Raw genomic sequence first — 72,089 nt, 5'->3', positions numbered from 1 at the left:
TCCGGAGGGTCAGGTCGAACGGACGCAACGTTCAGGGATCGGACGCAACGTTCGTGCCTTCAGAATGCGTCACTGCTTACGCACTTGATGTAACATCGGAAGCAACGAAGGAGAACGGACGCAACGTTTGTCGGACAAACGGATGCAACGATGAGGAATGGACGTTCCATTCTGTGTCTATAAATAGAGGTGCCGAGATTCATTTCAAAGCACACCATTCACCTCTTCTCTCTCGATTCCTCGGTCTTCTAGCTTAGATCTAGGGTATTCTAGGCGTCCCATTGGGAATCCGGAAGTGGCGTAGCGATCCAGGCGTCGTAGCGAAGCTGTGACCTAGTTTTGAGGCATCGTCAGCAAAGGGCTAACGACGGACGAAGGTATAGCTTTTGCTTCTTAAAAATATTTAGGAGTATGCAATAGCTTAGTTAAGGTTTTTAGAGCACTTTAATGATATTAGTATCATTTCACTGTGTAGTACGGTTATAGGCGTGGACTTAGAACTGGTAGCACTTGCCTAGTATTTTGAGGTACGAAAGTACTGTTCGAGATATCCTTACTGAGTATGCATGTATTATGTGACTGCATGATTTATATGACATGATTATATGCTGCATACATTTGCATATTGAACTATCTCTTTTGAGATGTCTGTTAGTAGGGTTTTACCCTATCCTGTTAGTGGATGGACTTCCATAGAATTGGGTCCGACGTATCCACTGGTATTTCGGTATGTGAGCCACCTCCTGAAGCGACGACACAGCGTGCTACATACCAGGGCCCGGTCTGTCTCTGTTATCTGATTCTTGACCTCTAGTCAGTAGGCGGTTCACTTGCATTCATGTATACTCATACTCTCATACTGAGCGTTTTATGCTCACGTCTCATACTTTGTATTTCTGGACGCCCTATTCCATGGGGCAGGTTTGCGATTGGATGAGATAGGTGGATCCAAGAGGGGCTAGGCAATGGTTGGCCAGCTGGAGCTTTGTATAGGTTTTTATTCTGTTGTTATTGGGTTGATACAGCGTTCGATTTGGTTGTATAAATAATTGGGGTATTTACAGATTTCTTTTCTTGAGATTTTATATTATTTATTGTTTTCACAGCTTAGTTCTGATTTCTGTTTAATTAAGTTAATTGCATGCCTAAGTTCTATTTAGTAGGTGATCTCGATAAGGGTCACTACATTTATGGTATCAGAGCATGCATAGTATTCTTGGGATTTAGATTCTGCATAAGATAACCGCGAGGTAATTTTTGTAGATGGTGGATCGCGATGATCAGAGTAGCCATGACAGTATTGGTAGACGTTGGGGAGATGCTGACTGGGAGCGTCATCGGGAACACCATCATCGTCGTCACGATGAGTAGCGTTTCAGTGTGCGCCGATTCTTACAGATGGGTCCTAAGACCTTGGTTGGAGGTGAGTCTCCGGAGGATGCAGAGAACTTGTTAGACCACATGGAGACGACTTTTCAGATTTTCCACTGTACTGAGGAGCAGAAGATGGAGACACTTGGCTATCTTCTGGATGGGCAAGCCCGTAGGTGGTGGAGGTTTACTTCTGCACCATTTGTTGCGGCAAGAGGAGTGGCCACCTGGGCCGAGTTCCGCATAGCTTTTCAGAAGCTGTATTTTCCTCCTGCACTCCGTCAGACGAAGACGGGTGAGTTACTGAGCTTACGGCAGGGAGCTATGTCTATTGAGGAGTATCAGCAGAAGTTCTTTGATATGTTGTCTTATTGTCCCGAGATCACCGATAGTTCTGAGATAAAGTACAATCTGTTCCTTCAGGGCCTTAACCCTGAGATCCATGATCGTGTGGCGGTCGGTGATGATATGTCCTATGAGGATTTGGTGAGCCGTTGTCACCAGGCATAGGATAGCATTCGGCGGAACAGGTCTTTCTCCCAGTCTAGGCCTGCGAGTTCTTTGGGTCACCGTGCTCAGTCTTTCAAGAAGCTGGATCTACTTCTTCTTCATCTGGTTCCGGTGGTGTTGTTCGTTTTGGGAAGAAGGACAAGTGCGACCATTGCGGAAAGAACCATCCGACCGACCGATGCCGCAAAGCTTCTGGGGCATGTTTCCGATGTGGAGAGGTTGGTCATCTCCGGAGGGATTGTCCACTATCTGGGGGAGGCGGTTCTGGTTCTGGTTCAGGATCTGGTTCTCAGGCTACCGTTCAGCAGAGGTCGCAGGGACAGGCTGCTGGGAGTTCTCATTTGAGGCCGCGGGCTTCTGGCCAGGTGTTTGCCTTGAGACATGATCAGACTGTGGAGGAGAATGAGAAGGTCATCGCAGGTACATTTTTGCTTTATGGTATACCTGCTCTTGTACTTATTGACACTGGTGCATCTCATTCCTTCATTTTTGCACGTTTTGTTAAGAGGCATAAGTTACCATGCATTGCACTAGACGTAGTAGTTTCTGTTTCTACTCCGACCGGTCAATCTTCTTTAGCTAAGAGTCTAGTGATGGGTTGCCCTTTAGAGTTCAAAGGGAACATTCTGTTATCGAATCTCATGGTCCTTGCGATGGACGATTTCGATTGTATTCTGGGGATAGACATGCTGACTACCTATCGAGCTTCAGTGGACTGCTATCAGAGATTAGTACGCTTTCATTTGGATGGGAGTGAGAGCTGATTTTTCTATGGTGAGGGAGCGCGACCCCCGATGCCTTTGGTATCAGCTTTGAGAGTCTGTCGAGCTCTAGAGTCTGGCGGGAAAGGATACCTTATCTATGAAGTTGATTTGTCCGCTGAGAGCATTGGGATAGAGAGTATTCCTGTTGTGGATGAATTCCCAGATGTATTTTCAGATGAGATTCCGGGTTTTCCTCCTGTTAGAGAAGTCGAGTTTGGCATAGAGTTGATGTCGGGTACTTCGCCTATTTCTCGAGCACCGTATCGTCTGGCTCCGTCAGAGATGCGAGAGTTGAAGAATCAGTTACAAGATCTTTTGGACAAGGGTTACATTCATCCTAGTGTATCTCCTTGGGGAGCTCATGTTCTTTTTGTGAAGAAGAAGGACGGGTCTATGCGATTGTGCATTAACTATCGGCAGCTGAATCGAGTTACTGTGAAGAACAAGCATCCTTTGCCTCGTATTGATGACTTGTTTGATCAGCTGCAGGGTACTTCGGTTTACTCCAAGATTGACTTGAGATTTGGGTATCATCAATTGAGAGTACGAGATCAGGACATAGCCAAGACTGCATTCCGTACTCGCTATGGGCATTACGAGTTTCTAGTGATGTCATTTGGATTGACCAATGCGCCGGCTATATTTATGGTTCTAATGAACCGCGTTTTCAGGAAGTATTTGTACAAGTTTGTCGTGGTCTTCATTGACGACATTCTGGTGTATTCGCGTAATGCGAAGGAGTGGTCTTTCTTGGACATATAATATCCATAGAGAGGATTTCTGTTGATCCGAGCAAGATTGAGGTTGTGCTTAATTGGTCGCGCCCGACGACGGTTGCTGAGATCCGTAGTTTTCTGGGTCTAGCAGGTTATTATCGTCGCTTCATTTTGAACTTCTCTCAGCTAGCTCGACCGTTGATGCAGCTTACCCGCAAGGGTGTTGATTTCGAGCGATCCTCAGAGTGTGAGGAGAATTTCTGTGAGCTTCGACGGCAGTTGACTTCTGCGCCGGTGTTGGCATTACCGTCAGGATCTGGAGGGTATGTGGTGTACACTGATGCTTCTCTTCAGGGGTTAGGTTGTGTCCTGACTCAGAATGGGCATATGATTGCATACGCTTCTAGACAGCTGAAGCTTCACGAGGACAATTATCCGGTCCATGATTTGGAATTGGCAGCTATTGTGTTCTCTTTGAAGATCTAGCGTCAATATCTGTATGGTGAGAAATTCGAGATCTTTACCGACCACAAGAGTCTCAAGTATTTGTTCACTTAGGCAGAGTTGAACCTGAGGCAGAGACGTTGGATGGACTTGTTTAAGGACTATGATTGCGAGATTAAGTACCATCCGGGAGCTACTAATCTCACCGCTGATGCTTTGAGTCGCAAGGTGCGACTATCCGCACTTCAGACTTGTTCGATGTCTAGTGCGATCGGTGATTGTTGTTCTTCAGGGTATACCTTCAAGCACAAGAGAGGTATGCAGAGTATCCAGATGTTTGCGATATTATCTGAGCCAGCTTTGTATTCGCGGATTCGGGATGCTCAGATGTCTGACTCGAAGACCCAGCGTTTAGCTCGCCTAGCTAACGAGGGTAGTACGTCTGGATTTCACTATCAGTTAGATGGTTTTCTGTGTTTGTCTGGTAGACTTGTGATTTCGGAGGATGTAGAGTTGCGAGAGGAGATTTTGTCTCAGGCACATCGCACTAAGTTGAGTATTCATCCGGGGAGCAACAAGATGTACAAGTATCTACGTACTCGGTTTTGGTGGAAGGGAATGAAGCGCAACGTTTATCAGTTTATTTCGAGATGTTTGGTGTGTCAGAAAGTCAAAGCAGAGCACCGACGACCTGGAGGTTTGCTTCACAGTCTGCCTATTCCTGAGTGGAAATGAGAGTTTATCACGATGGATTTTGTGACCCATTTTCCTGTATCCTTGAGGAACTGTGATGCTATTTGGGTTGTGGTGGACTGACTCACCAAGTCAGCTCATTTCATTTCCTATAGCCGAGAGTACAATGTGGATCGTATGGCTCGGTTGTACATTCAGGAGATCGTTCGACTTCATGGAGTGCCTATGAGCATTGTCAGCGATCGAGACCCCAGGTTTACTTCTATGTTCTGGGGGAGTGTTTAGCGTGCGATTGGCACTACTCTCAGTTTGAGTACTGCCTATCATCCGGAGACCGATGGATAGTCAGAGCGCACTATCCGTACTTTGGAGGATATGCTTCGAGCGTGCGTTATGGATTTTGGTTCAGCCTGGCAGGATCATTTGTCATTGATTGAGTTCGCGTACAACAACAACTAGCATACTAGCATTGGGATGGCACCTTTTGAGGCATTGTATGGGCGACGTTGTCGTACTCCACTTTTTTTGGAAGAAGTGGGGGAGATACAGGCTGAGGGACTGGAGTTAGTCCAACAGACAGCAGATGTTGTTGATCAGATTAAGAAACGGATTAAGACTGCACAGGATCGTCAGGCCAGCTATGCTAATACCAAGCGTAGACCTCTGCAGTTTGTTGTTGGGGAGAAAGTGTTTTTGAGAGTGTCACCTTTCCGCAGGATTCTCAGATTTGGCCTTAAGGGCAAGTTGTCTCCCAGATTTATCGGTCCGTTTGAGATCTTGGAGAGCATTGGCGATTTGGCTTATCGGCTAGCCTTGCCACCGTATCTGTCCAGTATTCATGACGTGTTCCACGTATCTCTGTTGCGACGGTATGTGGCGGATGAGTCTCATATTCTGCAACCGTCTGAGGTTCAGGTGGATACTGATTTGACTTATGTTGAGAGACCTATTCGTATCCTGGATCATAAGGATAAGGTCTTGCGGAATAAAGTTATTCCTCTGGTTTTAGTTCAGTGGAAGCGTCGAGGCACTGAAGAAGCCACTTGAGAGCTTGAGAGCAGGATGCGTTCAGAACATCCTGAGTTATTTTGATTTCATTTTCGAGTTGTATTCAGTTGTAAACTCTGTAAACTTTGCTTATGAATAAAGAATGCTTCTGCATGTTGTTCAGTTTTCAGTACTTAAGATTTGATTTCGGGATGAAATATATTAAGTGGGGGAGAATGTAGTAGCCCGTACCCAGTTTTGGTAAGTAACTGTTATTTAATCCAATAAACATGATTAAGGAAACTCTTAATGGATTAACGGAGTCTGGGAATAGACCCGAAATGATCAGAAATGGTCCGGAGGGTCAGATGGAACGGACGCAACGTCCGGGGATCGGACGTAACGTTCGTGCCTTCAGAATGCGTCACTGATTACGCACTTGATGTGACATCGAAAGCAACGAAGGAGAACGGACGCAACGTTCGTCGGACGAATGGACGCAACGATGAGGAACAGACGTTCCGTTCCGTGTCTATAAATAAAGGTGCCGAGATTCATTTCAAAGCACACCATTCACCTCTTCTCTCTCGATTTCTCGGTCTTCTAGCTTAGATTTAGGGCGTTCTAGGCGTCCCATTGGGAATCCGGAAGTTGCGTAGCAATCCAGGCGTCGTAGCGAAGCTGTGGCCTAGTTTTGAGGCATCTTCAGCAAAGGGCTAACGACGAACGAAGGTATAGCTTTTGCTTACTAAAAATATTTAGGAGTATGCAATAGCTTAGTTAATGTTTTTAGAGCACTTTAATGATATTAGTATCATTTCGATGTATAGTGCGGTTATAGGCGTGGACTTAGAGCTGGTAGCACTTGCCTAGTATTTTGAGGTACGAAAGTACTATTCGAGATATCCTGACTGAGTATGCATGTATTATGTGACTGCATGATTTATATGACATGATTATATGCTGCATACATTTGCATATTGAGCTATCTCTTTTAAGATGTCTGTTAGTAGGGTTTTACCCTATCCTGTTAGTGGATGTACTTCCATCGAATTGGGTCCGGCGTATCCACTGGTATTTCGGTATGTGAGCCACCTCCTGAAGCGACGACACAGCGTGCTACATACCAGGGCCCGATCTGTATCTGTTATCTGATTCTTGACCTCTAGTCAGTAGGCTGTTCACTTGCATTCATGTGTACTCATACTCTCGTACTGAGCGTTTTATGCTCATGTCTCGTACTCTGTATTTCTGGATACCCTATTCCATGGGGCAGGTCTGCGATTGGATGAGACGGGTGGATCCAAGAGGGGCTAGGCTGTGGTTGGCCAGCTGGAGCTTCGTCTAGGTTTTTATTTAGTTGTTATTGGGTTGATACAACGTTCGATTTGGTTGTATAACTAATTGGGGTATTTACAGATTCCTTTCCTTGGGATTGTATACTATTTATTATTTTTGTAGCTTAGTTCTGATTTCTGTTTAATTAAGTTAATTGCATGCCTAAGTTCTGTTTAGTAGGTGATCTCGGTAAGGGTCACTACAGGAAGAGTATGAGTAGATTTTGATTGTGTTCTTGTTGTGCAGCTAAATCAGATTCGAAGAGTGTGAAACCAAAATTGAAAGGTATAAGAAAACCTTAGAACAAGGGCTTTGTACATTCAAGAGGCTTTTCTTGAATGCCCTTCCAAAACCACATACTATGTGCTTATACTATGTGTTGTGTTTGCATATTGACCGGATAAATCGGTTTGATAAAAATCTACTGGCAAGCGCACCAGGTCAAGTAATAGTAAAGTGGATTGAGAGTCCAAGTATCGATCCCACAGGGACTGTTGTCAATTCTCAAGATTTAATTATTTTACTTAATCTAGACAAAATAATAGAAAATATTTTGAATTAAATAAAATAAGAATATAAAATAAAAATTGCTTAAGAAATACGAATAAAAATAACTAAAGATAAAAATAATTAAAATAAAGACAACCAAGACACACGTAGGTACCGAACAAATCTTGTAACATGTAGTCGATTCAGGACTCAGATTTAATCTTAATTCACGGGAATTCTCCTAATTTGTTCAAAGGACTATTTCTAGAACAATCAAACCTATTCAAATATTGATGAACTAATCTTTCGTAATTCTAATCAAATTTGAATGCATTAAATATTTGTGAAAATTTAGTTTACACCCAAACCGCACACTGAAACCGAATTCTATTTCTAGTCGATTTTACAATATGTTAATTATCAGAGTGATCAAAATCAATACCTCCTCTGTCGACTTGGAATCGATTAACATGCAAGCAAACAGTTGATCAGACTATTCACAAGATAAATATAAATCTAACAATCAATAAAATAAAATCAACTCTGAAAAATCCCAAACAAACATCCAAGTTTTCTACATGAATTTGTTCGGCCCAATCACGCCGTCTTGGTTGAAAATAAACTACTCAATAATTAAAAATAATAATTCAAAAATAAAAATAAAAAGAATAAAAGAAAGAAGAAATCTTCTCTCCCAAGCCTTGTAGCTGCCTCCTCTGTGTTGTGCGCGTTATGGAACTTCGAAACCCTCAAAAATATGTTATATCTTGTATATATATGGTCCGAAACGCCTACCAGTTAATTTCCTCTCAAAACAAGGATTTTTCGGAACACATATGACCCCCGAACACGCGCGCACGCGCGGTATAGGCCTCGCGCGCACGCAACACATAAAAACAGAGGCCTGGACACGAAACTCGCGCGCGCGCGCAGTACAAAAATTCTGCACCGAGCGACGATTTTCAAAAATTCATATCTCAAGATCTAGCCGTCGGATTGAGCTAAAATTTGAACATAAGCTTCCAAACATCTTGAAATTTAATCCGAACGGTAGATATCGGATTTGGAGCTCTCTAAAATTAAATTTGATTTTTTGAACAAAGCTGGTTCGTAATTCACTCTTCAAAAATATATTTTCCTACAAAATTAACCCAAGGAGTGAAATACACACACATGCACTAAAACACATAAAAACACATAAAAATAATATGAATTCACACAAAATAGACATAAATATATCATGAACTAATGCATACAAAATGCACTTATCAACACCCCCATACTTAAACCTTGCTCGCCTCGAGCAAGACATGCAAAAACAACATGCAAACAAAAACATAAGTGAGGACGATTCATAAATGTGCAAAGCCTCCGAGAAGTTCAATCACAAAACCAAAAACACAGACATGCTCTCAACTTTTCATAATACACTTTCGGTTTAACGTGAACGTGTGTGTGTGAAATGTCATTCCAGTTTCATGCAACTTAGACCGAATTCGTCTCAAATCTGCTTAGCGGCCTGTGACAAATTAGTGCAAGTTTCACTTTTCAAGTGCACATTCCTTCCAACGACCTCTAGACAAACCCACCACCCTTGAGATAATAAATTACACACCTCCGGATTTTGCACCCGGTATTGCTTTAGCCCCAATAATTACCCGCTGACTTAGCTATAACTGGCTAGGATACGAAAAATCATTCTATTTTTTCTTTCTAATCCCCTCGTCTATAGCCCGGATGGAGCATCGATCCCATTTAATCCGCATACTTAGCCTTAAATTTAATATTTTTTTTTTAGGATTTTAATCCTTTCAAGGCCCGGATGGAATTGTATATAAATTTTTTTTTCTAGGTGCGCCCAAGATCATAAGTGTAAACTAGAGCCTCATCAAAATTCATAGAACACAATCAAGATCCACAAACCACCTATTGTCGTGCAATGGTCAAACAGACAGAAATTTCATCAAATCTTTCGCTACAATTCACTGGTCTAACATTAGTGCTTAAAAATATTCACGGTTCAACCTACAGTTTCTCATGTCCAGTCAAGAGCAAATTTTTTTCAAAAATCCATTTTTTTCAAATAAACTTCATCATCATTGGCTATCATGACTCATCCAACTCATGCAAGACAACATAAATGAACTTAAACAAACAATATGAAAACAAACACGAAACATGACAGATGCAATACAAACAATGCAAATAAACTATTTTACCCCCCCCCCCCCCCATACTTATCCAAAGCATTGCCCTCAATGCTTCAAAACAATGAACAGAATGCATAACAAACACACAAATGCAAAGACGAACAAAAAACACAATGAGAACAAAAATAACACTCCCCTGGTTTTCGATTCATCCTCTTCCTTCTTGACAGTATCAGCTGGGACAGAAGCAACAAACTGTGTATATCGGCAGGCTCGGAAAACTAGAATGGGAAAAAAGTAAAAATTAAATAAAAAAAAACCAAGAATAAAATAAAAAACAAGGGAAAGAACTCTGGGTTGCCTCCCAGTAAGCGCTAAGTTTATAGTCTACAGCTCGACTATGCAGAAGCAACCATCAAAGATCGGCTGCCGCCTATAGTAAGAATCATACGACTCTACGTATGGGTCTTGATTTCCTTCGCCCTCAAGCTTGGCGTGATATATGCATGGGAAGCTCGTCAGTCCAATAACACTCAGTCGGAACTGATCAGTTTGGAAGGAGACTCGGATTGCAGGCTGAAGCTCATGGAGGATGGAATATTTTGGAGGTGGCGTCAATGGCAAGAAATAATCTTCTAACGGTGTACATGGAATGACCATTGACGAGGTAAAATCTGTAGCCTTGTATGTTTCTTCCTCCTCCAAGCCCACTATTGGCTCTTCTTCACAAGAAAATTCCTCAAAAATTATTTCTTCATGCGTTGGCTCAGTTAGTTCACTCTCTTGGCAGATCTCAAAAATTGATTCTCTAAGAAGCGCAATCTGTTCATCCAAAATACTCCAAGACTTGATACGGCTTTCTAAGAATTGATTTGTCTCTGTCTGTTGCCGCAAAATATTCTCCAACTGAGCCACATGATCCTCAAAATACCCTACACACTCTTCTTGATGCTCCGGTGGTTGGTTCGAAAAAATTTCAGAGTCGATATCTGGAGGATATTGGTGACTCCAACCCTGCAGTGAAGGATCACAATGCCAATGGTAGTCGAAATCTGCCATATCATTTAACAAGTGCATCGCACTGTTTTCATCTCTGCTGAACAAGTGACTGCCAGTGGCCAAAGCTCCAGAATCTACCCAACTTCTTGTAATCTCATCCAAACCACCATAAAAAATTTGAACTAGAGTGTAGTTCGAAAAATCATGACATCTAAACCTGTTAGCCAAATCATTGAATCTCCCCCAAGCAGCATGGAAAGGCTCCGAGTATTTTTGGCCAAACCTTGTGAACACCTGTCGATGATCCATCTCCAAGTACCTCACAAGTAAGAAAAAAAAATTAATAATTAAAAATAAAAAAAATAATGCAAGAAAAAAAAATGTCTAGTTTCAAGCAAATAATCTATCCTAATATTAACTAAACAGTCCCCGGCAACGGCGCCAAAAACTTGACCGGCTAAATCGGTTTGATAAAAATCTACTGGCAAGCGCACCAGGTCAAGTAATAGTAAAGTGGACTGAGAGTCCAAGTATCGATCCCACAGGGACTGTTGTCAATTCTCAAGATTTAATTATTTTACTTAATCTAGACAAAATAATAGAAAATATTTTGAATTAAATAAAATAAGAATATAAAATAAAAACTGCTTAAGAAATACGAATAAAAATAACTAAAGATAAAAATAATTAAAATAAAGACAACCAAGACACACGTAGGTACCGAACAAATCTTGTAACATGTAGTCGATTCAGGACTCAGATTTAATCTTAATTCACGGGAATTCTCCTAATTTGTTCAAAGGACTATTTCTATAACAATCAAACCTATTCAAATATTGATGAACTAATCTTTCGTAATTCTAATCAAATTTGAATGCATTAAATATTTGTGAAAATTCAGTTTACACCCAAACCGCACACTGAAACCGAATTCTATTTCTAGTCGATTTTACAATATGTTAATTATCATAGTGATCAAAATCAATACCTCCTCTGTCGACTTGGAATCGATTAACAAGCAAGCAAACAGTTGATCAGACTATTCACAAGATAAATATAAATCTAACAATCAATAAAATAAAATCAACTCTGAAAAATCCCAAACAAACATCCAAGTTTTCTACATGAATTTGTTCGGCCCAATCACGCCGTCTTGGTTGAAAATAAACTACTCAATAATTAAAAATAATAATTCAAAAATAAAAATAAAAAGAAGAAAAGAAAGAAGAAATCTTCTCTCCCAAGCCTTGTAGCCGCCTCCTCTGTGTTGTGCGCGTTCTGGAACTTTGAAACCCTCAAAAATATGTTATATCTTGTATATATATGGTCCGAAACGCCTACCAGTTAATTTCCTCTCAAAATAAGGATTTTTCGGAACACATATGACCCCCGAACACGCGCACGTGCGCGGCATAGGCCTCGCGCGCGCGCAACACATAAAAACAGAGGCCTGGACGCGCAGTACAAAAATTCTGCACCGAGCGACGATTTTCAAAAATTCATATCTCAAGATATAGCCGTCAGATTGAGCTAAAATTTGGACAGAAGCTTCCAAACATCTTGACTTTAATCTGAACAGTGAAGATCGGATTTGGAGCTCTCTAAAATTAAATTTGATTTTTTGAACAAAGCTTGTCCGTAATTCACTCTTCAAAAATATATTTTCCTACAAAATTAACCCAAGGAGTAAAATACACACACATGCACTAAAACACATAAAAACACATAAAAATAATATGAATTCACACAAAATAGACATAAATCTATCATGAACTAATGCATACAAAATGCACTTATCACATATATACTTTCATTGTTGAATTAGCTTGTTATTAGTTGGTTTTTAGTCTTATGCTTCTAGATTTTGATGCATTCATATTGAGCCAACAACCCTTGAGATTTTAATGGTAGATTCGCCAAAAGAATATGGACGTTTGGATGTATATCGAGAAACTTAGGAGAATGATCGACTCCTATTGCTAGAAACTCGATATAGTGTTTCAAAGTCCGGGAATAGAGTTCAACGCCACCCCGAAAGGGAGAGTATGTGGGAGATTTGTTGTGTTCTTCTTCCCCGAGATCCCAAGAACCGTTTTAGAACTTGATAGCAGATTTTTAAATCATGCATTGCATTAGATTGGTTTAATGTTTGTTGAGATGTTTATATGATTATTTCTTTAAACTCTATGATATGCATGATATAGTTGTTTTATACTGGGATTCAATTCTCACCGGAGATATTCGGCTATTGCTTTGTTTGTATGTGTGCATGGCAATAAGTGGGGCTGGAACGAGTCAGGGTCGCTCGTGAAAGAACGAGATCAAGATAGATGTGGTGACTTCAGGTTAGAATGGTAGAAGATGATGCCAAGAACTTATGTTTAGGTTCTAGATAAATGTTTGTATGAGCCTTGACAAGAATTTGTGTTTGGCTTTTGTATAGCTTGAATAATGTTAAATTTTCTAGCATGAGTTGAGATAACAACTTGTAATATTTGGATCCTTAAACACCTTATGATATTCCATGTTTTATTCTAGATTTTGATGTTGAATTCATGTCATATATGTTAGATGATTGTAGAGGTTCTAAGAAGGGGTAAAAATCCAGATTTTTAGATGTGTTGGGTGGATTTTCGTAGGCGCGGCGCGCCCGCGCTATCATTATTAAAAAAAAAAATTGGATTGCTTCTTATCTTGTTGCCCTGACTTAGATTAACATAGATTTTATGTTATGAAATGAGATTAGCACCCGAGGTCCCCACATATTGTCTGAGAATTTTTAACATTTATTTCATTTCATTGTAATTTATTTTTTTGTCATTATATGATATTATATGTTCATAGCTTAAATTTCTAGCTTGTGTTATTAACTTTATCGACATTGTTTTATTCGATGGGGACAGTTCCTCACATGTCGATTGTATGCAACAAATTCAACGTCCCAAGGTATCATATTGAACTCATATTTTGTTAAAAATAATCATTTGCATCGTCGTCTAAATTTCGTGTCTCAATTCTATTAAATGTATGCATTTGTATAAGATACTCTAGAGGCAGCCAACTTGGTATCAAGTTCTTCAACCTTGCTTGATCAAACAGGTCCTCAACAGATGGACAGAAAGAGAGGAAAACAAATCATTAGCCATACATATTAAGTCCAATATATTTTTAGATTTGTTTATTCTTTTCTGAATTCTGGATTAACATATATATAATTTTCCCATGTTAATGATTTGAAAGGATGATAGAGTTATATTTGATCAGTTCAATGGTTGTCTGTCATCACTGTGGGACAATAAATTTTAAATTTGAAAGCCCCATATTTTGCTGTGATAATGGTAAAATCAGATTAGCAGACACAATTATGCCTCATGAATTGTTTGCACTATTTACTGACACAATCTCCAAAAGCAGAGAATTTTCGGAAGAGAATCAGAGTGTTTATATATATAACACAAGGTACAAAATGTTGTGGTGACACAAAGTTTGAATTCATTGTGGATAGAAAAAACAATCCTGGAATGCGACGAGATCAAATTCCAGCAATTGTTGGATGATAATCCTTCTTTGAAGCAAGTACAAAAACAATGTCGGTTTCCTAAAATATATTTACATAATATATATTGCTTATAAATAGATTTATATGATTTATGTACGTTCACATAAACATGTTAATTTCATACACATTAATGTTAGAAATTTATTTATTTTTATAGGAACAATATTACTATTTTAAAGCATCTATATATGAGATTGAAAATCAAGCAAAGCCGTGGTATGAAGCGTGTACCAATTGTCTCAAAGCAATCGTAAAAGAAACGGAGGTAGTCAGTTGTATCAATTGCAAAATACATGATGCTTAAACGATGCCAAGGTAATCATTTTCTCGGTTGTGGAATTTTTGATAAAATTGAATTTGTACTAAGGTAATCCTATTTAATTATTGTATTTATATTAAAATGTCAACTTACACTTTGATGGCAACTGAAACTCTATGGATTTCGATTAACAATGACGGTAAAAGACAACGACAAATCGGCAAGGATTATATTATTTGAAGATGCGGCTTCAGATTATATAGGTTGCTCGGTGAACGAATACATTGAGTTTCTCAACAAGATGTACATGATTATAAATTAAAATTCTCAAATTTCCATATTTACGACTTACATGATATAAAACACATTGAAAATATATGATAACAGGATCAAAGCTAAACAAAAATCACAAATACTCTTCATCACCCAATCAAGGAAGAACATACATTTATTTTCAAGATGGATAAAGCTTTTCTTGAAAAGAAGAATCCCCTCTCTATTGTGGTGAAAGCGTTCCAAAAACCATTGCGAAAATGCTTCGAAGCTGAAACACCGACAAAACAAAGGACACCAAAGAGGGAAAAAAAAGAAGAAAGATTCACCAAAATCAAAGAACAATATAAAATTAAAGATGTGCAAACACCAAAACAAGCAACGACTGAATTAATTGATATCAAAGATGACGAGAAACTGTCTGCGTTTACTCAAAGAAGAAGACACATGATCACACAAAAGAAATGGATCGGATGTCAAAGTCGTTAGGGTGAAAAAATAAAAATATTGAATTTTAGGTTGTTTGTCATTGCATAGTATGATGTGACGTTCAAATTAAATTCATAAATCTTATTATAATGAATATTATTTCTATTTTCACATTTTTTTTTTGACTTCATATATGTTCCCACGTGCGCACGTGCATGTTACTAGTACTTATAAATATAGTAGTGTCGAAATAACGTCATTATAAAATTATCGAATTTACTAACATGATTTTGTACGTTTACTTGGGAAAAAAAAGGTACCATTAAAAAATTATTCCAAAATCATAATCAACAACAACAATGATGGTCGAGACTCGAAACACAGTATTAATGCTGAGGATAAACTCTTTCGAAAGAAATCCGACATCTAAGTTTCTTCCCCTCCTCTTCAGATTTGCATCGACTTTCATATACACTTAATTTTTCTTATACAATCTTCTGTTCTGCGGATTGTTATTTCATGTCACAAGAGGGGACATATCATTACATTTTGGCTGAGATTCAAATTTCAATCGAATTTTATTCGGTCGACGCAATGATCATCGGCACTCTGTTTCTTCTTCGTGATTGCAAATATAAGACTGCAATCAGAGTGTTAATAGAAAAGCGTGAAACAATATAATATATTTTTACCTGGATGTCATTCACACACCACTTGCACAAATAATTGTACCCATTCTTGTAAAGCATAAACAAACAGGATACAGTGCTAATTTTTGGAGGATGGATTGGAGCCCATGCTTTGTTTCTCTTCCCTACTGGCATTTACTAAGCTTTGGGGTTGTTTCTCTTCTCGTATCGTTAATGAGGATTTTTTTTCCAAACCGATTAACCATGTGGAGTATTGATGCAAATATTTATAATTTACTCATATAGTAAGGCTGAAATATTCTTAATAATCATACTGATCTAGATATTTTGGCATGAAAAGTGTCAACAAAGTTAGCATAATCAAAATGCTAACTATATTTTTTTACGATAATTGGTCGAATCAAGTTTTTTTTTTAAAGAAGAAAAAAATTGCGAGGAAATAAAAAAATGCATGAAGATCTAATTATACGAGTGAGTCTATGCTCCTCCCCATCTAATACGAGCAAGAAAGTTAGTTAGTGGCATTTTTCTTACTAAAGTATATTAAAAGACATGTACGTACCTGACACGAAGCGTATGGCGTACTGCGGCTTTCATTTGGACGTCCCTGAAACCAGAAGCAGAACAGTCGGTTAATAATATATATATTAAAATGTGTCCTTTTTTTTCACATGAAAACTTGTAACATTTATAGATAGCAATTATTGTCTCTTGTTATAAGATTAACTAGCTAATTAAGATGGAAAACTGGATTTATCATTATTTATTATTGTTGTTGTATAAAGAGAAGCACTGTCATATTGGTTATGATAGTTTAATAATATAGGTCGAAACCTCGTCAAATACAAATAAGACACAAAGAAAAATAAGCTAAATCGGTTAAATTCTACAATCTATCTGTTGCGCAGATCTAACACTGGTTGATGTTATGGCACTGAACTCTCTCAATCTGATTGATACGTAAAAAGATTTCAAGGAACAATAACGATTCCAGTGAGCTAGCACCACCCATAATTCAATTTTTCCAACATGCAGTTTCATACACCCAATAGCCCTTCTATGCGCACTAGATAAATACACACATATATCTATATGTACATATAAGCCGCAACTCCTTCGATGCGCACTAGGTAAACTTCAAGCTAACACAAGAGCCTGCAAACTATGTTCAGATAAACCACACTACAGACTCATTCGAGAAATTATTGGAAGAGGGAATTGAACTACTAACCATTCGTGAAGAACTTACCTACTCTACCACCTCGAGCGTCCCTTTGAGGTGAGGTTGTTTTTTTTTGGGAAAATTACAATTTTGATTTTGTATATTTGTCACTTTGCGATTTTGGTCCTTTATGTTTTTATATTTCAGTTTAGTCTTGTATGTTTCGATTTTTGGTAATTTTAGTCAATTTTCTACGAAATGCTTACGTGACACTATACACGTCAGTTCCATATCAGCACTGCATTGGTGCCACGTCAGCGCCACATCGAAAAAAAAGACTAAAATTGTAAAAAAAAAAACCAAATATAACAAACTAAAATTAAAATCTGAAAATATAGAGGACCAAAATCGCAATTATTTAATTGTCATCTAAGTATAGAAACTGTGATTTATGCTAATATTAATTAATTGTCATCTAAAAGCACAAGAGATTCTCGAGTATTATTTAAGAAATGACGCATACCTCCTGGTAGTGTTTCAATATATTCAGATATAAAGGTATTTGCTGGGCATTCTTGGCAATCATCACCAATGACTCCAGCAATAGGCTATTTTTGTCTACGTTCACAGACGTCAGTGATGGTATTTCGAAGTTATGGGGTGTGTTCCAAAACTTTTTGAGGTTTGGAAGATTCGACAGGTCCAGAAACTTGAGTTGAGGAAATGGAGTTGCAGTTGTGATCGCTTGTACCAGCTCGTCTTCTTTTTCAACAACTTCCTTTAACATCCAGCAATTCTTTATTCTTAATTCCTTGAGTTTCACCAGACCTTGTGCTACATAAGGAGGAAATATGGTGTTCAATCCAGAACAGGCCTCCACTTCCATAAATTCAAGTTCTTGGACGAAAGAGGACGGTAGTTGGTGGCAGAACACTTTTGATTCTATGCCCATTTTTCGGAGTGACAGTCTCTTTATTCTTGGACAGTGTACCTGCATTTGTGTTCAAGTTGAGTTCTTGCTGCTTTCAGATATATAGGCCAAATTTTTATTGCCCATATGAAATCTACATGAGAAGATATGGACCTCGTATGGCCAAAAAGATATGGACCTTTGGATGCTCCTTGACGCACGAGCGTCTTATAATCTTCAAGAGAATGTATGGGAGAAGAGGCATACCTTTTTATTGAATAATATTTGCGAGTCTTTGTCCCCTGAAATAGATCTTTCCTTTGTTGTACAGAAACCTTCAAACTGTTGCAAGTCCTCCATCTTCAAGACCCTCAGCTGAGGGAATGAGATTCTGTCTACTCCTGCACCGAATTTCGTGAGGCTATGTAGACACCTAAGGACCAATTTCTCCAACTTTGGGAAAACCATATTGTAGGTTGTAGTAATATCCTGTCCATTTTCATTGAAAAATACCTCATCCATCCTTAGACAATCCCCAATATCTAGCTCTTCAAGCTGCAACAAGCTCTGAGCCACTGAATTAGAAAAGAGAGATTTTAACTCTTTACATCCATAAATGTATATGAATCTGAGGTTGGAAAGGCGAAAATCTTGTCTTGGTCCAGATGAGAAATGCTTTAGTTCATTCAATCCTTGGAGATGTAGATATCGTAGTTCTCCAAAAGATCTTTCTGGCAGTTGGCTCGTGCATATATAGTTTATATTGAAAACCCGGTTGAGATACAAAGTTTCCAATATTGGAAAAACACCGGAGCTTGGCGTATTTCCATTTATTAGGTGTTTCACAGTTGAACAGCACTCGATCCCCAGTTGTCTCAGGTGCTGAAAACTTGTTGCACCCAATGCCTTCAAAATGTTGTGCGAGCCATTTCCAAATAACCTCAAATCATCAGTTCTCTCAAGCAAAGATGCGATCCATTCCCCTAGATGAGTTTCTTCAGAAAGTTTGTAGAAAGTTTGTATTTGTGGGGAATGTTAGCTCTTAAAGAAAAATACATTGTCCATGGTACTTCATGGCATCCCCGTATGGATATATCATACTCTTTAAGCTCAGAGCATAATTTTATGTTTTTCGACACAACATTTTGGTCTTCTATCAAGATTCTTAGGGTGGTCAGATTAGGTAACCTCTCTAACTCAACGAGTTCTGCACCCCGTGCATCAAAGTTCTTTGTGACATACAGCTCTTCTAATTTAGCCAGTCCTCCAATTGCCCCTTGTTCAATTTCTTGGAGATTCTCACAGTCTGTCAGATCTAACAGCCTTAGATTGGTTAATTTTCCAAGTGCTGCAGGAAATATCTCCAATTCATTACTTCGAAAGCACAAAATTTCTAGATTGATCAACTCTCCAATTATGGATAGATTTTCGAACGTGCAACCACATAAATGCACTGCCCGAAGATTTGTAAGCATCTGAATTGATGACGGTCCTACTGGAATATCCGTGTAGCGCAGGTCCAGAACATTGAGTGTTCTGAACTTCTCAAAGCTCTGTGCTTCTCCCATTCCATTGGTAGATTTCCATAATAAGAACACGAGATTTGGGAAATTTATATCTTCTGGAATGTATGCCATGTTTGAGAAGAGAGAAATGTGAGTGCAGTGCTCGTAAGAGTATCTCCGTGACCACGCTCCCGTGCTATCATTATAAATCAGAAATCTAGGCTGGTCCTTTGACGCGATTGATATGGCAACATCACGAACAACATCATGCATCTTAACAAATCCATCTTTGTGTCCATCTAGAAGTAAGAAACGGTCTTTTAGTAATTCTACCAATGCATGTGTTCTGATTCTCCCTTCTCTTATATTATTTATTCCTTTGAACATGTCTAGTCCTATTCCGCACCTCACTAAGTTCTCGATGCTAATGTTAGAGTCTTCAAGAAATAAAGAACAAAATAGAAAGAGATGTTTGGCTTCATCACCTTCTAATGCCAAGTAACTAAGCTCCAATGGCCTGTACACATCATTTAGCACACCCAGAATATTTGTTGGGGTGGAACACCTCAACTGTATCAGAGCATTCTCCCACGTAAGATTCCTCTTCTGTTTCAGAGCCCTGGCCACAGATACAAGGGCGAGTGGCAAGCCTTTGCATTCATTTGCAACATCTATAGCAAATGGATATAGATTGGGACTGTCGCTGGATAATCCAGCTTCCTTGGAGAAAAGAAGCCATGCCTCCTTCTTGGTCAAGACTTGTAGCTGTAAGATCTTGTCAGCTCCCATTTGAACACAAACATCTCGTGCTCGAGATGTTAACAAAAGTTTACAAGTCGTATAGGAATCCTCGAGTGGAATTCCTAAGATATCTAGATCAAGATTTCCCCAAATATCATCTAGTATGACAAGGATGTTACGTACATCCAATATTCTTTTCCGTGGTAAGATTCCTCTGTTCCGCACCTGCTCAGCTTCTAATTTTAAATTCAACATTTCCGCAATCTCAGTTTGAATCCTTTTTTGATCTGGATGCTGAGTAACCACAGCCATGACAATCTCATCAAAAATTTTCTTTTCTTTCACTAGTTTTCCAATTCTTCTGACCATTGTTGTCTTTCCAACCCCTCCCATGCCGCATAACCCTATCACTTTGACATTACTATCCTGTAAAGTGCCTATAATGCTTTCTTCTACGAGTTTTCTAGTTCCAAACTGGTTATCTGAATCAATTGCAGGGAATTGCATCTCCCCAAATGGAACAGGGTAAGACAGTAGTCCAAATCTGCCAGCTTCTTGTTGAAGTTGAATGGCTTTTTTGACAATCTTTCTGGCTCTCTTGCTTAGCTGATAACGCGATTTCAAATCCGTGCATCCTCCTCCTCCATGGATACACGCATCTCCATGAAGCTTATTTCTCTCGACCTTGATATTTTCAACCTCTCCCAGCCAGTTTTCGACATCAGGTGCAGTTCGTTCTAAATTCCTCTGGGCCGCATCAACTTGCAGCCGAACCCCAGCATCCGTGCGCAGCAGCTTCTCAACTTCGTATTGCAGCTCCTCCATGTTCTTGCCGTAGCAACACATGTACTTGAATTGGCGCTTGATGGGGGGAACCACGTATTCTCCTAGTTTTCCTAAAACGCTTAGAATTCCTCCAAGAATCATTAAAAATGCAGCCATTTGTATTGTTGCTCCTCTTTCGGGATCCCGTCTGATCTTTCTGCTTTCTGTGCTTTCTCTTTTTCTTTTTTTCTTTTTTTTTTCAGAAAATAGTTAGGAGACAATTAACTTTAATTTGCAAGTGAAAGAAACGCAAAACAATCCTGTCAACTAAACCGAATTAAACAACATAGAAAGAAACTCATCAGAGCTTTATTATAAATATTTATTTTGGTGCGGTGAAATAACAGAAGCTCCAACTATGGTCAAGAAATGAGTTTCTTGATCGATTCAGTAAATGAAGAGATATGGTCTGAAATGAGCTAGTGGAGTTTGAACAAGGAGATGCCTTGACGAAGTTGACTTCTCGTTTAGAGACCATAAAAGTCTTCACATGGGAATAGTTAAACATCACCGACGATTTCGGTAGTTTTTTTTTAATTACGATTTCGGTAGTTAATTGTAGCAATTGCACATAGAGATATCAGAATGGGTTGGAGAGGCGGATCAGTCCACAATCCGTCGCAACCCACTATTAAGTAGAGCGGGGCGGGCCGGCCCACCTTGAAGGCGGGTTGGGAAAACTCCAACCCAACCCATTTATTTTAAGTGACGGGACGGACCAACCCGACGGGCTTACTTGTAAATTGATTGGTTTTTGCGGGCCAACCCGCAACCCAACACAACCTATCATTAGATAAAGATTATGGAAATGAAGAACACATTCCTATCAATATTTGCGAGTGTGGGGGTGTCTTGCTAAAGTAGATGTACCTACTCCAAAAAAGATAAAGATTGGACCTAAAACTATTATTGCATTTTCATTGGATATGCACACAACAGTAGCGCTTATCGTTTCATTGTATATGAATCTCAAATACCTGATATTCATAATAATACGATAATGAAATCGAGGAATGCTTCGTTTTTTGAACATGTGTTCCCTTGTAAATCTAAGAAAGAACCAAGTTCTTCCAAAATATCACCCGATGCAATGGAACAAGAGGTTAACCATGAGATTGAACCTAGACGTAACAAGAGAGTTAGGACTGAGAAATCCTTTGGTCCAGATTTCATTACTTTCATGTTGGAAAGTGAACCTCAAAGCTTCAAGGAAGCTATGAATTCATCTGAAAGACCTCAATGGAAAGAAGCTATAAATTCCGAAATAGAATCCATTTTGCAAAATCATACATGAGAACTATTGGACCTTCCTCCGGAAAGCAAACCATTAGGTTATAAATGGATTTTTAAACGGAAAATGAAATCAGATTGAACAATAGAAAATTATAAAGCCAGATTGGTAATCAAGGGTTACCGTCAACGTGAAGGGCTTGATTACTTTGACACTTATTTTCCAATAACGAGAATAACTTCAATCCGAGTGATACTTACAATTGCCGCATTGCAGAATCTTGAAGTACACAAAATGGATGTAAAGACTGCTTTTCTAAATGAAGATTTAGAAGAAAAAAATTACATGGAACAACCTGAGGGATTTTCTTCACCTGGGCAAGAAAATAAGGTTTGTAAATTGGTAAAGTTTCTGTATGGCTTAAAACAACTACCAAAACAATGGCACGAAAAATTTGACAAAGTCATACTTGAAAATGGATTAAAAATCAATTAGTGTGAAAAATTTGTATACGTTAAGAACATTGAAAGTGGATATGTTATTCTATGTCTTTACGTAGATGACATGTTTATCATCGAAAAAAATGATAAGATGATTAAATCCACTAAGAAATTGTTGAATTCAAAATTTGACATGAAAGATTTAGGCTTAGCTGATGTCATTCTTGGAATTAAAATTCATAGAACATCAGAAGGGATGGTTCTAAGTCAGTCACATTATGTTGACAAAATACTTGAGAAATTCAATAAGGATGACTCTGCATTGGCTAGAACGCCAATAGATACGAGCCAACATCTATCAAAAAAATCGGGGTGAGAGTATCTCCCAATTAGAATACTCTCGAGTCATTTGAAGTCTGATGTACTTAATGATTTGTACACGACCAGACATAGCCTATGTTGTAAGAAAATTGAGCAGATTCACGAGTAATCCAGGAGCTGACCACTGGAAAACAATTATCAGATTGCTAAGATTTTTAAGATACACTCGTGACCATGGGCTGCATTATACAAGATATCCCGCTGTAATTGAAGGATACAGTGATGCAAATTGGATATCTGATATAAAAGATTCAAAATCTACAAGTGGATTTGTATTCACTTTAGGAGGTGCAACAATTTCATGAAAATCTTTTAAATAAACTGTAATAGTCAGATCCACGATAGAATCTGAGTTTATAGCACTTGATAAGTGTGTAGAAGAGGATGAATGGTTGCATCTATTCTTAGAAGATGTTCCAAGATGGGTAAAACCTGTACTGACTATTTGCACTCATTGTGATAGCCAATCTGAAATCGGAAGAGCACAAATCAATATATATAATGTTAAGTCTAGACATATACATCGTAGACACAATACCATACGACAACTACTCTCAACTGGAGTTATCTCTATTGACTATGTAAAGTCAAAGGATAATGTAGCGGATCCATTAACCAAATGGCTAAACAGAGAGTTAGTTGCAAAATCATCAAAAGGAATGGGACTGAAGCCTATAATATAAATTGGTGCGAAGGAAAACCCAACCTACGATGACTGGAGATCCCAAGAACTTGGTTCAATGGGACAACCTAATCGCATTGGTTTGGTATATCACTGTGGGGGCTAATCCCCGGTCTATTCCTATTTCAAAATAGTGAGTGTAGAGGATAAGCATATAGCTTTTAATGATTCTGATGGAATTAAACATAGAATCATCTATGTGAGAGAGAAGTGGGTCCGCTTTGAAGGAATTGCAAGACACAATTCTAGACCCTCTCAGAGAACCAGGCAAGTGTTCATGGCCAAACGAACACGATCATGAGAACTAAATTGTATCAGGGAGAGTCCTGTGTGAAGTATATCTTAATTTACTAAAACGGCTGTATAGTTCAAAGACATCGCGTCTACTGTCAACCAGTGAATTACTATGCTTTCACAAGGGAAGGTTCAAAAGGTAACACCTACCTTTTCTATGCAGGATTCAACTGTTGAACTTTATCACGTATATCTTCGTTTAACTTTAAATTTACATTCATGTGGGGATTGTTGAAATAATTTAATGGAATTTAATGGTTGTAGGCCGCCGCCTTCCTTGAATATATCCAAGTGTCTACATTTATATATTAATGTTCACACCTTTTGTTTCTTGGCTGCAATAATGGCACATGGACCTCCATATTTATTCTCCAACTGCTCGGTTGTTTGATGACTCTCCATACATGTGCGTCTAAATGCCTATATTATATGGAAATATGCAGTCATTCTTAAGAAAAAACACCTTCTGCATGAAATCATTTTCTATTACTCTTTGCTGCTTCCTGCTCGTGCAAGCTACTGGTTATTTTCTTCTCTTCATTTTTGGGCAACCGCACTTTTCTTATGCACCTTTGCTGCTAATGCATGCTCTACCTCACTTTAACTCCTGAATTTGGTTTTACGCTTATTCTTGAGCTAATAATTTTATTGTCGGAGCTCACTTTTGAGCTTCTACGTGTTATCGTTGCGGTACATATTCAGTTCGCCAGCGTAGTCTCTTCATGCTAGTGACTACGAGGTTCTACCGTTATATCCTGGGAAACAGTCGTCTGTTGTCATCCTCGAAGCATACATCGGAGGGGACGAATCTGTTTTAAGGAAACTGTAATTTTACAGGCCTCGGTTATGTTATTCTTGATTTGAAAAAAAGTTCACGTAATACTTTTGGACAACATGTCCTTCTATAACAAAAATCATTATCAGCACTGCCCTGATCATTTCGACTCATTCCCCATTAAGTATATTGACAGTTAGTGTTCTTTGTGGAGAGACTGTTGAAATGGGGACAGAGCTATGATCGTGTGTTTGATTGATTATCATGAGTTATAAGTTGTAGTAATTACTGATATGAGATTGTTGAGCACTAATAATTGTCATCAAATAGAGATATCAAAATGTGATGCTTGACTTACTACTCATTTAAAATTTGAGTTGCATCATTTAACATCAATACTACATTTATAAAATGATAGATGCTTGACCGTATAGTTTTCTATATCAAATCCTGCCTCAAACTTATTTCCCATTAATTAAACCAACTCACTTGATGCGTGAACTGTGGACACGATCTCTATCTCAGTTCCACTGTTATTTAGGCCGGAAGTAATTTGTTGATTTTGGTGTCATAGTTCAGTGAGCCAAAACTACCACAATAAATGAACACATTATAGATTTGTTGCGCTTCATGTTATCTGTCTCTTTACAAATAACACTAATTCTAGCAACTGTTTATACTTCAGCAAAGAGGAAAATGAAAGGAAGAAGAATTCATGAAGAAGTTGCAACAAGAGAAAAGATTGAGAATACCTATTGCTCAGGTCTACCTTGGACCACAGATGAACCAGAGTTAACTTGTACCCTCAGAGGGAAGCTTTTTCATGTGAAAAACCTTATGCCACCTTGATGTCATTTCATAATTTTGACTTGGTCCCTTCTTTTTATTTTTATTTTTTTTACCTTTTCTATTTTTTTGCTTCGGAAAAATAAATAAATATGAGTTCCAAGGTTTTCAAATTTTCATGATCACTAGTTTATGGCTTGTGTGAATTAATTTTGGGGGAAAGTTGGCATGTCAGTTGACACCATCGTGTGTTTTATTATTTGTATTATATGTTCCATTGATGTTTATGTATCTATTTCAGTGAAGAGTTGATGGTGTTGGGGAAGCCTCTAGTTAAAGAAAACACAAGGCCCATGAATCTGGTCTTGCATATAAGGGCAGAGGAGCGGGGTGAATTTGAACATCAGGTAAAGCATTGCCTTCAGGCTCCACAAACAAACCTGTTTGACAATGCTTTTATGAGAAACATAATGATCTCCACATATTAAGTCTAGTTCAATGCATAAAAAATCGCCTCCGAATTAAGTCTTCTTTCACTGTCTTGCATAGAAGCTAATTTATTTCTTATGACATATTGTTGTTCACTGTGTTCGTTCACATTTCTTATAACCATTTCATTTAATTTGTCCATGAAGGTTGCCAAGAAAATGAGTTTAATTGAAGAATACAAGATGGAAAGGGAAAGACAGCAGAAGGTAAAGATTTCGCAAAGAAATGTTCAAGTGTAGTGACAGATTATCCTTAATTTTGTCACCTTCTCTTTCGCAGCTTGCCGAAGAAGAGGAAATCAGAAGACTGAGGAAAGAGATAGTTCAAAAAGCCCAACCTATGCCTTATTTTGACGGACCATTCGTTCCCAGAAGGTAGTCTCATATACGCTCTGTCACATTGAAGATTCAACTCAATTTGTTTGTTGCTTACCTAAAATACACGTATCAAGTATGTAATAATACAACAGAAAAAGGATCTATTTAGTGTTTGAGCCACATAACAAATATCTAATCGAAAACATACCTAGAAGTTGGTCTCATATATAGTTCTGTGTGCAAGCAGATCAACAAAGCAGCCCACCAAACCCAGAGAACCAAAGTTCCATGCACCCCAACAAAATAAGATCAAGTGCTGCATGTCCTGGGATGACAATTGCAGTGAATATCCGAGCAGAAATGTGTTGCATCGCGTCTTTCATGATCATAGCTGATCCCTTCTGTGTAATCATTATTGAATTTTATTCTTTACCATTTGTATATATCTCATTTGTTTTCTTGGAAAGTTGGAATATGATCGTCCACAATCAAAACTCTGAATTTGGTAAACAGATTACATGAATTGCCGGCACAATTCATAAATGTTACCATTCATTCATTCCTTTATTTGTTTTTCCCCCCATATCATGTGTCTCGTTATACCAGAAGCCAATAAAGTCTTCACTGAAACAGAGACATAAAAAAATATAAAACAAATTGGAAGCCATAAATCATAAAATGCAAAATGGTGTCAACTGACGTGCCAACTTGCGCCCAAATTTAATTCACACAAGCTATAAACCTGCAACGACGGGGACAACTTGAAAGCCTAGGTACTCTTATTTGCCCGAAGCGGAAAAAGAAAGGGCCAAGTCGAAATTGTGAAATGAAATCAAGGTGACGTAAAGTTTAATTAGCACTAGAGAAAACTTCAATTCATATAGAAATGCTCCCCTCATGGAGTAAAAGGTTACCTCTGGATGTAGAAAACTTAAATACGGTTTGGTATCATGGATGAGATGTACGATAGAAGAATAAAAACATGATGAGATGTGGATAAGCAAGACATATATATGAATAATATGTTGTTTTGTATGTTTTTTATTTTGTAGGATTATTATGTTTATTCTCTTACTCAACATTGTCAATTTCACACAATTTCACTTATATGGCACTCATCCTCCACTAATACCATGGGTTAAGAGGTATTTGTCATCAAGCCTACATCTAACGTTATACCGGACCATGAGATATCATTGAGTTAACAAAAAAATGAGAAAAACATGGGATGAGTAAAAATTTGTGTCATCCCACTATCATCTCATGTACCAAACGGTAATAATAATAATGATAATGATGATGATGATGTTGTTGTGTGAACTTCTTAACATAACTATATTGGTCATTTTATGTGGACAAAATTGTCTTATTTATATTTCAATAAATTTATTATTTAACATATTCATCTTTCAACATTATTTTTTAATATTAAAATACAAAAAAAATAATTATTTTTTTGATGCAACATAAATTATTTATACACATAAATTTTCGTGTACATCTATTATAAGTATATAAAATCGTGAGTTTTGATATGGTGAGTGTGGAGTGTGGACATTGGGCTGAAATATTAATCTAAAATCTAAATATGATAGTTTTTGTAATTTCAAACTATGATTGTTAATATTTTTTAATTCGGGGTGACGGACTATCTAAAAATTAAAAAAAATATAAATAACATAGGATTGAATTAAAATATATATATATAAATATTGAATTGGAAATTCTTTAAAAACATAATTTTAGAATAATAATAATAATAATAATAATAATAATAATAATAAATAATTTAGCAATAAAGGGACCTGATGAAGGTATAATATAAACATTGTGATACCGTTTGATATTATGGATGAGATGTATATATGATAGATGAATAAAAACATGATGAGATGTGGATAAGCAAAACATAGATATGAATAATATGTTGTTTTGTATGTTTTTTACTTTGTAGTATTATTGTATTTATTCCCTCAATTATCATTGTGAATTTCACAAAATTTCATTTATATGACACTCATCCTCCACTAATATCATGGGTTAAGATGTATTTTTCATTAAGCTTACATTTAATGTTATACCGGGTCATGAGATATCATTGAATTAACAAAAAAATGAAGAAAAAAAAACATGAGATGAGTAAAAAATTTTGTCTCATCCCACTATCATCATCTCATGTATCAAATAATACAACATCTTATTTAACTAGGAAAATAATGGGCCATAGAACGATGTTGGGCCTACTTACAAACCGGACTAGGCCTATTAAGAACTCTAAGCGGGCCTTAGTCTCCATTTTCTAACCCTCACGCAAAAAGTAGTCAAATTCTTCTGCTTGCGAATCAATCGTCTTGATACGCCGGTCAGCAGAGAGGTGATACCAATTCGAGATCTTCAGCTATGGCGACTGCGAAGACTGTCAAAGATGTCTCTCCTCACGAGTTCGTCAAGGCATATGCCGCTCATCTCAAGCGCTCCGGCAAGGTACGATGCTCATATTTCTATTTTAGGATTATAAAAGTGTGGTTTTTTTTTTTTGTGAAAGTTATGTACTTTGTTTAGCGAATTACTGTTTATTGGTGGGTTTGTGGTTTTTGATGTATGAAGCATGTGCTTTCCATCCAGTGTTTTTCTGCCTCCTGGCTGCACATACCGGTTTTAGGTTGTATGTATGCCCATTTTTTCCCTCGTTATGGGGTCATAAAGTTAAAAACATAATTTTACTCCATGTTTATTTTCCTTTTTATTGTGGTAAAAATAGATGGAACTTCCTGAGTGGACTGACATCGTGAAAACTGGTGTGCTCAAAGAGCTTGCTCCTTATGATCCTGATTGGTACTACATCAGGGCCGGTAAATTGCTCCTTTTCTTTTTCTATATATTCTTATCTGTTCTGGCTAGTCATTCATCTTTTATTGGTTTCTTGTTTATGCCTAAGGATTTGTGTATGTACATGTCATTGAAGTTTTTGCTTGTATGTATCTGTTATCTGCTTCAGATAGTTGTGTGTGAAATACAAAGGATTTATTGTATTATACAGCTTCCATGGCTAGGAAAATTTATTTGAGGGGAGGTCTCGGTGTTGGTGGCTTCCGGAGAATTTATGGTGGGAGCAAGAGAAACGGGAGTCGTCCCCCTCATTTCTGTAAAAGCAGTGGGTCCGTTGCTCGTAACATACTTCAACAGTTGCAGGTTATGGGCATTGTTGAGATGGAACCGAGGGGGTGAGTTTCCTAAAATTATTTACCATGCTACCTTAGATCTTGGCACGCTTGCTACAATGCTGTATCAAACTGATGAAGTAAAATGAAACTCTGTGTTATGTCTCATTACTTCTAGACTCTAGTAACCCATAAGTTTATAGCAACTGTTTTACGGAACAGTCTTTTTGGATCAGCATTCAGTTGCATCCAACATTGTTTTAAACTTTCTGATGTTCATTTCTTGTTTTTGTGTTCCTGTGTTTAACAGTGGAAGGAGAATCACTTCCAATGGACAAAGGGATCTTGATCAAGTTGCTGGAAGGATTGTCGTCATCGCACCATAGGTTATCTGAGTGTGAAAGCATGTCCTATTTGTTGAGAGTTTTGTCTGAGAAGTTGTCGAACAATTTTTGGTTATGAATTTCTCCATGTGGTTATCTTATTTTGAAGATGTACTCTTGAGAATTGGTTTACATTTTCGTATGATTTAATTACTTTTTGGTTATGATATCGGTGCCGTGTGTGAAGGAATCTATTTTCGGAATCTATTCTAGAGTGATTACTTTTCTAAATTAGTTGCGAGTGAAATTAGACAGGGGCGCATATATTAGGCCAACTTTTTAGGTATGTCTTTGATTAGATATTTCATTATGTGGCTCAAACACTAATTTAGATAGTTACCGTCTCTTTTCTGCTGTCTGATTATATATATATTCGGTACTAAAGAAACTTCCGCTATCAATACTCTTCAGTGAATACAACTGTGTGCAGCTCTACGTCAGGCTTCATCACATAACGTATCACGTGTTTCATGACCATAGCTGATCCTTTCCATGATGAGGATTTACCATTGAATGATTCTTTACAATTTGAATCATTTTCAGTTTTGCTTCTTGGAAGTCAGAAGAAATGACTCAAAAGTCTCAAATGCTTTCTATTTAGTTTTATTATCCCGGTAAAGTACCAACTTACTACACACTCAAAAGCAGATAAGAAACAAAGGTTCCGCTTTTCTACTTAAATTTTTTTTTAAGTTCAATAAAGAATAGATTAAGCCTTTCCACAGAGTGACGGAGAAGGCAAATTTGGAACCAATTTGGTGAAGAAAAAATATAACCGGCAATGTATCCGAAATATCATATCGAGAAAGTAATTAACTAAATCATATGAAAATGTAAACCAATTACCAAAGTACACATAAAAAAATAAGAACGTAACCAACCAAATTGAGAAATTCGCAACCAAAAATTGTTCGATAACTTCTTCAGACAAAACTCTCAACAGATGGGGCACATGCTTTCACACTTTAAACCGACAATAATCCTTCCAGCAACTTGATCAAGATCCCTTAGTCCATTGGAAGTGATTCTTCTTCTGCTGTTAAACACAAGGACACAAAAACAAGAAAAGAACATCAGAAGGTTCAAGACAACGTTGGATGTAACTGATTGTTGATCCAATAAGACGGTTCCATAAAACATTTGATGTAAATTTATGGGTAACTAGAGGAAATGAGACATGAGACAGAGTTTCACTTTACTTCGTCAGTTTGATATAGCATGCACTAAGTGTGTCAAGATCTAAGGTAGCATGGTAATAATATTAGAAAACTCACCCCCTTGGTTCCATCTGAGCAATGCCCTTAACCTGCAACTGTTGAAGTCTGCTTTTACAGAAATGAGGGGGACGACTCCCGTTCCTCTTGCTCCCGGCCACCATAAATTCTCCGGAAGCCACCAACACCGAGACCTCCCCTCAAATAAATCTTCCTAGCCATGGAAGCTGCATAACTCAATAAATAAAATTATATTTCAAACACAACAATCTGATGCAGATAACTGGTACATACAAGTAAAACTTCAATAACATCTAAATTAACAAGTCCTCTTGTATAAACAAGAAACCCAAAACAGATAACCTCAAGCGAGTTCTGGAACAAATGTTGGAAATTACAACAACTTGGAAAACTAGATAAGTTGCATATTCCAAATTAAAAGATGAATACTAGACAGAACAGAAGCACAAATAGAAATAGAAAGAAAGAACAATTTACCGGCCCTGATGTTATACCAGTCAGGATCATAAGCAGCAAGCTCTTTTAGCATTGGCATTCAAATTTCAATCGAACTTTATTCATTGTCACTGTCACGCTCCGCGCCCGGGGTCGAGTGACATCGCCGTTGCTTTCAAATAAAATTCGAAAACAACCAGGCTCTTAGTACAGAATTTAACTAAAATCAATTTATTTCATGAATAAATTCCAAAATAAATCTTCTGTACAACTCAAAATTCACAAATAAGGAATAAACTTACGGAATTGTCTTACAATTTAAAAATCCAAATAATAACGATAAAAGCTAAAAAATTATCTTTCTCAGCATCCAAATACATATTTTGTTCTTGCTCATCTAAGTCGTCATCTTCATCGTCTGGGAGGAAAAAAGGTAAAGGGGTGAGCGTTTTGAGAAACACTCAGTAAATTGGAGTCGACTGATCGTACCAAAACTACATATATAGATATATTTATTTGAAAAAACTCATACTTGAATTCCAAGCATGTCATATTTCAAAACATATCATCTCATAGCATGTCTCATCATAGAGCATAAACATCATCATCATAACAAAATCGACATGATTTACACTGAAATTCCTGAAATCCTCTCATTAATCGTGGCTAACGGATCAGTCTCCTATATATAATCCCTCTAGGGGCAAGATCATGTAACAATTATTATTATCCAACCGCACCAAAACCATAACATATATGGTTCGGAAATTTTATTTTCACTCTTAATTTGAGTCATAACAGTGTCAAAACATATTTATAAATTTGAGTCATAACAGTGTCAAAACATATTTATAACCAAATCTCATCATGAATAACAATTATATAGCAAGATTTCGAAGATTATCATGAACGATCGAAATTTTAAATCATACATAATATTTTAATACAAAGTCCACTTACCGTGTTGTTGCGCACTAAAAACACGAACAAAGCTTGGATCAAAATTCCAGAAGAAAATTCGGAAAGCACTTCCAAACGTACACCTATTCCCTTGGCCAATCAGAGCATTCCCTTTCTTTATTTTATTCCTAATTCCGAAAGATCTCTGATCAACTTTGAAAAAAAAAACTTGTTCTTCGAAAATACGGAGAGGGAAAAGAGAGAATGAGTGATTTTTCACAAGATTTGCTGCTCTATGTATAGGAGCCAAAAAGACGTTTAAAATTGACTGAAATACCGATAATCAAAGAATATCTTGATATTAAAACATCCAAAATCTTGGTACATCCGGGGTTTCACAGTCACTGTCACCATCCCTTCGTTCTTCTTTGTGATGACAAATATAAGACTGCAATCAGATATACAAAAGTTAACGGAAAAGATTTTACCTTGCACAAGTGTGTCTTTATGGAAAAAATTTCATGGAGAATGTTATTCAATTTCTAGGAAAGAAAACATATCTATGAAGAACTTCGAGAAAGAATGTGGTAATCGCATATACTAAAATATTTAAGGACATGTACCCGGCACGATGCATACAGTGTGCTGCCGCTTTGCGGTGTCTGAAACGAGAAGCATATATAACAGTGAGTCAATATTATGATCTTATATATTCATGACAGTTTTTACTAACAGATGAATACAACAAACTGCATTTCGTTATAGATTTACAGAAGTGAGTCAGATCATGATAAGAATTAAACATTAAAAAAAACATAATAAAATAACTAACAAGAACACCAAGTAGTCATGTGATTAGCCCAATATAGGCTACATTTACGGAGCTATTGCAAATTTTTATTACAGAGAAGTAATACAAGTGTTTTACAAACACTTAATATCTTTCAATCTCAGAAATACCGGGCAATGATTTCTCTAACTCACACAAAATCGTTAATTCTTTCAAATAGTTACTCAAATGCAACCTCAGTGTCTGTATTTTCCATGGTAGATTTTATGCTGCATGAAATGTTTTGTTGCCTATCTGAACAGGAGAGTACATGCCACTAAGCCACTAGGCTTTTGGCCTATCTGAACATATGTTTTCAAGGATAAAGAACTTCATAAGATGTGTATCGATGATACACAATCAAATAATATGCATGAATTACCAGATTACTGGAGGATCAATACAATAATTCAATGAGTGAATGAATGAATGATATATGCTTTCTAGATTTAAAAAATAACACGGCCAAAAATTATTTAATGAAAAATTAATGTCATTTACTTGAGTATTAAAAGACGCATACCTGGTTATATGCGGTAACTGGGCTGCAATTATTCGGTAAAGCCTGACCATAAGAAGCAGAGCAATCAGTTGCAATCAGTGTCAATATTAATCTAACACTTGAATTTTACTCACCTAGTTATGGTTTTTACATATACAGATCATTAAGTCTACTTTGCCTTGAATCTAGTAGCATCATAAAACGTTTCATAAAGTAGTAGCAAGCAGCTTTTGTTTGGAAACTGAGGAAAATAACATGACTTTCTATAGGTTGCATATATAATGGCATTAAACGTTGCACTCGAACGATTTATGGGTTAAGATTTACATTTAAGTTGCATATGGTAGCTTAGAAGCTTACTATGAAAATAGTAATTTATACTGATATTTAATCGATATATGAAAACATCAGAGGTTAAAATCTGGCTAGATTTTGCTAACTTTGTAACTGTGTTGAGTACTAAGAAAGAACACGAACCCGTTCTTCCACACACCGTCTGCATGTATTCCGATATGAACCAATTAGTAAGGCATTCTTTGCTAATGACTCCATGTTTGTGCTGTTACTATCCGCCATCACAGTCCTCAGTGATGGTATTTCAAAGTCATGGCATGCGTTCCAGAAATTTTTTAGATTTGGTAGATTCAGTAGTACCAGGTACCTTAATTGAGGAAATGGATTTGAATTAATTTTGTCCACTTGTACTACCTGCTGATCATCTTCTTTTTCAACGACTTGCTCAAGTTTGCAGCAGTTTCTCAACCGTAATTCTTTGAGTTTCAAAAGATGTGGAGCTATAGAAGGTGAAAATATGGTGTTCAATTCAGAACAATCATCCACTTCCATGAATTCAAGTTCTTGGAGCAAGCGGCAGGAGAATACTTTTGATACTCCACCCACTTTTTCCAGTGACAAAGTCTTTATTCTTGGACAGTCTACCTGCATCCATTTATTAGTTGAAGTTATATAGTAACATTGTATATCAGGAGCTTAATTCATGTGCTTACAAATACAGATAGATGACAGAAAGTAATTATTCAAACTCTTATGGAAAACTTGAAAAACGATGAACTATTATTTTAAAGGACCTAATATTTTAAGTTCGACTCAGGTACCCGAAATTGTAATTAGGCATACCTTCTTATTAAATAATATTCTCCTGTCCATGTTGTTATCTACCCAACTACTGAAATCGAAGTCACGATATGTCGTACCGAAACCGTCGAACCGTTGCAAGCCCTCCATTTTCAAAACCCTTAGCTGAGGGAATGAAATTCTATCAATCCCTGTAGTGAAACTAGTGAGCCTATGTAGACATCTAAGAACCAATTTCTCTAACTTTGGGAACTCCATATTGCAGGTGGCAATTCTATCTTGTCCATACTCCTCGAAAAAGACCGTATCCATCCTTGGACAATCCCCAACATCTAGCTCTTCAAGCTGCCATAAGCCCTGAGCCACCGAGTTCGAAAACAGAGATCTTAAATTGCGACACTTGTAAATGTATATGGATCTGAGGTTGGAAAGGCGAAAATCCGGACTAGGTGATCTAGAGCAGAAATGCTTTAGTTCATTCAGTTCTTGGAGATGTAGATGTCTTAGTTTCCCAAAAGATCTTGCTGGAAATTGGCCAATGCATATCTCAACCATATTGGAAACCTGGTGGAGATACAAGGTCTCCAATACCGGAAAAACAATATCAAAGCTTTGCATATTCCCGTTTATTGTAGATACTAGGTGCTCCACAGTTTTACAGTCCTGGATCTCCAATTGCTTCAAGTGCTGAAAACCTCCTAAACCCAATGAGTGCACTATATTGCTCGAGCCATCTCCGCGTAATTTCAAATCTTCAGTTCTCATAAGCAAAGAGCTGATCCAGTCCCCTAGATGGGTTTCTTGGGGAAGGTAGAGATCCATAACTTTCTGGTGAGAAAGTTGGTATTTGTGGGGAATGTCAGCTGCTGAAGGATGGTTTGTCATCGACATCTCGCGAATTGCTTGTATGGATATATCATACTCTTTAAGCTCACAGTGTAAATCTATGTTTCTAGATATAACATTTAGATTTGCTATCAAGAGTCTGAGGGTGGTCAGATTAGGTAAACTCTCCAACTCCGCGAGTACTTCACCCCATGCAGAAAATTTATTTGTCATGTACAGTTCTTCTAGTCGAACCAGTCCTCTGACTGCCCCTTGTTCAATTTCTTGGAGATTCTCACAGCCTGTTAGATCTAACAGCCTTAGATTGGCTAATTTTCCCAGTGCTGCTGGAAATATCTCTAATCCTGCACTTCTAAGGTACAGAATTTCTAGACCGATCATCTCTCCGATTATGGATAAATCTTCCAAATTGCAATCACGCAAATGCATTGCCCGAAGATTCGAGAGCTTTTGAATGGATGAAGGTACTACTGGAATATCCATCTGCTGCAGGTCCAGAACTTTGAGTGTTGTGAACTTCTCAAATGTACAAAGTGGTCCTTTATTAAAAGATTCCCGTAACAAGAATATGAGATTTGGGATATTCATTTCCTCTCGAATGCATGCAAAGTTTGAGAATAGAGAAATGCGAGTGCAATGCTGGTGTAAGTACGACCATCTTTGCACCCACAATCCCGCGATATCATCATTAATCTGAGATCCATCCTTGGATGCAATTGATATAGCAACATCACGAACGACATCATGCATCATAACGAATCCCTTTTTCCGCCCATCTAGAAGTAAGAATCGGTCTTTTAGAATTTCTACCAACGCATGCGTTCTGATTCTCCCTTCTCTAATATTATCTATTCCTTTGAAGATGTTCAGCCCTATCCCATACCTTACCAAGTTCTCGATGCAAATATCGGAACCTTCTTGAAATAAAGAACAGAGTAGGAAGAGATTCTTGGCTTCATTACCTTCTAGTGCAGAGTAACTGAGTTCCAGCGGCTTGTACACATCATTTTGCACTCCTAGAATATTTGTTGGGATGGACTTCCTTAATTGCGTGAGAGCATTCTCCCATGTACGATTGCACTTCTGTTTCAGAGCCCTGGCGACTGTTACAAGGGCGACTGGCAAGCCTTTGCATTCGTTTGCAACGTCCCTTGCAATCGGATATAGATCTGTACAGTCGATGGATGTACCAGATTCCTCCGAGAAAAGAATCCATGCCTCCTCCCTAGATAAGACTTGTAGTTGTAAAGTCTTGTCAGCTCCCATTTGAACACAAACATCTTGTGCTCGAGATGTTAACAAAATCTTGCAAGTATTATGGGATGTTGTGAGTGGAATTCCTAAGCTATCCAGATCAAGATTTCCCCAAACATCATCTAGTATGACAAGGATTCTTTCTACATCCATTATCCTTCTGCGTAATAAGATCCCTCTGTTCGGCACATGCTCCGCTTGTAATTTTAAATTCAACATTTCCGCTATCTCAGTTTGAATCCTTTTTTGATCTGGATGATGAGTTACAGTTGCCATGACAATCTCGTCGAACATTTCCTTTTCTTTCACTAGTTTTCCAATTCTTCTCACCATTGTTGTCTTTCCAACCCCTCCCATGCCGCATAACCCCATCATTTTGACATTACTATCCATCAAAGTGGCAATAATCTTTTCCTCCACAAATTTTCTGGTACTAAACTTGTTCTCTGACCCCATGGGCTGAGATGCTATGTTCAAGTCCAAGTCCCTAAATGGCACTGGGTGAGATAGGCGGTCAAATTTGGCTTCGTTTCGCAGTTGAATGGCTTTTTGTGTAATCTTTTTGGCTCTCTTGCTAAAATGATAACGCGGTATCAAGTTTGCGCACCCTCCATGGATACAACCTTCTGGAATGTTGGCCGCATCTTCTTGAAGTTTACATCTCTCGTCCTGGGTATTTTGAACCTCTTTTAGCCAGTTTTCGACATCAGGCCCAACTTTTTCCAAATTCATTTTGCCCAACTCAACCTGCAGCCGAATCCCACCTTCTTCACGTAGCAGCTTGTCAGCTTCATGTTGCAGGTCCTTGATGTTGTTGCCATAGCAACACATGTAGTCGAATTGGCGCTTGATCGGCGGCACCAAGTATTCTCCTAGTTTCGCTACCACGCCAAGAATGCCTCCAAGAATCATTAAAAATGCGGCCATTTGTGACGCCTCCTTTAAAGTGGAATAAAGAAGACAACTTAGCAGGTGAAAGATACAGAAAGCAATCCCATTTCTGGGTGGAGTTAAAACGGAAACAACAGAGAAAGAAACATGTTAGAACAACTTACAACCGAGTTTAGTGTAGATAGAAAGATGTCACAAGAAGCAATTTAAGCTTGTATTAGACCATGATAGATGCAAAGAAACAAGAATCTGGATGATGAATGATAGAACAATGAAGCTGACTTTTTGTTTACACTTACACACCCTAAACAAGTCTTCCATTTTCTCATTAAAAAAATAACACCTGTAACTTTCATTAGTTGACAACTTGACATTGGTGATTTCCTGCAATGATTCACAGAAACAACAGAGAAAACACACTCCAAAGTTAAATCTCTTAATTTTCCTATTGTCTAATATGTAATATATATTTTTTACAATGTGAATTTTCTGTTTTCGTCTCAGCAATAATTATGTTATATTTTGAAAACATTTCATTATAAAAATATCACCAGTATTTATGCACGAATTATTATTTTATGTAATTAATTACTGAAATCGGTAAATATTAACGTTTCTGTAATTACTTAAAGTTTTTGATATAACATAACGAATATATTTAAATTTTAAATAAATTTTTTGGGCTAATTGCATTCACACCCCCTGTGAAAGTCTAAAAGGCATAAAACCCCCTAAGAAATATTAATAGGCTAATGCATCTCTCAGTTTTTTAAAATGTAGCACATTTAACCCCAATGTTATACAAACTCGGGCACTTTATACCCTCTCATAGGGGTTTTTATGCTAATTTTTTTAAAACATAGGGTCTAACATGCTATTAATTTTACACATGGGGTTTTATGTCTTTTATTCACAGGGTGTGAATGCAATTAGCCCAAATTTTTTTTTATGTCATTTGAAAAAATATTTTAAAAATTATATATTATTTTGTCTATCAAAATTTTAAAAGATAAATAAATATTTTTTGAAAGTTCGAAAAAGATTCCATTTATTAGATTAACAAAACTTTATTAATTTTTTTTTATTAACATATTAAAAAATATTTATCTTAAATTTCTAATTAATAAAAAATAATAATCTTTAGAAAGTTGGAAAATGTAATATAAAAAGAATTTGTAACAAAACTATATATTTAATTATGTATTTATTTCTTTTTTTTTTCAAATATTTAATGGGTGTGTAAATACATTAATAATGATAAATAATTATTTTTTTAAGGTATAAATAATTATTTTTATAACATACTATTTTGGAGAATTTTTTTTTAATAGGACAAAAAATCTATTTATTTACAAATATAAATATAATAAGTTTCTAGTGATAAACTTGAATCATTTTCCATCTTCTTGTGAGTTTTTTCTTCCGAAAGTTCAAATTTTATATAAAAATTATTACAATTTTTCATTTGTAGAATTATAATAATTAATTTAACAAGATAAATAGATTTACATTATTCATGTGATTTTATTCACCAAATTTATTCTCATCAATAATAATATCTTAAACTTGAAGCAACTCTTTTTGGTCTCCAATTTTTTTTGGTTTAAAAAAAGGGATATATGTCGTAATTTCTTGTTAAAAGTTTTTCTAATAAATTTGGTAGGAACCAGAGTGCAATGACAAATATATCCCTCGTAGTTGAAGTATTAACATTTTAAGCGGTCCAAGGGTTTTGCGGATTCCTCTGCCAAATTCCACAAATTACAATACCGCCGTTCAGAGCTAGGGTTTCATATCTTGGCCATTACCTATTTTATTCATTCTTCTCAGTATATGCGTGTACTCCAATGGGGAATGAAGGCGAGGCAGGGCGTGGAGCGATATTCAGAGATATTAGGAGGTATTACTGTGAGTATTGTGGGATTTGCCGCTCCAAGAAGTCCCTCATTTCTTCTCACATCATGTCTCAGCACCGGGTGAGTGCTTTTTGGTCGTAATGTATTGCCTTTTTTTGTGTATTGGAATGGATCTTGAGATTCTATGATTTTAGTGACGTTTGCAACAATTGGGCATTGGGTGAATTTCAGGAAGAAATTGCAGAGAAGGAGCGAATTGAGGGAAAGGGAGATGGAGAGAAACTCAACACTTGTGATGAATGTGGCGTTTGTTTCCATAAGCCTGCACATTTGAAGCAGCATATGCAAAGCCACTCTCTTGAAGTAAAGATTTTGATACAGTTTATGTTTTTCAGTCCATTTTTCTTTTCTTTTTGGCTTCTGTGTCACTTGAAAACTGTTTCTTGCTTTTGTATGTTGCGATTGAAAAGATAGCATCTTGCAGATTGAAGTGAGGTTGGATAACCTATTCATTTTCATCTTGGCGTGAAGCATTGGATCCCACATACAAGAACTCCAAAATGCGAGAGGCATTAAATTTCCTTGAATGGATTAGTACCAGGTGGGGGACTGCCTGAGAAGCTCCATCAAGTGAGCCTCTGTCACGCTCTGTTGTTTTTCGAGGTTTGAGGATTCTGTTATGTTTTGAGGTGGACTGTAGCCTGGATAACCCTCTGGAAGGCAAGTTTTGCAAGGCTTTTATCTGATGGTAATTGTTTCTGTCTCAGAGATCTTTTACATGTCCGGTGGATGACTGCCACTCCAGCTTTAGAAGAAAGGACCACTTGACCAGACATCTGCTTCAACATCAAGGGAAGGCCCCGGGTGCACGGCGTGGGGTGGGCTTGTTTGGATGTCCGGTCGAGGGCTGTAAAATCAGATTTTCAGTGCAGAGTAACTTGAAGCGACATGTGAAAGAGTTTCATAATGAATCTGATTCCTGTTCTGATGAGATTGATGAGCACCCAAAAGAATATACCTGTCCAGAACTTGGATGTGGCAAGGTGTTTAAATATCTGTCCAAATTGCGGAAACACGAAAATTCCCATGGTTAGTTGTTTTTGTTATGGAATTTGTTTTGTGAGCAGATGTTGTTTTGGCTTTGATGGTTTTATATCATCTATTATTTTATGAGGAAGGAACTTAAGTGGTCGAGGAATACTCCATCGGTTGTCCCAATTGAAACCTGAATGAATTCTTGTATAATGCAGTGAAACTGGATTCAGTGGAGGCATTGTGTTCAGAACCAGGATGCATGAAATATTTCTCTAATGAGCAGTGCCTCAAGGAACATCTTCGGTCTTGTCATCAATACATATTTTGTGATAAATGTGGGACCAATCAGCTCAAGAAGAACATGAAACGTCATCTTCGCATGCATGAAGAAGGGGTTTGCAACGAGCAAATCAAGTGCAGTTTCAGTGGTTGTACTAGCTCATTTTCTACTGTAAGATCCCTCTTCTCTGCCCTTAATTAACTTGTTTCTTTACCTAAATCTCTTGTATATGGGTAGTAATAGAGCTCTATGAATTACCATTGAGGCGATTGAGAAGTTTTATCGGCTGGTTATACATATATATTTTATTTGGCAGAGATTTAACCTCAATCAGCACGTAAAAGCTGTTCACATGGAGCTCAAACCATTCGCATGTAGCATCCCTGGTTGTCACATGAAATTTGCGTTCAAGCACGTAAGGGATAACCACGAAAAATCAGGGTGTCATGTTTATATTCCTGTAAGTTTCACATTAGTTTTCCAATCATTGCTTCTTGTCACCTTGATTCGAGTCATCCTTGTTGCATTCATTAGGTATTTGCTCCATCCTTGTCACAATCTTTTGAAATTTATCTATGTTCAGGGTAATTTTGAGGAGTCAGACGAGCAATTCCGATCTAGACCGAGAGGTGGGAGGAAAAGGAAGTATCCAACCATTGAGACATTACTGCGCAAAAGAGTCCTTCCGCCCAGTATTGAGGAGATCATTATGAATGAGGGACCCTGAGTTCCTGTGATGGCCATTTTCTGCTAATTGCAACCACTTAGGAGCCCTGTTTCCTCTAGCAAAATTTTGATGGTTCTTGCAGTGACTGGAATTTATAGCTTGTAATTGTACTTCTTCCTTTTACTTTACTTCAAGCAATATTTTTATAACTGGATCCGTAATCAAACCGGTCTGCTTTAAAAAACGATCCAACTGGTTGGATCATTTGAATGAGATGGTCTAATCGGAAAACCGTTTACATAATATAATATAATTAATGATATATTTTGTATTTTAGAAATTCAAAAGATGTATATAAATAGATAAAAAAAAATATATATATATTTATCATGGTTTGAAAACTAAATAAATATATTCAAAATATCAATTATAATTATATATTTTTAAATAATAAAATATTTAATTAAAAAAATCTTGTATTAAATTCCAAATAATTTATGTATATATATATAACAAAATTTTAAATTTTAAATTTTGTAAAAAAATTAATTTTTCACAAAATAAAAATTAAAAAAATTCGAAAAACCGAATCAACAAAATTTTCAGTTCTTGGTCGGTCCGATCGGTTTTTAACCAGTTCTGGTCAATTTGAAGTGTTTTGAATCGGATCAATGACCAATTATCGGCCGTTCCCGTCCATTTTGGTTTTGAAAACATGGACTTAAAGTTTTCAACTATCATATTTAGAACACAAATATCGCATTGCAATTGTGTTGATTGTTGTATGGTTTTTTAAAAAATATATAAAAAAAATGGGAAGTTAATGATTTTTGTTAAAAACAATTATAAGAAGTCATAGAATATTACATTTTTTAAAATTTTATTCGAATGACTAAAATATCATGTCTGATACGCATTATATCGCGTTGATACCCATGAATTACATACATATAAGTTGCACTTTCACATATTCAAATATGGATAAATTATGTATGTTTACATAAAACATAAAGAATTAAGCAAAGGTAGAACATTTACCATATTCTGTATAAAATATTTATTTTTAAGAGATTATACACAATTAATTTCTAAGGTGCATTGTTAAGTCAGAAGTCCAAACCAAAGTCGGGCCCAATATTTCATTTCAAGGTTGGTGGTGCATCTCATTATCATATCTTACGACAAGTTGGTAAAATAACTAATTGACATTTTCTATCTATCGTCCAAGAATAATTTAACATAAATTACAATACAATTAATGAGGAAAATTTTTACCCTACTTGTACAGGCATTGTCTTAGTAGTGTGTTTAAGAATGAAAATTTATCAATATATATTGCACTTAGATTTCAAATCTATGGATTTCAAATATATTTTTGTTAACTTCAAATTCAAATATGTACTCTTTAGAGCCCGTTTGGATTTTGTAGAGATTTTTTAAAATAAATGCTTTTAAAAGCTGCAATTTTTAGCTTTTGAAAAAGCTCTAATTTTGACTTTAAAAAGTGCTTATTTAAGCACTTTTTTGGTCAACCAAACACCTTGTTAACAAAGTGCTTTTTTGGCCTGGCTTTTGAAACCAAACGGGGCCTTAATGTTAGTTAGGATGGATTTCGGGTTAACTGAATAATTGTGTCATTTGAAATCATTTTTATTTATATAACTAATATGTAAATTAATAACGTAAAGATTTAAAATTTGATCACTTATTTCATTGTTAACCATAAAACTATAATGAAAATTCATGCATTTGAAATCAATTCAACTTTCATGTTTCTATCGCTCCCATTCGAGACTCGAGACTTCACAATTAGAAGCAATTAAATTTTGATTAAGTCCAGTTTTGATTCTGGATGAAGAAACACTATGGCATGGCTTGTTCAACCAAAAACAACTGCAAAATATTCAAAAGGGTAATAAATTACGAAGACTCCATGCAAGGGATTTTCTTGAAAGCTTATACATTGTGGTGGTATTAGGTTGTCGATTAGTGGGATGGTCAAAAGGGATCAAATTTCTTTAAAAATACGTAGTTTGTCTTGTTTCGATTATCTTTTAATTTATTTGGGAAGGGAGGCGGAAGAAAATTCAATGAATATATATATGACTCAAGAAGCTCTTTTTAAACTCCTTAATTTTCACTTTCTATTGAGCTTCGGGGATGAATTCTTGAATTAGATAAATTAATACTCTGCCACAGTTTTTGGAATTCAAATCGTGTAATTTGCTATGCAACTTTGATAACATTTGAAAGAATATGTTGTGCACATGTCTTTTAAATTATTTCCTTATTGCATTCAATTTTCATATTTATATTTTTGTCTTTCTTAAAACATGTTTAAAATTGGTAATATCTGTTATATCTTGATTCGAAATATGTGATTTCTGATGATATATTGTTTCCATTCTTTGTAGGATCTTATTTATGGAAATATATTGAAGATCTATTTATAGGAGTGCTTGGACCGATCAGATTAGACAATCAAGAGAGAAGAGAGTGAAACGTAGAAGAGAAAAATACATAGAGAAATTACTGAAGAAATTCTAGAGTGTTGAAAATCTATCATTGAAGAATTTCTGAAGAGATACTACTGCTACGTTGTGTTGCCGAGTAGTGTTGGAAACACTGAAGAACACACGAGTGAAGTGTTGTTCAGAAAATATTTCTTTGATTTTTGTTTTTCGGTTTAGAACTTTCTATTGATTTATTATTCTAGTATTACTAGTTTTTAGGAAATCGTTTATTTTCTCAATCTGTTGAGAAAAGTAGTTTTTCATAAAACAATCGCTAATTGGTTTTTTTGTAAACTGATTTGTTTTTCTAGTGATTATTTCGTCATGAGGCATTGAACAAGTACTTAGTACTTGTGCATAAATATCTGTGTGTTATTTACTTTTACTGTTAGTTAATTATTCTGCTGCATAGTGTTATCGTGAAGTGTTGATAACACTGAAAGATAACACACACTCGAAAAGTTTTTTGGTATTTTTGTGATTTCATACTGTCCAAACCTTACAATTGGCGTCAGAGACATTCACTTGACGATACTAAGTGTGATTCTGTTTTTGTGTTTGACAGGACATCACAATGGAGATACCTTACTCAGGAACTGCTCAACGTCCTTCAATCTTGGATGGATCCAACTATTCTATCTGGAAAGTTAGGATGCGTGTCTACATCAAATCAATTGATGAAAAGGCATGGCAGCGTGTGCTACAAGGATGGAATCCACCAAGGAGAACTGTTGAAGATTTGTGCCATTGATGAATCAAAAGACACATCAATTCTGGGATTGGATAAATTGATGAGTTCACTTCGAACATATGAGTTAGAGATGAATTTTGGAAAAAAGGACAAAGGTAAGTCTATTGCACTTCAAGTTTCTAATGACTCATACGATGATTTTGTTGATTTGACACAGGGAGTCAACGAGTCTGACTTAGGAGATGATTCAATCGCCTTTCTTACCAAACAATTTGGTAACTACTTGAAGAGAATGAGAGATTATAAGAAACATGGTCAGAAACCCAAAGTTTTGAATGCTCCTGCAGTTGGAAAACCATTGAGGATATGCGAACCAGAACAGAATACCATCCCTTCAAAGAGTCAAAATCACTTTCAAAAAGAAGGAAAAACACTGAATATATCAAAGAAGTTTGAATCTGTGAAGTGTCATGAGTGCACAGGCTTTGGTCACTATGCTAATGAGTGCCCAACCAGACTTCGCAAAGGAATATGTGCTTCCCTAAGTGATGATGAAGATGAGGAAGGAACAGAACAAGGAGAAGAAGAGACTCACAATGCCCTTTCAGTTTTGGTGCTGCAGAAGAAACACAGTGTTATCACAGGTGTCACAACACTTGTTCACAATACTGACCAAAAGGTACTTTGTATGAATGCATCTGTTTCTGGAGACTCAAATCAGGAAGCTGGTGAAGTAGAACTTTCTTGGGATAATGCTCAGAAGATGCATGAAGAATTGTATAATGACTGGATATTAAGGAACAAGACAAATTCTGCTTTAACAAAGGAGAACAGTGAACTGAAAGCTTCAGTGGCTAGACTAGAAGTTGTTCTGAGCAAGAAGGATTTAGAACTAGGCAAGGTCAAAGAAGAGCTTGGAAGAGCCAATGCAACTCTCGCAAAATTTAATTCAAGCAAGACCAAGTTGGATTCAATTCTGATGATGGGAAAATATGATAGAGCTGGTCTAGGATTTCATAATAGCAAGTTTGAAGTTGGGGAGTCGTCACAAACTGTTTTTTTCAAAGAGAACATTAACTCTGCTAGTGTTCAAATTGCAATACCAAAGGAAAAATCAATTCCATTGAAGGCACAAGCTCCTGTTCAGAGGAAAAAGCAAAGGAAGTGTAGGTTTGTTTGTCATTACTATCACGAGCAAGGTCACATCAAGCCTTACTATTTCAAACTCAGGTATGAATATATGTACTGGAATTCCAGGCAAGAGCTGTCATCAGTGTTGCCAACACTGAACCAGAACACTGCCAGGAAGAAAAATTTTGAGAAAAAGGTTTGGGTACCAAAAGCTAAATCTAGTTGTAATGTCGTTTATACTTCCTTGAAAACTAATGTTGCAGGCCATTGGTACTTCGACAGTGGTAGTTCACGCCACATGACAGGATTAAAGAAGTATCTTTCTGACTATGTTGAACAGGATAAAGAAAAAGTGACATATGGAGGAGGAGCCAATGGAAAGATTGTTGGAAAAGGAACTTTGAATGTAGAAGGACTGCCTAAGCTTCACAATGTTCTACATGTTGAAGGATTAAATGCAAATCTTATTAGCATTAGTCAACTTTGTGATGATGATCTTTATGTTAAATTTGATAAGAATTTATGTCAAGTATTTGATAAGAGTAATTCGTGTGTTTTGACAGGGTCTAGATCATCGGACAACTGTTATCAACTTGGAGAGGAACTTGCTTGCAAATTCACCAAGGTTGATGAGTTGAATTTATGGCATCAAAATTTGGGACATGCCAACTTCAAAGCACTGAAGAAATTAAGCCAGTATGATAATGTACGGGGAATGCCAAATCTAACTTCTGGAGTTCCATATGTGTGTGGAGACTGTCAAAAAGATCTGAAGGGGAAAACAATTGAGGACAATATTGATGATCTGTTGAATACTGTTGCACCCCAGACGGATTCCAGTGTTGTCAATAGTGTTGTCCCACCTGAAAAATCACCCAGCACAACACTGAGTCCAACACTGAATATGAATGAACAGAGTACAGAAGAACAGATGATTTTGAAAATGAAATACAAGATGCTGGACATAATGTACCTAGCAAAATTCAGAAAAACCATCCTACTTCACAAATCATAGGAGATGCACAAGGAAGGATGCAGACCCGAAGAAAAGAAAAAGTTTATTATCGAAAGATGAGTGGGTTAGTGTGCATGACTTCCGCATACTCTCAGGTAAGACATTCTTGCTTTGTGTCTAGTATTGAACCAAAAAATGTTGGTGAGGCTTTAAAAGATGAGTTTTGGGTCAATGTTATGCATGATGAACTTGAACAATTTGTTAGGAATGATGTGTGGATCTTAGTTCCTCCACCTGATCATAGTAACATCATTGGAACAAAATGGATTTTTAAGAATAAAACTGATGAATCAGGAAATATTGTAAGGAACAAGGCTAGGTTGGTAGCTCAAGGGTATACACAAGTTGAGGGGGTGGACTTTGATGAAACCTTCACACCTGTAGCCCGAATAGAATCTGTGAGATTGTTATTGGCTATTGCATGTCACATAAAAATGAAACTTTTTCAAATGGATGTAAAAAGCGCATTTTTGAATGGAATTTTGAGTGAAGAAGTTTATGTAAGACAGCCTAAGGGATTCGAAGATCCACATCATCTTGATCTTGTTTATAAGTTGAAGAAAGCCTTATATGGATTGAAACAAGCACCTCGTACTTGGTATGGAAGGCTCACGGAGTATTTTCTTGACATTGGATTCAAAAGAGGTGAGGTAGATAAAACACTTTTTGTTCAAAAAGTACAAGGTAACATTCTTATCTGTCAAATCTATGTTGATGACATAATTTTCTGTGCTTCATCTCAAAAACTTGTAAATGATTCTGTTGAAAGCATGACTGCTACCTTTGAAATGAGCATGGTAGGTGAGTTGAACTACTCTCTAGGATTACAAGTAAAACAAATGAGTGATGAAATCTTTTTGTGTCAAAGAAAATATGCTAAGAATTTGGTGAAGAGGTTTTGTACTGATCATGTTAGACATATGAAAACACCAATGGGAACTAATGAAAAACTGTGCAAAGACAGTGTTGCTGACAGTGTTGACAATACTCTGTATAGAAGCATAATTGAAAGTCTGCTATATTTGAGTGCAAGTCGACCTGATATTATGTTCAGTGTGTGTTTGTGTGCCCGATATCAATCTGATCTTAAAGTCATACATATGAAAGCTGTAAAACGAACTTTGAAGTATGTTGCAGGCACTTTAGACTTAGGGTTATGGTACACTAAAAAAACCAATACTAATTTGGTAGGCTATAGTGATGCTGATTGGGCAGGAGATGTTGATGAGAGGAAAAGCACCACGGGTGGTTGTTTTTATTTGGGTAACAACTTGGTTTCATGGTATAGTAGAAAGCAGAACTGTGTGTCCCTTTCCACTGCTGAATCCGAATATATGGCAGCGGGAAGTTGTTGTTCTCAATTAATTTGGATGAATCAAATGCTACAAGACTATGGTCTTAAAAGTGAAACACCAATTGTGTACTGTGATAACTCAAGTGCTATAGATATATCAAAAAACCCAGTACAACACTTTCGAACTAAACACATTGACATAAGACATCACTTCATTCGAGATTTAGTTGAGAAGGACATGATCCATATGGAGTTTGTTGGGACCAATAACCAACTGGCCGATATTTTTACAAAAGCATTAAACTTCGAGAGATTCTCCAGTCTTGGGAAATCTCTCAACATGTGTTCTTTATAAGCTCTCACGGTTGTTGTCCTTAAGTGTTACCAACACTGACAGACAACACCAAACATGCATGTGTATTTTTAGGACTTTAGGCATACTGCATATTCATATTGTTCTATGTTTTGCACTGGTTGATAATACTGACTGACACTTTGTAGTTCTTCTGTCAAAGGTATTTTTAGAACACACTTGCCATAAAAATATGCTTTAAACCACGAAGTAGTTGAGGGATGTTCGTGTATTCCATGATCTTGTCCCATATGAAAAGTGGTTTTAAAAATTTAAAAAGCATGGTTTGATAAAATTTCAGTGACCAATGTCTTGAAAATCAAACTAAAATCGGAAGAAAATTGGAAAAAGCTACCTAAGAGAGTCCAATGAAGACCGTTCTTTTAGTGTGCAGGCTACGACTTCTGAATCAATATAAAAAGAAGAAAAACATGGCTCTGGAAGTGTGACAAATTCAAAATTATTTTGAAGACTACAGTGTTGTTGGAAAGTGTTGCCAATACTGGTGCTTAACACGTCTGCACACACTTTGCATGCATTATTTTTTATCTAATCTCATTACATTCTATATTAGACATAAATTAGGTCATGCATTTTGCATTTATTATGATCATATCGTGCTCAGGGTTAAAAGTTCAAAGACGAACAAAAATTGGAAAAATTGCCCAACTTGCTGAAAATTGAATTGGTTGTGATTAAATATGTTTCAGTGGCGTTAAAACTCGATGTGGTGTTATTTATTTTTGAAAAATATAGATATATTCTTAAGTGAGAGTTTTCAGGGTATCCTTAATTACTCAAATTTAATTTTCTTAATTAGAGAGATTTTTTACCCATTGAAGATTTGTTATCGTTAGGGGGAGATTCTTAGTCTGATATGAAAGATAGGGGCTTTTGATTTTTTTTTTTACCGTTTGAACCCCTTTTCTCTATATATTTCTAAGCAATGTAGAAATTGATTTTATCGTCTTCAATCTTTTTTAACTCTATCTGCAAAAATTCTTTGAAACCCTTAATTTCTAAATTTTTGGATAACGACAGGCAAAGCTTTTGATTCGCATGACATACGATCAGAGATGGGTTATAATGAGGAAGACAAGCCCTCGGAGGCACCTTTTGAAAATCCTATTCTCTCGCTTGTACATGTTGCCGTTCAACCTACACCATTGGCAGAAATTGCTCCAGGAGAACCCGGGAATGAAATCAACATTGAGAATCCTCCTGATTTTTTGGTGTTGAATCGTGTGTTTCCAACACAGCCAATAGCAAGAAAGTGAAAGCGCCAAGCGGGCTTCAACCCCGATTTTACTACCAATAAGAGATTTCGTGGTAAGGGGGAGACTTCACGTCCTATTTTGGATGATCAAGATTTCTCATCTGGAGATGATTCTGCGGATCAGAATTTTTAGGTGGTTGCTAGGACAAAAACCTCTGTTGCTGAAAAGGCCAAATCAAAGAAAGGAGATTCAGCTACTGGTGATGATTCAACTGATGAAGATTTTACTGATGTGGCTTCTACCGAGAAAGAGCCATCTAGTGCTGTTGTTGTTGATGATACCACGAAGACAACTACGGAGGCTCCAACTTCTACTGATGAGAAAATTTCACTAGCCACTTTCATGGCAAATATTCGGAAAACCAAGGCTAAACCAGTTGCACCTTCACAAGTTCCATCTGATGGCGATGAACCAGATGCTGAAATATTGCAAGATTTTGAGAATAACCGGCCCCAGGAGTCTGATAGTTCATCTTCTTCGAGTTCTGAGGAAGAAGATTATGAGGATGCTGCTTCTGATGGTTCTGGAAGTTATGAGGAACAAGCTACTGATGACAGTGTTGCCAACACTGATGACAACACTGCTGCTGAATCTGACTCTGATATTGATCCTGCTAAGGCATACAATATTCAGTTTTATTCAAAGGAATCTGCTGATGAATGGGAAGCTCTGTCTGAAAAAGACTGTTGGGAAGAAAGAAATATTGATGAAGTGTCCTTCGAAAAGCAAAACTTGATGACATTCTTGAAACAGCAGAATTTATTTTCTACAGTCACCACTGCCGGACCATTTTCAAGAAGAGCTGTGCTAGAATTTTACTGCAATCTGAACATAAAGACTGGAGATGAAGAATCATTTAAGTTTGGAAGAGTGTACATCCGGGGAAAGGTGTATGATTTTACTCATGTTCTGATCAATGAACACTTCAAAACTGCTGATGTAGATGATGATGCAGTTACTGAGAATATTGATCAAGTCACTAAAGTGATCACTGGAGGAATGGTTCTAAAATTTCCACTGCACCCAGACAGGTTGTCAGCTGCAAATCTTACTTCTTTCTTTTCTGTGTTTCACAAAATTGCGATCAGGAATTGGACACCATCTACCAATACAACAGTGGTAACTAAGCCACAAGCCCTTGCGCTGTTTGCCATTGGAACTCAAGCTCCTTTGGACTTTGGAAATTTGGTGTTTGAAAATATTATGACTTTTAGAGAATGTGGTTGGAAAACAACTAAGTTTCCGTTTTCTTCATTGATCTATGGTATGCTGGAATCTCAAGGCTTCACGAAAGAGGATGATGAAGAATTGATTGGAGGAGATGAGCTTATCAAGATCGCACCTGGTTTGCTGAAAGAAAATAGGAAGATTGATCTACCATGGACTAGTGTTGTACCCAGTGTTGCCAACACTGAGTCTGTTCCACCCATGACCATTCATAACACTGCTGTAATTATGTTGAATTCTACTGCAATTCGTGCTCAAATGGCTCATGCTGAACTGAAAATTGCACAAGCCAAAGCTGATCTCGAGTACTATGAAGCCTTACTGGCTGAGTACAGGACTAAACTTGGACTACCAGGGCCCTCTGGACAAAAAGGGGGAGTAGGATCAAGTGTTGATCAAGCTGACGATGAGGACGATGATTAGATGTTGATTAATCATAATTGGTTTTAGGATTTTTTTTTTCTTATCCTTATCTTTTATTTTTGTTATTTATTATTTTGCTATGAGTTAGTAATATTTTTCTGAGTTGATTAGGTTGTGCTCCTTATTACTCTCTGATATGATATTAAATTATTTGCTACTCTGATTTAGTAAGTGTTGAGAGTTGGTATTGCCAACACAACCGCACAACACTATGTTCTGAGATGATTAAATTCAGGGGAAGCTTTAGTTGCATAAGATAGGGGGAGTTATTTGCACTTGTGTGTGTGTTTTGTCCAGAAAGGCAAAAAGGGGGAGTTTGAAAGAACATGTTGTGCACATGTCTTTTAAATTATTTCATTATTGCATTCAATTTCCATATTTATAGTTTTGCCTTTCTTAGAACATGTTTTAAAATTGGTAATATATGTTATATCTTGATTCAAAATATGTGATTTCTGATGATATATTGTTTTCATTCTTTGTAGAAACTTATTTATGGAAATATATTGAAGATCTATTTATAGGAGTGCTTGGACCGATCAGATTAGACAATCAAGAGAAAAGAGAGTGAAACGTAGAAGAGCAAAATACATAGAGAAATTACTGAAGAAATTCTAGAGTGCTGAAGATCTATCATTGAAGAATTTATGAAGAGATACTACTGCTACGTTGTGTTGCCGAGTAGTGTTGGAAACACTGAAGAACACACGAGTGAAGTGTTGTTCAGAAAGTGTTTCTTTGATTTTTGTTTTTCGGTTTAGAACTTCCTATTGATTTATTATTCTAGTATTACTAGTTTTTAGGAAGTCGTTTATTTTCTCAATCTGTTGAGAAAAGTAGTTTTTCATAAAACAATCGCTAGTTGGTTTTTTTGTAAACTGATTTGTTTTTCTAGTGATTATTTCGTCATGAGGCATTGTACAAGTACTTAGTACTTGTACATAAATATCTGTGTTATTTACTTTTACTGTTAGTTAATTATTCTGCTGCATAGTGTTATCGTGAAGTGTTGACAATACTGAAAGATAACACACACTCGAAAAGTTTTTTGGTATTTTTGTGATTTCATATTGTCCAAACCTTACAACATTCATTGGATATTTTATTGTAATATTATTACATCACATTTAATATTTGGTATAAACACAATATTTGATGCAGCTAAAAAACGACATCACCGAAATTTGAGGAACTAGGTGGTCTGAGAGGAATCAAGAAAATGAATCTCATGCCTCTCACACACGCCGTCGGGAGTGTGTGACAATAACAATAGGACATGAAGTAATCTCCGAACTCACGGCTGCTATTTATTAATGTACACTGGTTAATTTTCGAACTAACGTAATAACTTACAAACCTCTCTAGTCAGATAAAAACCGCACTGAGCCAGCTCTGTGCGACAATTTCGCCCGAGAAATAAAAAATGTTGATATGGAAAATCAAACTCCTAACTATTTATCAAAAGCTTACATAATTCACCAAGTACTCAGACACTTGTTGGGACCAGTTGAGTAATATCTTGAATATATGAGAGCGTGAACTATTTATAAATTTTGAAGAATTTCACAAGCTGCAGGGATCTCTATGGCAAAATTAGATTTATTAGCAAGCTTTGACAAATGAATATCGATAAATAATTAATTAAATTGAATTGTGGTGTTATTGATATTCTTATATTAGCAGCACCAGTTAAACATCCAAGTTAATATGCCAGATATGCTTGTATTCCCTATATTAGTTGCTATAATTTTCATCAAGTACTTCGCTAATTCTTTTTTGTTTGTGAATGTGAACGGTGAATTTTGTAAAATAGCCGGCATTTGTAAATTTGTGGTCTAAACATACTCTCTCTGAGATATTTTGCTAACTTGAAATTTTATCTGAAAAGAAATTTCAGCCAAGACAAATTCTAGCTTCAAACAACTTAAAATAAACATAATTTGAAAATGGATTTGAAATCGGTACTTTAGGAAAATAAAACTTTAATTTTTTAAATATGAGATATTGTTTAAATTTTGGTTTTCTGTGTTGTCAAATTTTTGTTTTACTACGACGTCTTTCTTTTGTAGAGCAAATTTTAATCTTTTTCCAACATGACACTAATGTGTCATGCATGTGATGCTGATTTGTATGAAATCCTACCATGAAAATGACTTAATTACCAAAAATCACAAAAAAAAAATCATGACTTTGATTGAGATTTTGATAACATAAATGACTAAAACAATAAATAAGTAAATGTTATAAAAACAAAATTGCATTTTTCCAAACATATATACACACTGAAACACACACACACACATCTTATATTTATTTAACCTTTTTATGCTAATTAAGTGCAAAATATACGCGAGTATATGGACACGGTAATGGTTATTGTTTTGTAAGTATTGTGCAATTTTCTTTCATTATTATTTCGAATTAAAACTATCACCTTTCTCTAAATTAGGAAGGTTTTTCTTTTTCTTTGAGATTATATATATATATATATATATATATATATGTATGTATGTGTATGTGCGCGCGAGCGCACGAGCGCGTGTACTGCTGTGTACTCACATATACAAGGGCAGAGCTATGTATATCTCTACCCGGGCTTTAGTCCGGGTGGAAAAAAATTGAAATATTTTATATATGATTTTGAATAAATTTGGATTAATGTGTTATTAGTTCGGATAGCTCAATTAAAATATTAAAGCATTGAAGGACTTAAAATTTTAACGTGGATAAATTGATAATTCTGGCTCCGCCATTGCACATATATATTTATCTATATCATCAAGAACTCAAGATCAAATAAAATTAATCTTTTTTTTCAAACCGAAATTTAAATCAAAATCGAATCACGATATTCAGTTTTATTGACGTAAATTCGATTATGTTTTGATATTGAAAATTCATTCATCAAAATTGACGATTTGATCTAAAAAAAATTGAAAACTATCTTAACCAATTTGTGAATGATTCATAAATGCCAACCGACCAAATAATAATAATAATAATAATACAACAAAATAGAGTAAACAATTGAATGATAATGGACAAATGACTTGTCAAAGTCAACGCCACGTCACCGCTTACGGACCCGACATAAGAGTTGTTAGGTCAACAACTTTCCTTTCCCATCCCCTAGCTAGGTGCTATTCGAATTTTGAAATATTGGGTCGATCCACACATTTTATAATGTTATATATATATATATATATAAAATCCAATTTTTAAAAATTAAATTTGTTTTTTTTTCTAAAATTTAAATATTGAATTATATACATTTTTACCGCCAAATGATTTATTATTATTTTGGTTGTTACGATGACTGCAGAGACAAATCCAGAAATTAGAGTTGAAGTGGACTTGAACTTAATCAATAAATTATATATTACAAAAAAAATCATTACATTGTATAACTCACAAAAAAATAGAAAAATTATGTTTTTGGTCCTATATGTTTGTCTTTAGGATTTTAATCTTCTATGTTGTCAAATTTTAATTTTAGTCTGATATCTTTGTTTTGTTTTGTTTTTTTTTTTTTTTTGCAATTTTCATATTTCTTCCGACTTGGTTTTGACATGAAAACAATGTAGTACTGATATGACACTGGAGTGTATAGCGTCACATTAGCACTTTCAATAAAAAATACTAGAATTATCAAAAAAAATTACGTGACTAAAACTGAAATTTGATAACGTAGAGAATCAAAATAATAAAATGACAAATTTGCAGGAAAAAAATACAATTTTCCTCCAAAAAAATGAAGTTGTGCACTAGAATTAAGAAGATGAGCTAGGTTTCCGATGTCAAAAGTAAGTTTTATTGGACTAAGTAAAACAAATGTATAATAGCAAAAATAGTCCTGTAAGTTTGTTTGTTTTGTGATTTGGTCCTGTAAGTATTCAATTTTGGGTTTTGGTCCTATAAGTTTAATGATATTTTGGTTTTTAGTCTTTTTTTCATTTAAACAATGTTTTTAATTAATAACCGGACCGATAATCAAACCGATCTAACTTTAAAAAACGGTCCAACTCATTGAAATGTTTTTACCGGACGGTCGAATCGAAAAACCGTTTATATAATATAATATAATTATTAATTAATAATATATTTTAAATATAAAAACCTAAAAAATTTATATAAATAGAAAAATATATATTTATCGTATTTTAAAAACTAAATAACTATATAAATATATTCAAAAAAAATATAAACTCTAATATTAATAAAAAATATTTTTAACGAATAAAAAATTTCAAATATTCATATATATATATATAATAAAATATTAAATTAAGGTTTTAAAATAAAAAAAAACTAATTTTTCAAAAAAAATCAAAAAACTAATTTTCTGGTTCTTGACCAGTTATGCCGGTTCAACTGTTAAAACGATTTTTGAGAGTGTTTCAGATCAAATCAGTGACTGGTTCCAAATCGAACCGGTTAAACCGATCGGTATAGTTCGATTTTGAAAACATAACATTTAATTGTTGATGCCACAATAGACACATCATCATTTCTCAATGTCACTTAAGCATTTTTAGCTGTCGCGTCGGCATTTTATGATGTCACGTCAACACTCTATGAAAAAATGACAAAAAACCAATTATAACTTAACTTATAGGACCAGAACCCAAAATTAAATACTTACAGGACCAAAACACAAAATATGCAAACTTACAGGATCATTTTGACTATATTTCCTAAAAAAATTATATATTTGATAAAAAAAAATTTGGGTAGGCTAGAGCCTAAAACTGGCCTAAACTAGATCCGTCCTTCACGATGAGAAGCATAAATGATGGTAAGCATAGATCTGATTACATTGATCTAACTTATCATGTGGCAATATCGTGACTTTTATATTACGATCTCTTTTCGTTCCAAGATGGATATTTGTTTTACGATTTGGTATTTTTATTTTTGAAAAGAATATACCAAAATTATTTGTATAGATGGCTTGTTCTATAAAATTATGGGTCGATTAATCAAATAATATAAATTCAATATTTAATTTGTACCGTGATCAGGAACGCCAGAGATGAAATGGCGTGGACAAGTGTGAGTTAATTAATTTCTCAACAAATGGCACATTATTGCCTAATGAAGAAATTAAATGGACATTTGGCAGTAGTTAATTGGGACTACGTATGTATTACATTGTGTCGACAAATATCATTCGTTGCTGTAGAAGAGTCAACATTCGACGGCGGCCGTTGGATCGGATGAATGGACGGTTGGTGTCGTTATATCGAGGAGTAATGCATACGACTATACGAGTCAATAAAGGCTTTCGGGTTTTAATGAATGAATTATATATAGAGAGGAAAAAAAAAGTCTCGAAAACGATTGGTGTTTCAAATATAATAAATTTTAAAAACTTTAAGAAAGTTGACTGTACAAAAATAATATTTTGTTGATCTATAATATTTTTCAAATCTACACAAATAATACATCCATCCATCGGAAATGATTTGTAGATGCTAATGGAATTGTTACTTCCGTTATTTTAATGTGTAATTTTTTAAATATAAATTATGATGAGTAACTTGAGTTAGATTAATAATTTTAATTCAGGTATGTTGCGTATTTGAAAAATTAGAAATTTTTATTATTTTATGAAATATCATTATCATTAAATAAATAAAAAATTTACTGGAGATATTAATATTTTAATATCTCAGTTGTTATTAAACATTAGGGCTGAATAGTGGAGAAGTCTTTTTCTTAATTTCAGAACTACCCTTTAATATATGTAACTATTACAAATTAATAATTTAATTACTCTATTTTTTTTTGAAACAATTACTCTATTTAATTTTTTAGAATATCATAATTAAATCGAAACTTTCTAAATAAAATATGTGCAAATATAGTATATATATTACACATCGTGTATGTTCCTGAAATCAGAATTATTTAGCATGTCTCTCAAGTCTCAACCTTAATGATGCATGCAATACAAATCATGAATACAAAGATTAAAAATGACAGCAAGAAATTAATGTTTGCCAATGTTTAACAAATTAAAGTTTATTAATTAATAAAATATAAATTTCACATTTTAAATTTAAAAAACGAAAAATTAATTAGTGAGGAGATGGAGGGTTTCGTTTCTCAAGTCTTGACTCTTGCCTTCGCATGATGCGATACAAATCATGTGTACAAAAATTAGAAATGACAGCAAGAAAATTTTTGCAATGTTTCACAAAAATTTCTTAATAAAATTATAAAATTCACATGTTAAATTTGGAAAACAAAAAATTAGTGAGGGAGGTTTGTTTCAAAAGTCTTTCCCTCTCATCTTTAATTGTATACTAGTAAATATATGCATGTACACGCTGTGGGCGCATAAATTAAATTTTTATCTAAAATGTAGCATTATATTTGTACACAATAAATTTCTATATGAAATGTAATAAGATTAAAGTGATTTTTATTAAATATTATTTTTTAATTACTAATTTATTTCTCTTGTATTGTTTAAAAAAGGAGTTTTTTATATTTAATTTAAAAAAGTAATTTGAACCAAGGGCATTTGCGAATATACTACAAACGCCCCTGCTAATAGCGGACGTTGGAATTTAAAATTCCAGCATCCGCTACTTTGATCAGTGGACGCTGCCACATAATCAGCGTTCGATGCTCAAACATGGGGGACTATAAGTCCCCCATGTGCATTACTTTTTTTTAAAAAATTAATTATTTAATTAATAATATTTTATAAAAATAGTATTTATTTAGTATTAATATAATAATTTTTTTCCAAAAATATAAAGTTTAATTTTAATTTTTGAATTTGATGACTACGTTGAAAAATTTAAAAAAAAAAGCAAAAAAAAAAAAATACAGTTAAAAAAATTAAATTGATCAAATAAATTTTTTTTTATCAAATATATTTATAAAAACATTAGTTAACTTAAATAACATATTTTCATTAAATTTATTTTATATTATATTTTTAAAATATAAATTTTATTTTTAATTTAAATTTTAAGTTAGCATAGTCATATATTTATTTTGATTCGTTTGGATTTGTGAAGATTTCTCTGTTCTCTGGATAAATCTAGAAGAGTTAATTTAGATTTATTCGGACCGAATTGATGCAAAAATGCTAGGTTTTTGTCCTTGAATACTATCTATATATAGTCATTTTTACATCAATTTGGTCTGAATAGATCTGAATTAACTTTTTTAAGTTTATCCAGAGAACCGAGGAACCTCCACAAATCCAAATAAATTAAAATAAATATATGACTATGCTAACTAAAATTTAAGTTAAAAATAAAATTTATATTTAAAAAATATAATATAAAATAAATTTAATAAAAATGTGTTATTTAGGTTAACTAATGTTTTTTTAAATATATATGATCAAAATAAATTTATTTGATCAATCTAATTTTTTTAACTGTAAATTTTTTTAGTTTTTTTAAAAAATTTCAACATGGTCATCAAATTTGAAAATTAAAATTAAAATTTAGATTTTTGAGAAAAAAAATTATCATACTAATACTAAATAAATAATAATTTTATAAAATATTTTTAATTACATAATTAATTTTTAAAAAAATTTCCTCTAAAAAAAATTGTTAACTAATGTTTTTATAAATATAGCTGATCAAAATAAATTTATTTAATAAATCTAATTTTTTTAACTATAATTTTTTTTTTGTTTTTTTTAAAAAAATTTAACATAGTTATCAAATTTAAAAATTAAAATTAAAATTTAGATTTTTTGGAAAAATTATTATACTAATACTAAATAAATACTATTTTTATAAAATATTATTAATTAAATAATTAATTTTTTTTTAAAAAAAAAAGAAATGAACATGGGGGACTCGGAAGTCCCCAAGTTTGAGCAGCGGACGCTGAAATTTAAAATTTCAGCGTCCGCTGTTTGCAGACGCGTTTTGCAATATATTTGCAAATGCCCCTGATTCAAATTACTTTTGTAATTAAATTTTTTTTTTAAATTAAATATGAAAAAACCCTTTAAAAAAGTCATGGTAGTTATAGGGTAATTGGAGAAAAAAAATTTATGGTATGACATACCAAAAATATTATTAATCATGCATCAACCTTATAAGGCTATGTTTGGTAGCATTATTAATAATTCATGTATAAATTTATTATCTTTAATCTCACGTTCTTCTTATCATATTATTTATCCATCTATTAATTATAATTTTACATCAATCAAATCATTAATTATTTATCATACATCAATCAAATCATTTAATTTAAATTACTATATTATCCCTTATAAATAATATGTTCTTATATTTTATTTATTATTTAAAAGGATAAAATGGAAATTTATAATTTTTTTATAAAATTTAATCAATCAAATCAAATCAACTATAATCTATCAATCAAATCAAATATTATATCCACTATCATTTCTTATTTATTTTTTATTACAATACATTACTTATTTATATATTATTTATCTAATCACCCGTACCAAACATATTGAATTTAAATTACTATATTACCCTTATAAATAATATTATTCATATTTTATTTATTCTCAACAGTACAAAATAGTAATTTATATTTTTAATATAAAATTCAATTAATCAAATCAAATAAACTATAATCTATCAATCAAATCAAATACTATATTAACTATCATTTTCTAGTTATTTCATATTACATTATATTACTTATCCAAATATTATTTATTCTATCCTCGAACCAAACGGTGCCTTAGATAGATATCTACTATTGAAAGGAGAACGCACGATGTGTATTTAATCTTATGATACATGTATATTTTAATTAATAATACTTTTGGATATTCACTCTTTTCTTTTTACCAATATAAATTTAATTTGAATAATCAGGTTGGACACTGAGGAATAGTTTGGGATTCCATTTAATTAATTAATTAATTAGCATTATAAGAACGAACTCTGCATATGTCAACAATATTTCATGCTTATGTCACGAACTATGGGCAGTACTTGTATTTTTGTGACCCCTAGTGTAGCCTAGCTATCAGAATTAATTAGACTTCTAGAAAACACTGATAATTTAAACCAAGTCAATTCAAATATACCCAAATAATATTTAATTTATATAATTTATTATTTTGAGAGAGATAACACGCGTATTCAAGCATTCACGAGCTTCGCTAATATCGAACTATATGACAAAAACAATAATAAAATCTACAGACCTAAGTCAATCCAATTCTGTATACCTAACGTGCTACATTATTATATTTCATTTCATATAATATAAAAATCAATATAATAATCTTCTGATAATACTTTTTTGACTTCTCTATCTAATATCCACTTCAAATTTGAAATATCGATTTATATATTATATACACAATAGAGACGATCGAGGAGCATAAACCAAATAAAATACATATTATGTTAAGAGAATAACTTGACATAGAGATTGATCGATAGTCTAGTAAATATTTTTCATTCATCAGATTGATTTCACATATTTCGATATAGAATTTATGGGGAGAAGTAATTTTTTTCATTAATGCAATGAAAAACAATCGTACATAATTAAATAATGTTGAAATGCAATAATTCTACATATTTCTTATTAAAAAATCCATTGACATGTGTTGTTAAAACTATCATACGGTTTCAAATTTCCTCGATTTAATTTTCGATGAGCCAATAGTCACTCATGTGAAATAGGGTTCTCTTCGGGACAATCCTTTTATATCATACGGTTTAATATTTGAAACCGTATGCACCTCAGTATACTAAGATTGAATTTAAAATAGAGATAAAAGTAAAAAAATTAGATCTCCTGCAATCCCACGCAGCACGGCGATGTGCACAGCACCGATCCTGAAAGATAGCCACAAATTGTAGTCATAGGTCATAACAAAGACCAAATTTAATGTCTTGCATGGTACTCCAACAACGTCCATATATAATATGTCATCAGCTTTAATAAATTGATCAAAACTAATCACAATTCTTTGAATTAAAATAATAATAATAATAATAAGAATAGTGAAGGATATAATGTTGAAGCAGTCTTACCTACTCAAGGAGTGCCTATATGATAGTCTCGGAGCATCTACTTTAGGAAATTGTGAAATTAATAGTAAAAGGAATTAGCTATACCTTAATTTGGGCCAACACAGCTTCAATTATTTGCCTTTCTCCGGTCGAGCAAACCACCCAAGGGAATTTCCATTTCCCAATTCATATATATGCATACTTACAAATGGAACATTAATTACTAAGGTGTTATAGATCAAACATATATACACGATGAATATAAGAGAACAATATGTGTCGTTAAAAACAAAATCAGAAGAGAGAAGTAAAACATGAACATGGGGTGTCATGATATTTCATCTACAACACACATTTGACTGGAGCATAAGATTGGATCGAGTTCATGCATGTTGGAACCAATTTTATTTCATTCAATAGTTTGCGACTCATCCATTAAATTATATATATGTGTATATATCGCTATGTACCTATACTAGCAAACCAAAGAATGTCAAGTTGGAGTGATAGGGGTCATAACTTGACAAATTCAACGTTAATCTCGGCAAAAGGTAACTGTGAATGACGTCAAGCCTAACATGACCCGAACTCAGATGAGTCAAATCCAAATTTGAATTTTAAATCATACTTAAATTCGAAATTATATGTCAAATATATAATTCGAAATTATATGTCTATCACAAAAACTTTATTTCAAACCGTTTGAACGAGATCCACCAACACCTTATACCAAAAACCTAATTTATTTAAGTGTGGAGTTAATCGGTAAAGAAATATCTTCGTCCATACAAGATCCACAATATGTAAAGATTTTCTGTCGATTTTTAGATCAATTTTGGATAATTAAATCAAATGATATTTTACCCTTATAGTACCAAGATCTTATTAAAGGGGTCAGAAAGTTGAACATCAACATCCCTATTTACTTTTTGTTTGGGATTTAAATAGATGGATGAATGTGAAGTGTGAACCATGCACAACTAGGGATGGCAAATTTTACAAAAATTCCAATCTGTCCCGATCCCCGATCCGTTCTCGTCCCGAATTTTTTTCGTTCCGAACTTTTCCCGACCCGAGTGATCGGGATTTTTTCCGACCTGATCAATTTCGAGATCGAGATAGGCAACTCTTCTCGATGGGATTCCCGACCCGACCCGAATATAAAAATAATATTTTTTTAATAATATTTTTTAATTAAAAAAATAATTTTTTTAATTTTATGTTTTAATATTAATGTTTTATAATTATATACCATATAATTTTTTTTATATTTTTTTTTTAAATATTAACATTGAGTTATAAATTTTTATTTTTGTTTTTTAATTATTATGAATAATTATATATATTTTTTTTTAATCAAGTAATTGTTAGTTTATTTGTAATTTACTAAAAAAATGTTTTAGTTTTTTAATGGTTATATATAGAAATTTTAATTTATTTGTAATGTATTAAAAAATTGTTTGATTTTTTTCATAATTTTTTTTTAAAAAATATTTACATAGATTTTTTTTTAAAAAAAATTATTCGAAAATACCTTCTCCCGACCCCGACCCGACAAAATCCCGAATGTTCGAGATTCCGAATATTCGGATCCCGACACTTCTCGAGTACGGGATTGAGAGAAAAAAAAATCTCAATTTCTATCGAAAAGGGAATCGGGTAAGAAGGTTACGGACGGATCCCGACCCGATTCCACCCCGATGCACAACACCCTAATTAACCAAACATATACGATTTTACTAAATATATTCATTCTATAACTTGATATTTGTGGCTGAGACTGTAACAGAATTTTTAGGCCGTTAATAGTTAGCTAGCCATACATATATATTTAATTATTAGTTTCTTTAAATCATACTCTCGTCAAACGTATTTTATTTCAAGATGCTTAAATATAAGTAAAATTTTTAAAGAAATATGTGACCTTTCTCCCCCGGAATGTGACAGAAAATCCGATTATTTAAAAATGCGAAAAATCTTCATCAAATCAAATACTATAATATAATATATTGATGAAAAAAAAAAGAAAAAGAAATAACAGCGTTACATTCTTAACACGCCATTTAGCCATTTACCCCCACTAGTATTAACAGATCTTCCCGTTTTACCCTTCACCTTAAAAAAGTGCATTGAATTAAAAGAAAAAAAAAAAGAAACTAAATTACACAACTTTCCACGACTCCAGAGTCGGGAACCCGCAGAAAGAGTCGAAGTCAAGCCCAGTCCCGGCCGCTGCTCCGCCGTCAATCGTCGTCGGCGGCGGAGCCAGATGGGACACCAGAGGCCCACCGGCGCCGTCTAGGATGAAGGCCGACGGGTCAATAGCGGTAAAGTCCATACCCGGCTGAAGTCGGCTCACGAGCCTGTGAGGCTCAGGCTTCAGCACCGGCGGGAAAGGGAGGTGCCCGTTTAAGCCTCCGAAATTGACGCCGGTAACCTGCTGCACCATCTGCCTGAAATTCGAGGGATCCGCCGTGATGAACGTCGTGGTGGCCCGCTTCGACGCGCGTGGCTTCCGCTTCGTGACCCTTCCCGTGGGAGCCATGCTCCGGCGCTGCTTGGTGGGGAGAGCCTCGTTCTCCGAGCCTCCGGAGACCGTCGGAGTGGTGACGGGCGTGGTGTCGGGAATGGCGAAGAGAGACTCCACCATTTCAGCAGGGAACAACTCGTCGCTGTAGGGAGATTCGAAGGACTTCTGCAGAGCTATAGTGAGTGTCTCATTTTCCTTGGCAAACAAGTCCGAAATCCAAGCGTCACCCATCGCCGGCCGTATCTGCCATAGCTGCTCCATCACTAAATCGAAGAAAACCCACAAATTTCCAGAGACTCTGAAGGTGAAATCAGGACATGGGACGAAGAAATCGAGCCGAAAATGCAAACAGAAGAAGCGGTGAATGGGGAAGAAACGATGGGGGCAGAGGGTGCATAAATAAGGCGGTGGTGGGGACTGTGGGGGTGGAAGAAACCGCGTAATTTGGAACACGTGGCGAGCTGACATGTACGGAGAACTTAACCAAACCATGGTTAAATTTCATTTGACTGTGGACTCCACTGTGTAATAAATGATCACTGCTAATTTTGCTTCGTCGCTCGGCTTGGCCTTTACTCCAAGCCGAATCATTCATCTTAGTTTTAGTTTTGGTTTTGATTTTGGTTTTTACTTAATTACCGTTAGGCTTAAATTATTATTATTATTTTTTTACTTTGCTCGTGCTTAATAATTGAGCCAGGTAGCAATCAAGTGACGAGGGAAGTGAGGGTTTTTACGTTATTAATTTAATTTAAAATAAAAAACAAGAAATGATACAATAATAATATCAGTATCACCACTCGCCCCGTCATTTACGCTGCTTGTTCTCTTATCCCAAATTCTCTTTCCTGTTTTTTTTTTTAATTTTATTTATGTTTCTAGATTGACAGTAATATTTACTGAACCATGTATCGTTTTTGTTGGTAAAAACTAAAACAATATATGTCAGGCAAATCTTATATAACAATCTCATCTAAAAAAACTTGTGTGTTTGGATCTTTAGGTGTATTACACATAAGGACGATGTTTCTTTTCAATTAATAAAAAAAATATGTAGAAGAGGATATGTGGAGAATAAGTAATGGGCATGATGGTTATCCTAAGTCCCAACAATGTGATCTTAAATTGCAGTAAATGTGGTCGATGATGTGTAGCTAATCTAACATCATGATCTTAAAAATAGAACAAATTTTTGAATTCAAGACATAATTATAACAAAACAATTTTCCTCCAACCAAAAAAAAAAAAAAATTACAGTAAGCGGGAGCCAATTAGGCCTAGGCTGGCACAATGCACCGTGTGATGTCCCTATTCTATATGATGTCACTCCATTATTTTAATCTATCCCTTCTGCTTTGGGTCCCAAAGAATCTTGTACTATTATTATTGTTATTATATTTTTTATCCCAATGAATGTTCACTTCACTTTTTGCCTTAAAACACACACATATTCCCCCCTCTTCTTCACGTAATAAAGAAAATTTCACGTGGAATTGGTCATTTTAAAAAAAATATAGGTTTCTATTATTTTTATACAAATATATCAATTCGGGTAATGTTCATCTCAAAAAATTAACCAATTGTTAAGAGTTTTTGTGTTTAAAAGATAATTATCTAAAAAAAAGATAATTATCATGGCGTGTATGTATAAAATTTATTTTCTAGTTTAAACTAAATTTATTTATTATGGCGTGTATGTATAAAATTTAGACACAGGGCTTTAAGAGTAAAGACAAAGCCTTGCTTTCTAGAAGGGTGGCAAAAACGGTAATTAACATTTCGAAAGATAAAGCAAAATGAAGGCGCAATTGGTGACATCACAGTGACTGATTATGACGACATTATGACGTCAGGAGAAGGATATAGCTGGGCTGGATACTTACACCGAAAGCTGTTTAGTATCCCAATACACGGACAGTCTTGTAGCCGAAGATTGTTTCGCTCGGCTCAGCCGGCTTACACTCCCGTTTTTCAAGCGAATTTCTTATTAATCGGACTTCTTTATGTTAATTTAATTTTAAATGATAATTTTATTTTTTGCCGTACCAAATACCCAATTTTATAAGGTTTTCGCTTTGGGACGATGACTTAAGTTCGAAATTTAAGATTAATAAATTATTTTTTTTTAACTAAAAAAAGTTATATTGCAATTTTTTTTTTCTAAACCATAATTATGTTTCATAAACATGCTTACATAGTCTCATAAATTTACTTTAACCCTAATTCTCGATTTTGTCCCTCTAATTTCGTGTGTCTCTTTTATATCCCTTAATTTTTACATGATTTTTCATAATCATCTTTCTCATTGTCTTTGACATAAAAAAACAGGTAGAATTATCAATGAATAGCACGTTTAGTCGATCCATCCCCAAAATTTAACAGTGCACTCGTACAACAATCGAAGTCCTAATCTCGTCATGCATGCCTTTCCTACGAAATTCCTCTCAAAAGCAGATGATCATACCTTCATCTCGATGTCCCAGGCAGAGATCGATGTAGGAAATTCTGAGGAAAGATAAGATGCAAATTAGGGCTAAGGTGGTTGCATAATTTTATTGGAATTACGGACTTAATTTTCACATGACAAGTTCGTCGGTTATTAACCGTTAGAATTCATAGGAAGGACATTTTTAGGTCACAATGTACAATTTGAGACATGCGAAAATAAATTGACAAAATTGAAAATGAAAAAAACGTTGTATGTAGTTTGTTAATAAAACAGGCAGTGTTGTGCTTGGTGTTACAACACCAGAGACAATACAGTGCAGCGAAAATAAAAGCGTAAATAAATAAAACAAACAAATAATTTTGCACGAGTAAAGAATACTCGTGTGGGTGCCTTAGGGCTAAATATCACTAGAAACTAGTATATCAGACTTACAAACCAATACTAATGATTTTACGAAAAATAAATAAATCATAAACTTCTCAACAAGTTGAGAAATCAAACTTGCATCCTAAATAATCAGAGTATAAAATATATATATGCAACTCTCGTAAGCCTAAATTTGAAGAGACAGAAAAGGTCTTCGAACTACACTAAGCAATAAGTGTTGTCTCCGATGTCTTCAACACCAATGACAACACTGGGACAAGCAATAACGATGATTGCAAAATCGTCTTCAGAAACCTTCAACTCTTCGACCGGAATTCTTCAAGGAATGCTATGTGAGTTGTCGTCTGAATCTCTCTCTGACTTGTGCGTGGAAATCCTCTTTTTATAGATTTGAATCCAAAGCTTATTGATTTCCATAAATAGAGCCCTACAAGCATAAGCAACAATTATAAGCAGGAATACAACTCTATCAAGCATATCAAATTATATCTTGGTAATATTTCATAAACGTATATTTATAATATTCCTAATCAAGATATATTTTGATCAAGACAAATATATATCCTATAAATTTTGAATTATTAATAGAATATTTACCAAATCTTCTAACTTGTTTAGAAAGTAAAATCAGACATAGCCATAGATATCCACAAAAATGTAATTATAATATGAAATTTCTAAATATATAATATAACATTTAATTAAATTGAACTAGACTTGCAATTTTGTTATTCACAATTTCTTTTGTAGGTCACTACACTTAGAAAGAGCGAACTTCAGATATAATATGAAAGGATCGGTGTAGTATTTTGAATGGGATTGAATAAACATTCACAATTATTTTTTCTTCAAAACATAATTCAGTCGGGTTAGCAATCAAACTCTAATATTATCTAATCTCAATGTCAGTTGAGCTAACAACATATGTAAGGAGATAAGTGTAACTGACAGATAGAGCTGTCAAAGTATGTTGGGTCAGCTGGGTTGACCCGCCCGCCCCGCTATATAGGTCGATTGGGTTGACAAATTTCCAACCAGTTTAAATAGTGGGCCGGCCCATTGCGCCCCGCCAAATGGTGGGGTGGGGTGGGTTGCAGGCCAACCCGCCCCAACCCGCCAAATATAACTAAAAATTGGCAGGTTAGCCCGCCCGTATCGCAAAACATGCAGGTTGGATTGATAATTTTTCAATCAGCCTAAATAACGGGCCGGCCCGCCCCCGCCAACTGACGGGTTTTAGTGGGTTGCGGGTTGGCCCGTCCTATCACCCCGTTTTGACAGCTCTACTGGCAGATTAGAACGAATGTAAATTGGCTTTTAAAAGTAGAACTGAAAGTAAATGGAAACAAATTTGTTTATGGATGTTCGGAGAATGTAAAATCTCATTCGACACCCGTTCTTTCACACAAGAAATATTTTCACTAGAATATTTTGAATTTTACAACCCTTTGCAAAATCTTAGTTCAATTTGGACTGAAAATCCTAGTACACTCAACTTAATGAAAATAATACTCAAACTGCTTCGAATACAATGATTTACGAGGTACTTCCAGTACAATGTGATCCTATGATCAAATACAAATCTTCATAAAATGTGCATTGAGTTCTTTATCAATTTAGCTTGACTGAGAACTTGAACATTTCGAATATGCTTTGAGAATGCAGGTAGACAAAATTTGTTATCAAAACTGATCTTCATCTCTATTTATAATATGAAACTACAACATTCACAAACTTAAAAAAATATCCGTTCAAAAATAGTAGCCGTTGATTTTCTCCTTAATACACTCATAATTTCCTGACATCCATACAAAAGGTATTGCGCATGAACTCTGTACGTGGCCGTTGTGTACAGTAAAACTTATTCAAAAGTAGTTTAGCTCTCTGAGGTAAACTGGTTGTCATTTGATAATATTGGTTGGACTCTGACTGATAACTTGATGAAAGTATCTTTTAAGTAATTAAGTCGAGTTCCAATTCAGTTTAACTGGTTATCTTGTCCAGTTTGAGTAACTTGTCTAGTTAGATAGCTCAGTTAAACTTGTGAATTGTACGTCCTTTAGTTTAGTTATTTCAATCCTGATATTTAGTTCAGTTCTTATATCAGTTTTACCTATAAAACTCGTGCACGCCAAAATCTTAATTACACCAACATAATAGGTTCCAAGGCGTATCTAAATTAACATAAAATCTGTTGAAACTATATCGACTGTAAACGTTAAATTCCAATTTTTATTAATTCAACATTTTATGGGAATCAAATTAAATGATTTTAATACTTTTAATTATGAGATCTACGCATCCACATCTCTAAATATCGCATTAAATAAAAAAATTTGTCGGATCAAGTGCTTGCGACTTTATCAAAAACTATAACTTGGCCTAGTGGTAAGCGATTGATCCTAAAATTTGGTATCAAGGCGAAGGTCATGGGCTTGATTCCCACTGATTGCAAGGAGTGCAAGTATTGAGATCAGGATTGTTGTGGCACAATAAGTATCCATGTTGGTAGAACGATCGAATCATGATACTTGGGCTGCTATCCGATTTAAAAGATTTCAGTTGCACAATTACCACCAGTTATAACTTTTGGTAAAACGACAATTATTCGGTCCTACAAATTTATATATATTTTCAAAAATGTTTTAATTTTTTTTTTTTTTTTTACAATTTTTGGTGTTTAAGTTTGAGATATGATCATTATTCTATAAAACAATTATTTTATTTTCAAAATAAAACAATTACCTTTCTTTCAGTTAAATATTGAATCCTAACTCACTGTAATTTTTAACTCAAGATTTTGCACGTTGAATGGAACAAGTTGAAAATCGTCCATTTCAAAATACTTTAATACAATTTTAAATTTTTTTAAAAAATTAAATGATAAAAATTCTATTCAACGTTTTGTTTCGTTTTAAAACTAATTTTGTTTATATATATATATCTTCACCTTTAACAGAGTGTTTGCAATCACTAAAAAAAGTGATTGTTAGCTTTTAGCTTAAAAAAATCATTTTTTTTTTGTGTATCTTAAACCCAAATTATGTGTTAGCTTATGCTTAACTTAATTGAAATTCAAAAGCTAGTCATATTGTGATTATGATTCTCCAAAAGTGATTCTAATAAAAAGATCAATGTTAAAATCACTCTAATCACTGTGTTTGGTACGTGTTATGAAATAATTGAATTATTAATAATTGAAATGATTGGTTGTTGGATAGAGAAGGTTTTTTAAAGTTTGTGATAAAGAATATCGAGTTTGGTGTAATCTTTATAATTGAGATAAATTGTTGTTAATAAATTATGGACAAAAATACCCTTACTTAAAAAATATTTTTTCTTTTCTTCACCACCGATTAACACAACACAGAGGCCCCTATTTTTTTCTCAGCAAAAGGCCACAAGAGGGCGTGAGATATGTGTTCATGACCTAAATGATTACGCTTTCAAACACATTTGAAACGACCGGAGAAGAAAGGAACTGGTTAGTATGTAATTTTTCTAGTTACAATGCTTGCTGCGAAAATTAATATTTGCAAGATCTTGATTTCATGCCTTCAAGGAAGTAGCAAGAAATAAATCTTGATTCTATGCCTTGGGGAAAGGCTGATAACACATGCCTCGCCCTTGAGCCGAACAAGGAGGACAACATCTGCCAAAAGATCAACACCCCTCGCCGGATGGAACTAAAGACTCCTCTTCCGCCCTCCGAAGTGGATATAAAAAACAAACGACACGTGAAGAAAACCAAGAAGAAGAAGAAGAAGGTCCCCGGCACCTCTTCGAGTGACAGCGCTGGGATAGGAAGGCATGAGGAGGAAACACAAACCTTGGTCTCCTCTTCCATCACTAACAAAAGAAGATCAGTCTCCTCCAAGCGGCGGCGCGACGGAGTCTCCAAACCACCTCTTGAGGAGGACGGAGAGATCCCGGTGAGATTATCGATGCTGAAGAAGCTGATACCATGCACAGTGGATGAGAAAGTACTGAAGGAGAGCTTCGCGGTGGTAAAGAAATCGGAGGACCCATACCAGGATTTCAAGAACTCGATGATGAACATGATTTTGGAGAAGCAAATGTTGGAGGAGAAGGATTTAGGGCAAAGGGCATTAATGGAATAATGAGTAGGACAGAGAAAGGGATTGTTAATAGTGGGGAGAGGTGTGGGTTTAGTTAACTTAGTTTAGTATAGGTTTGTCATTTCCAGAATACATTATCATGGTTTAATAATAATTGTACCAAACAAAGGAATATCTTGTATAAAAACCCACAACCCCACCCTATCATGGCTACCAAACACAATGTTATTTATCAAATACTGCCCAACTTTGATTTTTAGATATTCACATTTGTTTTCAAAAACTATCAAAATTTGATTTTTCTTAACTTTTTTATAATCTATAAATTTAATCACTTTTACAAAAACATAATCTTTTGTGAACACTCCCTAAATGCATCAGTGATGTGTAAAAATAGGATTAAATTATCCGAAGAAGCCCGGAGAAACATTAATTGAGAAAGAAATATCAATGGTAATCCAGGGTTTTGTTTATGCTATCCCATTAGAGCAGTGTCCGAATGAGGATCCAACGATCCATTTTTTTTGCATTTGAGATGATCATATGAACATCTGAAATGCAAAAAATTTGGGCCGTTGGATGCAGTATCCATGTGCTGGCATAGACTTTCCCGTAATCCAGATGTTGATTTTGTTTTGTAATTACATGGTTATTATAATTGAAAAATATGCTGTTATTTGAGCACTCTAATCTAAATTCTATCCTCTACATAGAGAATAAATACTTTGAACTTTGAAGTACAGTTGACTCTGAAAACGCGTTTACGTTGGCTTATTTATTTGTTTGGAATCTAACAACACATTTTTTCTTTTAGAGAATCTAACACCACATTTTTTGCGCACCTTAAAAATTAAAATAACGATAATATCTTAATATTAAATCTAAGTACTTAAAAAATTTTTTTGAATATGTGAGACTCGTAAAAATATATCAAATTCATATAACTAAATTAAAATTAGCCTTCGAACGCAAACTATTCTTGTGAACCCTGATTGGCCGCTGCTCACACCTTCCTTGGCAAGTATGAAAGCGTGGTTCATCATCATTAAATCTGTGGCTGCAAAATTTGACCACATTGATTTTTTTCGAAAATGCTAAATTAAATCAAAATATAACAGACTCTGTGTTCTATTATTACGATGGAAACCCATCACTCTTTGACTTGTATTGCATTTTAAATCGTAT

General features: G+C 35.1%; 5 protein-coding genes and 1 pseudogene across 10 annotated transcripts; 3 read left to right on the top strand and 3 right to left on the bottom strand.

Moving 5' to 3' along the window:
• Positions 1-14,996: 14,996 nt before the first annotated feature.
• LOC140890861 (probable disease resistance protein At4g27220) lies at positions 14,997-21,187 on the bottom strand (annotated as a pseudogene).
• Positions 21,188-24,216: 3,029 nt separating this feature from the next.
• LOC140886092 (microtubule-destabilizing protein 60-like) lies at positions 24,217-26,647 on the top strand. Its single transcript, XM_073292596.1, has 5 exons — positions 24,217-24,324; positions 25,263-25,770; positions 25,999-26,058; positions 26,132-26,226; positions 26,417-26,647. The coding sequence occupies exons 2-5, from the start codon at positions 25,675-25,677 to the stop codon at positions 26,562-26,564; spliced, it is 399 nt and encodes a 132-aa protein (XP_073148697.1). The 5' UTR covers positions 24,217-24,324; positions 25,263-25,674; the 3' UTR covers positions 26,565-26,647.
• A 1,838-nt stretch (positions 26,648-28,485) lies between these two features.
• LOC140891759 (small ribosomal subunit protein eS19x) lies at positions 28,486-29,877 on the top strand. Its single transcript, XM_073300393.1, has 4 exons — positions 28,486-28,653; positions 28,931-29,021; positions 29,210-29,393; positions 29,641-29,877. The coding sequence occupies exons 1-4, from the start codon at positions 28,570-28,572 to the stop codon at positions 29,714-29,716; spliced, it is 435 nt and encodes a 144-aa protein (XP_073156494.1). The 5' UTR covers positions 28,486-28,569; the 3' UTR covers positions 29,717-29,877.
• Positions 29,878-30,513: 636 nt separating this feature from the next.
• On the bottom strand, positions 30,514-37,994 carry LOC140890536 (probable disease resistance protein At4g27220). Of its 6 annotated transcripts, none has more exons than XM_073298396.1 (9): positions 37,865-37,994; positions 34,752-37,748; positions 34,092-34,553; positions 33,636-33,677; positions 32,907-32,945; positions 32,344-32,731; positions 31,443-31,555; positions 30,988-31,154; positions 30,514-30,749 (listed from the first exon to the last, which is right to left on the bottom strand). In XM_073298396.1, the coding sequence occupies exons 2-6, from the start codon at positions 37,734-37,736 to the stop codon at positions 32,645-32,647; spliced, it is 3,615 nt and encodes a 1,204-aa protein (XP_073154497.1). In that variant the 5' UTR covers positions 37,737-37,748; positions 37,865-37,994; the 3' UTR covers positions 30,514-30,749; positions 30,988-31,154; positions 31,443-31,555; positions 32,344-32,644. The 6 variants fall into 6 exon arrangements, with proteins under 6 accessions (XP_073154497.1, XP_073154494.1, XP_073154492.1 ...); XM_073298393.1 differs by having other exon boundaries at positions 31,426-32,471; positions 32,621-32,731; XM_073298391.1 differs by having other exon boundaries at positions 31,426-32,731.
• A 1,446-nt stretch (positions 37,995-39,440) lies between these two features.
• On the top strand, positions 39,441-41,776 carry LOC140891721 (transcription factor IIIA-like). The gene is made up of 6 exons (XM_073300337.1): positions 39,441-39,676; positions 39,788-39,919; positions 40,324-40,645; positions 40,807-41,042; positions 41,188-41,331; positions 41,455-41,776. Exons 1-6 carry the CDS (start codon positions 39,548-39,550, stop codon positions 41,596-41,598), a joined length of 1,107 nt encoding a protein of 368 aa, XP_073156438.1. The 5' UTR covers positions 39,441-39,547; the 3' UTR covers positions 41,599-41,776.
• A 21,685-nt stretch (positions 41,777-63,461) lies between these two features.
• Positions 63,462-64,496, bottom strand: LOC140892236 (calmodulin-binding protein 25). The gene has a single exon (XM_073301054.1). It carries the CDS (start codon positions 64,479-64,481, stop codon positions 63,621-63,623), a length of 861 nt encoding a protein of 286 aa, XP_073157155.1. The 5' UTR covers positions 64,482-64,496; the 3' UTR covers positions 63,462-63,620.
• Positions 64,497-72,089: the final 7,593 nt, after the last annotated feature.

This window comes from Henckelia pumila, chromosome 3, assembly GCF_033568475.1.
Source record: "Henckelia pumila isolate YLH828 chromosome 3, ASM3356847v2, whole genome shotgun sequence".
Classification (NCBI taxonomy): domain Eukaryota; kingdom Viridiplantae; phylum Streptophyta; class Magnoliopsida; order Lamiales; family Gesneriaceae; genus Henckelia; species Henckelia pumila.
The sequence above is the reverse complement of the archived record's forward strand: the minus strand, read 5'-3'. Positions and strand labels throughout refer to the sequence as shown.

Bases quoted from the DNA above. Each gene is read 5' to 3' on its own strand.
- LOC140890536 (XM_073298391.1), bottom strand. From the start codon at position 37,736: ATGGCCGCATTTTTAATGATTCTTGGAGGCATTCTTGGCGTGGTAGCG. The intron at 34,554-34,751 runs GTATGCCTAATT...AAATGGATGCAG, and splicing joins GAATATTATTTAATAAGAAG to GTAGACTGTCCAAGAATAAA. The intron at 32,946-33,635 runs GTATGCGTCTTT...TTCTCGTTTCAG, and splicing joins CAGTTACCGCATATAACCAG to ACACCGCAAAGCGGCAGCAC.
- LOC140892236 (XM_073301054.1), bottom strand. From the start codon at position 64,481: ATGGTTTGGTTAAGTTCTCCGTACATGTCAGCTCGCCACGTGTTCCAA.
- LOC140886092 (XM_073292596.1), top strand. From the start codon at position 25,675: ATGGTGTTGGGGAAGCCTCTAGTTAAAGAAAACACAAGGCCCATGAAT. The intron at 25,771-25,998 runs GTAAAGCATTGC...TTGTCCATGAAG, and splicing joins GGGGTGAATTTGAACATCAG to GTTGCCAAGAAAATGAGTTT. The intron at 26,059-26,131 runs GTAAAGATTTCG...TCTCTTTCGCAG, and splicing joins AAAGGGAAAGACAGCAGAAG to CTTGCCGAAGAAGAGGAAAT.
- LOC140891759 (XM_073300393.1), top strand. From the start codon at position 28,570: ATGGCGACTGCGAAGACTGTCAAAGATGTCTCTCCTCACGAGTTCGTC. The intron at 28,654-28,930 runs GTACGATGCTCA...TGGTAAAAATAG, and splicing joins ATCTCAAGCGCTCCGGCAAG to ATGGAACTTCCTGAGTGGAC. The intron at 29,022-29,209 runs GTAAATTGCTCC...TGTATTATACAG, and splicing joins TTGGTACTACATCAGGGCCG to CTTCCATGGCTAGGAAAATT.
- LOC140891721 (XM_073300337.1), top strand. From the start codon at position 39,548: ATGGGGAATGAAGGCGAGGCAGGGCGTGGAGCGATATTCAGAGATATT. The intron at 39,677-39,787 runs GTGAGTGCTTTT...GGTGAATTTCAG, and splicing joins ACATCATGTCTCAGCACCGG to GAAGAAATTGCAGAGAAGGA. The intron at 40,646-40,806 runs GTTAGTTGTTTT...TGTATAATGCAG, and splicing joins GAAACACGAAAATTCCCATG to TGAAACTGGATTCAGTGGAG.